The 70,091-nt window shown below is 46.1% G+C and overlaps 2 protein-coding genes across 2 annotated transcripts in view; both read left to right on the forward strand.

The window, feature by feature from the left end:
• Positions 1 to 20,033: 20,033 nt before the first annotated feature.
• Positions 20,034 to 49,443, forward strand: LOC132070469 (TOG array regulator of axonemal microtubules protein 2-like). Its single transcript, XM_059467213.1, has 21 exons — positions 20,034 to 20,190; positions 20,650 to 20,696; positions 23,629 to 23,861; positions 24,703 to 24,863; positions 25,328 to 25,374; positions 26,344 to 26,552; positions 27,464 to 27,510; positions 30,770 to 30,816; positions 34,346 to 34,434; positions 34,853 to 34,988; positions 36,043 to 36,204; positions 36,920 to 37,052; positions 38,689 to 38,794; positions 39,533 to 39,768; positions 41,276 to 41,428; positions 42,544 to 42,661; positions 43,615 to 43,718; positions 45,077 to 45,281; positions 46,456 to 46,672; positions 47,744 to 47,830; positions 49,208 to 49,443. Exons 1-21 carry the CDS (start codon positions 20,099 to 20,101, stop codon positions 49,441 to 49,443), a joined length of 2,865 nt encoding a protein of 954 aa, XP_059323196.1. The 5' UTR covers positions 20,034 to 20,098.
• An 8,702-nt stretch (positions 49,444 to 58,145) lies between these two features.
• Positions 58,146 to 70,091, forward strand: part of APMAP (adipocyte plasma membrane associated protein) — a 13,282-nt gene continuing 1,336 nt past the window's right edge. The window contains exons 1-8 of the mRNA XM_059468785.1: positions 58,146 to 58,298; positions 61,195 to 61,311; positions 61,805 to 61,920; positions 63,181 to 63,273; positions 66,655 to 66,771; positions 67,270 to 67,444; positions 68,812 to 68,946; positions 69,303 to 69,495. Coding sequence (XP_059324768.1) covers positions 58,207 to 58,298; positions 61,195 to 61,311; positions 61,805 to 61,920; positions 63,181 to 63,273; positions 66,655 to 66,771; positions 67,270 to 67,444; positions 68,812 to 68,946; positions 69,303 to 69,495 — 1,038 coding nt within the window. The 5' untranslated portion in view covers positions 58,146 to 58,206. The remainder of the gene's footprint in view (positions 58,299 to 61,194; positions 61,312 to 61,804; positions 61,921 to 63,180; positions 63,274 to 66,654; positions 66,772 to 67,269; positions 67,445 to 68,811; positions 68,947 to 69,302; positions 69,496 to 70,091) is intronic.

Here is a 70,091-nt window from a genome sequence, read left to right on the forward strand (position 1 = left end):
ACAAATAGCCAGTACAGAAAAAACAGTATTTTTGTCTCAACATCTCTCTGATAAAGAACTTTTGGCCATAATAGTCACATTTTTGTGACTACTAACTCACTGGAGACTCACTCACAGTAAAATAAAATAAAAAACCCTCTAATTTTAGGTACCAAGTTCTCCTTACCAAAGCAAGTGTTTTACTGCTATGTATTTTGGCATAATGGGTGGCCTATTTTCATTCAGAAAAATAAAACAAGCTTTCCCAGTACAAAAACCCTCTCCAGCAGCAGAGGATATGCTGGCAATAGTGTAATTAGAGAGGTCAGGAATCCAGTAACACCACCAACATTGCTTTATCCTTATCAACTGAAAAAAAAAGTTGAGTAAATGCCTTTAAAAATTAAAGCTGCCAAGGTTAATGCATTGGGGGGGGGGGTAAGCGTGCTGTATTTGTGCAGTAAATTTATTTGCCAGGTACAGCAAGAGCACAGCAAGTCATGAATATTCCTGGAATACAGCAAGAGCACAGCAAAACGTGAACTCATGCTTGGAATTCATGAACATCCAGTTATGGGCAGCTCTAAGCACTAGAGTGAGTTGGGACACAGTACATGGTATATAATTTGTTGGATTGAAGTGGTCTGCTGGAAAATGTTTTGAAAGATTTTAGATGTTTGGGTAAAGAGCTAGCAAAGTCTGCAAATCCAATTCCTATCATGAGGTAACCTATCATCAAGCACTGGCTTCCAAAACAAAGTCTGGCAAATCTGAAATTTACCACATTGTGTCTCCCAATCTGCTTTTGTAGCCTTTCCCTTCCTCAGCCTCTGAGGCTGTGCTGTGTTTTCTGTGCAATGCTGAGAAAACAGAATGCTTTGCCAGTGTGCTTCTTACTTTTGGTTGTTTTTAAATCTCCACAAAAAGCTCCCACTTTCTTCTGTGGCCAGTGCTTCTTCTTCATGGAAGCAGGTCCAATCCATTTTCTGTAAGAAAAAAAACAAACCAAAACAATCTACTACCTCAAAAGCACTGCAAGTATCCAATTGCTCTCCTGTTGCATTCATATTTCTAGAGTCCCAGCTCTCAGGCTGCCACAGCTCTCAGCTGTCCTATCTTCTATCACATTGGGGGTCACCACTTGTTATTATATTTCTAGAGTCCCATACCTTCTGGGTAGCTTTCTCATGAGCAGCTCTTCACAGCAGTGCTGTTGTTGCTTCTGCATCAGATCTCCTCCAAGGCTCTCTGTGACCAGCCAGCCCACCCCCTTTTATCCCAGTTATCCTCATTAGCCACAGCTGCTGCCCAATTAAGGACAGCACAGCTGCAGCCCATTTAGAACAACTAGGATTGGGGCAAGGCCACTTATACAATACATAGATTTTACTGAGACTCATAGGCCACTTATACAATACAGATATTTCACTATGGCTCAAAGGCCACCTATACAATACATACTAAGATTCAATGGCCACCTAAAGATGCTTACAGATTTCTATCCTTATCTTGTGGTCCCTAAAACTGCCTGTGAAAACTGAGTCCAATCATTAAATTGCCATCAGTGAGTATTTTTGTAGGTATTTACTACTCAAATTTCACACAAATACACTGCCCTAGATGGTCTACCCAGTGCCCTGGCTATAGTGAGCCAGGGCAGAGTTTGGACCATGTTTTCCTTATGGAACAACAATATTGGAAGATGCTAAAAAGTTTGATAGGCACACTTTTTGTAACACTCTATATGACCTATCCCACCCACAAGGCAGTCACACTTTTTCTTTCCAATTAATTTGATATTTGAGAGAGAAGCGAGGGCAAAACTCAACACAGTTTCAAGTGCACAGAGCCTGCAAGTGGGCACTTCAGCTTTTTCAGGTGATTTATAGCCCATCTCCTGAAGGAACAGAAACTAATGAGTAAAACAAAGTCCCTTTAATCTGCCTTTGCCTGCAAATTCTTTCCTATAATCCTTGTCTTTGTTCCCTCTTGGTAGGCTGCTCATCAAATTTACATTTCAGAGTCTTCCCAAATATTCCTTTCAGACTGTTAGTGACACAACATATAATCACCCTACCTGAGCCTACTACTAATAAACGAACAAAAGGATTGCCAGGTTTTTTGTGTGCCTTTGAAAAATCTAATTGATTAAATATCGAGAGTGTTCAAATATTTACCTACTCAGTGAGCACACAGAAAACCTAGAAATTTACTTTTCCTTGAGGGACTGTCATCTATTTGAAGTGACTGGGATGGCAAAGTGCTACAGGTGTATTTTCATAGCTTAAATTATATTTATGGAGTAAAGAGCAAGAAGTAGGAGGTGACAAAATCACATTACCCACCGTATAAGCCTTAAAAAGTAGAGAGAATAACCAGATCTGCCCTGAGCAGACCCAGTAAGATCAGTTTAAAAAGAAAGGTGAAAGGAAGACGAACATGAAACTCAACTACTTATAACCTTGCATCAGTTCTAAAATTCCAGGTTTGTTATGTGGCAAAATCAAAGACAAAACACCAACCCTGTGGCAGGCACTGAGGACCAAAGGAAGTGAGATGTTTTGATATTAAAGCATTGTAGCTGTCATCACTTGTGCTAAATGTTGTTACTAATTTCTATCACCTTATCTCATAAATTACAGACCTGATAGATCACAACAGTACAGAAAAGAGCTATGAATCAGTTGAGGACCAGACTTATTTTAGCTATAGATGAAGAAAAATTAACCCATCTAGTCCAATCCCATCTTAAAAAAGGGGGAAAGTGTTCAGTGTGCTGGGATTCTCACTGGGACAGGTCACAGAACACATCTATCCCCCAAGCCCCTCAAGGGCTGTCTGAAAACACACAGACCAGAAAAAAATATCCTCCAAATACTGACACTCAGCAAACAGCTTGCATCCTTTGGTCTTGCCTTTGCTTCAGCATCATCCTTTAAAAACAGGAACAGAAAAAGTCATATGTCCCTGAATGGCAAGGGTATTGCAGAGCTGCATTTGAAATTCTTCCCGAGATACCTGAAAGATTGAAGAGGCTGGAAGAGGTCACCAAGATAAACCTCAGATAACCATTTCAAATGCAAGGCCAAGCAAAAGCCATGGATGGATTTCAAAATCTGACTCTTGCTGGAAAAAGAAACTTTCCGCTCTCTAAGACTGCATTAATTTTCTAAACGGAATATTTAGGACTTCCACCCTCCTCCTGGGAGTCAGGTACCAGTTGGGGGGCAGAAGGAAGAATTTTCCACACACAAACTTTACAGACACAGTATGAGTTATTTCACTTTTTGTAACTTACAATTCAACTACGCTCACACCTTTTTTCAGCATCTAACTCTCTGTAAAAGAGCCACTGATAGAAAGAATTGCTGATTAAAAGAATGTCTTTCTAAAAGAGATGCCTTATTAATGGGAACTGTTACTTTTGAGAAGGAAGAAAAGCAGATTTTCAAGGAATGCTTGTTATTTTGAGAATGTTGTTTTGAAGGGTGTGTTTAATGTACAGTAGAGGTTCCCCTCTCTTTGTTGGGCAGCAGAGGCAATCATCACTATGGAATAAACATCAGGCATATTTACCAAGATGAATATTTAGATTCAGTAAGAGCACTGAGGGCTGCTGGGGTTGTGCCACAGCCCCATGTTAAACCTATTAAATCTTTATAACAACTGGCATTAGCAGAAGCATTTCATTAACAGGCTAATGAATACACTGGTACTCTCTGGCACTCTGGTTTTAATCACTGAAAGGTAGTTCTTATCCCAATTCCCAAATTTGGGGATATGTCTATGTTTGAATGTAAGTGCTGGTGATCACAGCAATATCAACCAAAGTCAGACAGCACCATAATCTTACGGGGGAAAACAGAATAATAATGAGGATTTACATCAGTACTTCTCAAAACAGTTTCAATTAAAAATATGCAACAGTGATACCATCAAACAAGAAATTGGTTCTGCATGACTGAAACAAAGACCTACTGCTCTGACTGTATTTATACTCAGTTACTGAGCAGAGGCCTTTGACTTTCTGAGGAGGCAGGCAGCCAAGAAGTTGCATTAAAACATAGCTTGAAATCCAGCCAGTTTCTAAAATTCTCCTGAAAGAGAATGAACTCTATGTTGTGCAGAATTAGATTAATTTAACAATGGTCTTTTCACTCATACTCAGTAAATGTAGCCTTTTTTTTCTGCTGGAAAATAATTTTCTGAGTTGCCAGGTCCAGTAAGTTACTGCCTTTCATGTAATAAATAAAGAAAATACAAAAAAAATTTAATCAGAAATCACCCCATCACACTTCTTGACAACATTTTGCCTCCTTCTCCCTCCTGAGACTTGTGGGATTTTTCCATCTGACTCTCAGTTTACTTTCCATTGTGCAGGTTACTCTTGGCTCTGAAAAAGCCACATGTACAGAATCCATTTTTATCACTACAAGGTGTAATTCAGGAATTAATATCCCAGTTCCTAGCACAGCCAGAGTCCAACAGAAACTTAAGGCAGAAAGCATAGACTCTATTTGTGATCATCATTCTGACAATTCCTACCCAAACTGGGGCTTGATCTGAGACATAATTAATGTGAATTGCATCCTATCTTTACAGTTTAGCTGTTAAAATACAAATGAAATTATTACCAACCACTAAAAACGACTTTGACTAAGGAAATGCACACAAATTGCATATTGGTCTAAGCAGAATAATAGCATTTATTAATATTATTATTATTCACATTTAGCACTGGCCAGTTTGCAAAGATTAAAAAGAAATTTGATTGCTTTTTTCAAAGCTTCCCATAGTTCTGAAATGTTTTACTGTGAAGCATTTCAGTTTTGTAACTGCCAGAAAAAAAATATTTCCACAGTAACTAATATATCTAATATTATTTTAAGATAAAAGCCACCAAAAATGTAAGCTTGCACAAAAAAATGGGGGAAAAATCCCCCAATTTTTTACGAAAAAATCATTTTTTGGAGAAAAAAAAAAAGAATATGTGGTGGAAAAATGGGGGAAATTGGGGAAAAATGGCAGGAAAATGGGAAAAATTGTGTGAAAATTTGCAAAAATTGAGGGAAAAATGCTGGAAAATGGGAATGAAAATTGGGGAGAAAAAGAGAAAAATTAGGGAATAATAGAAATAAAATAGGATGAAAATTGGAAAAACTGGGAGGAAAAGGGGAATAAAAACTGGGGGAAAACTGGGGAAAAAAAAAGTAAAAAATTGGGGAGAACTGGGAAAAAATGGGAATAAAATTGGAGAAAAAGGGGGGGAAATTCCCTTATATGGACTTTGCCCCACCCACATTTCTGTATTTGGGTTCAACCACGCCCACATTTCCTTATTTGGGCCTAGCCCCTCCAAATTTCCTTATTTGGGATTTAGCCCTGCACACATTTCCTTATTTCGGTTTTAACCATGACCACACCCCCTTATTTTGAATTCAGCCCTGCCCAAATTTCCTCATTTGGGCATAGCGCCGCCCACATGTCCTTATTTGGAATTTAGCCGCACCTACATATGGACATGTGGGTGGGGATATGCCCAAATAAGGAAATATGGGCATGGCCAAGTTCCAAATATGGTTGTGTGGGCAGGGCTATGTCCAAATAAGGAAATGTGGGCGCAGCCAAATTCCAAATATGATCATGTGGACGGGGCTATGTACAAATAAGGAAATGTGGGCATGGCAAAATGCCAAATATGGATGTGTGGGCGTGGACAAGTTCCAAATATGGTCGTGTGGGCGGGGCTATGCCCAAATAAGGAGATGTAGGCGTGGCCAAGTGCCAAATATGGTCATGTGGGCGTGGCCAAGTTCCGAATATGGTTGTGTGGGCGGGGCTATGACCAAATAAGGAGATTTTGGCGTGGCTAAATTCCAAATATAGTCATGTGGGCTTCTCCCACATCAAAACAGCAATGTTTTGTCATCTTTTCTCTCTGCCAAGGTAGAAAGGAGAAGGACAATGCTCCCCTCTCCCCACATGTGCCAAGGAAGCTGTGCATCTCTTCCCATCAACAGCCATGCTGAGATCCACTGGCTGGAAAAACTGCTCCACTCCTCCTTCTCTCGCTTTCCTCCAGAGAGCCATTGTTGAAAATATTTTGCTTTTGATGTATCTGCATGGATTAGAGGCAGAGAAGCTGCTGCGCACAGGGGTGTACACACAGAGCTTCTCTGTTAACCACTCACCCTGTGTCTGTTCCAGAGCCACAAAGCTCTGCAGTCCAGGGCTGAGCTCTGGGTGAGCAGTTCAAACAAATCCCAGATCTTCAGTCTGAACTCAGTCAAAGTGCTCAGTTCATCTTCCTTATCAAAAGCATACATAATGATGGAGATAAAGAGACACATGAGCTGTGGTATACTCAGAAGGCTGGTGAACTTTAGCCTTCACCTGGAGATGGTTCTCCTTTTCTTAGATCTGCTTGGGAATAGCACATTTGAATTTTTTTTTAATGAGCATTAAAAAACAGCATGGAGCTGCTTTTGCAAACAGATTCATGTGTCATCATTTCCTGAGGGACCATTATATTGCTTTTTTGTTACTCAGAATTTCAGTTCTCAAAATGAAAGATGCACCATTTGGAAAACTAAAATCCTCTTGGTCACGCTCCATGTAGCACCATTCACCTACTAAAATTAACAGTAGCTTCTTCCTATGGAAGTTTTCAGAGGGGGAGTGAAAAATACTTGGAAATGTTTTCCTGCAAAACCTGCTGTGCAGCCACAGACCTGAGCTTTTAATTTGTTGCAGGAAATCTAAGACAAGACCTTCAACCACACTTGGGTGCAAACCAAAGTGTAAATGCTGCTGTGAACAGTTCTGGGTGTGGGACAAGAATCCTGTGTTGAAAGCCAAGGTATGTCCTTGTGTCCTTTAGCTACAAGACAGGCTTTCCTCCTCTGTTGAAAGTGAAGGGAAGCCAACCCACCTTGTCGTTGATCAGCATTGACTTCGATTTATTGATCAATCAGCCACTTTATATAACAGTGTTAATTAACTTCATGCATATTGCAAAATCCAAGCTCATGATAGGTTAACAGAGAAAACTCTAACCCCTCCTTTTGTTTTACAATACCTATGATTTGTTTATTGAAAACAGGACCAGCGTTCTCACTGTGATATGAAAAGTTCCCAAAACCTCCATATCTGTTCCCAGAGTAGCTATCTTTTCCCAGAGAGCCCAAGGACAGAGTGTTTTGCCTGTTATGGGAAGACTGTCTGAGAATCTTATTGTTTATAAAGTGGTGCTTGAGAGAGCCTAATTGTTTATAGAATCAAGCCTGGGAATTGCTTTACAACTACCTTTTACTTTTCCCTCAACTGTATGCCTTCATGGCCTCTTTTTTTCAGCCATGCATGAACCAGACTCTCCACACTCCTCAAAAAGGCATCTGAACAGAGGGGAAGCAGCCTCAGGCCTGCTGAATCCACATGGATGTGAATAACCCTTGGCAGGTTTGGGGTCCTGTGTCTTGACCTCTTCACTTTTCTTTCTTTTAACAGAATACAAGCAGACCTGAGGTTCTTTTTTTAGGCACTGCATTGAACATTGGACTTAAAGTTAAGGCCAAAAGACAGGAATCTCTCTGGTTTTGTGTATACTTCAATTTATAAAGTAAATATTTTGCTAACCTGAGGCTGAAGTAATTTTCCTTATGTCGAATTCATGCTTCTTTTGAAGGAAGTGGTTTCTGAATGTTCTGGTTGCAGGGGAAGAGGAAGATTTGCAGGTCCAGAGCTGTTTTGTAGCTCTGCAGCACTTGGCAGCCTTTGGTAGGGGAAATATTCTTTTGCTGGGTTTGCTCCAGTCTCCTGTTAGCAGTGGGAATTCTGCTCAGGAAGAATGGCACAACAGGCTTAGTGTCATTTAGAAGTCCTTGGGTGCATGTTTGTTTACTGTGTAAGGAGAGTCAATAAACATTTGCATTTTAATTGGCATTAGTTGGGGGTGCCAGAATGCTCCTCAGAATGAAAGTACCCTCTGGGGGTCTCTCACTGGTCAGAGTGACCCCAAGATGTGTTAGAAAGTCTCTTTTCCCACCCTGGCACTCAAAGAAGGAGTCAGAATTCTTCTATTCTCGGTCTCCAGGTTGTTTATTGTATCTTATCTATAAAATTTTTTCTCCTGTCCAGCCAAGGTCCATTCAGCAAGACAGTCCAGGCACTCTGCCTGCCCCCAGAGCAGTGTTATCTTTTTATACCAAAAACTACATGTATATTACAATTACTTCCCAATACCTATCACCTATGTTAGACAGTGAGTTTCTACCTTAAACCAATCCAAAAGTGCCAACATCACAGCAGAAGATGGAGGCCAAGAAGAAGAAGGAGAAAGGCTGGACATGCCCAGATTCCTCCATCTTGCCCTCTGAACCCCCATTCTAAAAACTTCAAAAATCTGTTTTTCACCCTGTGATAAATTCACTGTCATTCTACTTTAACTTTCATGGCTTGTAATTCTTCATATAAGGTTGGTAATTGTTTTTTCCAAGGGCTAAATCCAAGGCACAGGGGTCTTGGGCTCTATGCCCAGGTCTCTGAGCCCCCTGGGCAGGGTCTGTAGCCATCCAGGGCAGCCAGAGGAATTCCCTGGGTTCCAAGAGGTCCCTGGGTGAGCCCCAGGCAGGGCTCAGCCCTGGGCATGGGCAGCACAAAGCTGTTTCTGAAGATCCCCATGGGCTGAGGGGAGCTGTGTGCTGCCAGCTCCTCTGTCCATGGGCAGGCTGGGAAGGGCGGGTTGGGCATGGCCGAGGTTCAGCGACCACCCACAGGAAAAACCTCCCAGCCTTGCTGCTCTGTGAATGTTCAGGAAGGAAAAAACCCTCAACCCTGCCTGTAGCTATGCAGGGGGATAGAATATAAGAAAATAAAGAGAGTGTAGAAAGTAATCTCAGCCCTAAGGAGCTGCAGCTGGGCCCATTATCAAAGATTAGGAACAGGCCTGACTTTAGCAGGCCCCAGCTGTAACCAGTGAGACGAAGAGGCTATAAAAGAGTGGGGTGGCTGGGTGAGGAGGGAACTGGGGTTGGTGGCTTCTTTGTGGGGCAGAAAGAGTTAGTGTTCTGAGGAGCTGCCCAGGAGAAACACCAGGAAGGTCTGGAACTTTTATGCTAAGGAGACAGCAATATGGGACCCCTGCAATGAGATGACAGCACAGGTAAGGTTTGGCTCTGGAGCTCCTCCTGGGGCAGCTCAGGGAATGACTCTGATGGGTTCCGCTCCGGGGCAAGCAGGGTTGATGCCAGCTCGCCTGTTGCTGGGCCATGTCCTGGGCAGAGTAGGCAGATAAGGTGTCCAAAAAAGTAATAATTGGCTCAGCTGCCCCCATCAGCAGTGAGAGCTTTGGCTGTGCTGCTCTCCCTGCCCCACTCCTGCTGTGTGGGCTCCTTGCTGCTCCTTCCCCCAGGCCCTTGGCAGGCAGGGACAGCTGAGGTTGCTGGATGGCTCCCATGTCCTGGCTGGTGTTACCCAGGAGAGGAATTCATGCTGACAATAAGGGGAGAAATGAATTCCTGCTCTCTCAGTGCTCCCAAATGCATCCTGCAGCAATGGAAGCATCATTGCAACATTGCTGGCTCCCTCACAGCCACTGAGTTCTCTTCAGGTTTAATTGTATAGTGAGCTTTTCTGTGATCCATTTGTTTTAATGGAGTATTCCTTGGGTCTGCTTCAATTTTCTGCCAAGCCCAGTCCCAAGACAGGGCTTCAGTCTTCTAATGAGGAGAAGAAGCTCCTGTGAAATTCAGTGCAAATGAGAGAAAAGAAACCCTGGTGACAGGTCACTGGCAACTGTAAAGAGCAAGAGCCATCCCTCCCTGGCAGGCTGCCCTTTTCTCCCTGTGTTCTGTCCCACCAAGAGGATGGGAGATAACTCAGTGGCAGATCCCTGCCCTGGGCTGATGAAAGGGGATTTAATTTACCAGTGTGGTCATGGCACTGCAGCACAGCATGAGAGTGATGACTTCCCTCCTGCTCAATGCACTTCCAAACCTTATTGATAAACTTGAAACAAAGGGCCTTAGGATTCATTGTCCTTCGGATGAAAAAGAAGACAAACAGCACCTCTGTCCCAAAATTTCCCTTGTTTAATATCCGCAAATAGTTTGTCTGTTGCACTATCTTCCATCAAAAAAAGGAATTTTCTTGAGGTTAGTCTCCTGTTTTCCACAGAAAAAAAGAAGGAAATGATCACCTAAGCAGAGGCAGAAAGAGGGCAAGAGAACTGTTCTGCAGAGCTGGAAAAGAATCACATCACTGATTATCACAGCAGTAATTTGATCACAAGTCCTGTAACTTTGGGGGCAAACTAGCTAATGATTCAATGAGCAGGGAAAATACCCCCCTTGCTGCTTGAAGTGTGCTGGGCAAATCTGTCACTCCTTTTGTTATGTATCTGTGTGCCTACAGCAAGAGTCAAGTTTGGAAAATCCTTTTTGTCTACCCCTCTTCTTTGCATTAAAAAAAACAAACCCAAAACACCTTCACAGGCTCTTTCCCTAAGCCCCAGCATTCAGGGCAGTAAAGGATGGACTTTGTCATCATTAGGAAAAAAAAAATTACAGTTTTTGGTCTTATTCCCTGAAAGAAAAGAATTGGCTCTTTATGTAAGGCCATTTATTTATTTATTTCAGGCTATTCTTTTTGATGAGATTCTCCTTAAGATCTCTGGCATTCTTTGCCCAGTGTTAGCCAGGCTTGCTGAAAGCATTGAGCTCTCTGCAGTAATTCCATCCATGAGTGTTGTGGCATTTAGTTCTAAGGAGGAAAGGCAGGAGCCAGTGACTGCCAGAAGGAGCAAGTCTTGGGAAAATCCTTTGGAAATGGATCCATAAAAACCCCGAAGACCTGAAACCTCCATCACAGGATCCGTGGGTTTTTTATTTTTTAAATTTCTTTTATTTTTAAAATTTTTAAATTTATTTATTAATTTTAATTTTAGGTAACTTAGATTTTTTTAGTACTTTACATGCATAAAAAAATCCCAAATACCTGAAGCCCCCATCACAGGATCCATGGGGTTTTTTTGTGTTGTGTTTTTTAAATTTTTTTACTTTTGTTTTATTTTTATTTGTTTTATTTTTTAAATTTATTTTAGGTGTTTTATGTCATTTGGGTATTTTAGGTAATTAGCGTATGTTTGGTTTTTTATGTACTTTAGGTATCTTAAAAACCCCAAAGACCTGAAACCCCCATCACAGGATCCCTGGGGTTTTGGGGTTCTTCTTATTATTTTTTATTTTATTTAAATTTTTATTTAATTTTCATTTATTCATTTTATTTTTAAAATTTATATTAGCATAATTAACATAATTTCTGTTTTTTAGGTACCCAAGAACCTGAAACCCCCATAACAGGATCCATAGGCTTTTTAGCTTTTTTTTGGTAGTATATTTTATTTTTAAATTTCCTTTTTTTTTTTTTTTAAGTTTCTTTTATGGACTTTAGGTACTTTAGATGCATAAGAAGCCCCAAAGACCTGAAAACCCCATCACATTATCCATGGGTTTTTTTATTTTTTTATTTTTTATTTTGTGTTTTAAATTTATTTTAGGTAATTAGCGTAGTTTCCATTTTTTTAGGTACTTAAGGTTTTTTGGGTACTTTAGGTATGTAAAAAACCCCAAAGACCTAAAATCCTTATCACAGGATGCATGAGGTTTGTTGTTGGTTTTTTTAAATTTTATTTTATTCTTATTTTCATTCATTTATTTATTTTATTGTTTTAATTTATTTTAGCTGTTTTAGGTAATTTGGGTATTTTAGGTAATGAGCCTAATTTGTGTAATTGTTGTTTTTTACGTACTTTAGGGTTTTTAGGTTTTTTAGGTACATAAAAAAAAACCTATAGACCTGAAACCACCATCACAGGATCCTTGGGGGGTATTTGAAGTTCTTAAAAAATTTTTTTCATTTATTTATTCTATTTTTTACATTTATTTTACGGACTTTATGTACTTTATACTTTTTTCTTTTTTGATTTTGTTTTGTTTTTTATTTTTAATTAATCTTATTTTTTTTCATTTTTAAAATTTTTTTTGTTTTTAAAACTTTTCATTTTATTTTATTTGGTGCTGCCCAGACCAGCTCAAGCTGGTGATTGTGGTGATTTCATTTTCCAGTTCTGCTCCATTTCATTTCATTTTGCAGTTCTGCTAGAAGTGCATGTTGACAGGTTTCAAATATCTTCCTCAGTCCCAGCAGCCTGCTCGAAAGTGCTTTGTCTTTATCAGAGCATTGATGGTCCTTCTGCAATGTGAGTCTCACTGGCTGCATCCAAACCTTGTGCTTGAAGAGCATTCCTAACTAAAGCAGTTTGGGGAAGAAGGGGATGCAAAGCACTTCCTGAAGCATTTTCTACTCCAATTTCATTGTGAGGAAATACACCTGAAGGATGATGCAGGGATTAGGATTGAGACAAAGATGAGTTTGGTGGGTCAATTTTATTCTGAGAGATTGAAAAACACAAGAAGGCCAAGAGATGATCCCAGAGAGTTGAACACTGAGGTTTCACCCTCCCAGAAATACAAGGGCCTTAAAACCACTGTTAATTTTAAAATTAATTTCTATTCCTTGATGGGCTTAGTGGACTCCTTTGTAGGATGCAATGCTTAATGCAGTTAAGGAGATGTATTGAACGTTTAAGAAGGTGAAATATTTTCTAGATTAATTCTCGACTAGGAATGACTTATTTCATTAATCCATACCTGTGTCTCTTTGATTACTGACAGACATTTTACAGAGGGACAGAAATCCAGTTTTAAGAGAGGTATTCCTCTCATAGTACTTGGATGCCACATGGTTTAACCCCTCTGTGAAACCATGCTAAGAATTAGTTCTCTTACTTCCAACAGTTCAGTTGGAGAGTATTTCAGAATGATGTGCCCTCCACTTTTTCCATTAAGAAAATTTGAATTGACAGTATTAGGCAAGATAAGAATTGCTTTGAGGCAGAGCACGTTTATGTTGGGTTTGGGTAACTCTGCAAGAAAGAAAGAGGTAAAAATACCCCATAGAACACTGAAGTAGAGCAAACATGGAATATTTGGATGGTCAATTTGTTCTTTACACCTCTCAGCCAACTAAATTCCGGGGTCATCCACTGGGGAGTGCAAAGCTGCTTTTTCATATCTGCCCAGTGCCATTGTTTGTGTCCCACCACTTTGTTTGATGTGAAGAGAATTAAACAAAATCCCACACCAACAAGCTGCAACCCAGAACGGAGTGGGAATTACAGAAATATAGGACATGTAAAGTAGATTTTGGAAGGGTCTACATCCTAGACAGTGTGAATGCCTCAGGCCTGGCCGGGCTTAGGGCTGGCTGGCCTTGGGAAGGGAATGGAAGGGATGGAGTTGGGGTGGGGTTTTGCAGCCATGGAAACGAGAGTAGCATGGGCAGCGTGTCACAAAGGGGCAGCCCCAGGCTGGGCTGGTGCAGGTTGTGCTTGACACAGCCCCAGCGGCAGCAGACGCGTCTGGCTCTGCCTCTGTGTGCCGAGCGCCGGCGATTGGAGTCACCTGGCCTTGTTCTGAGGGGACCGAGCTCCCGGCCCTGTCTACACTGAGTGTGCTCCCAGAATCAAACCCAGACACTTCTGCCTGTCAGAAGCACAGGTTTGAAGATGGATTTCACCAGGAAACCAAAGACCACGGGGGGAAAAGGTGAGGATAGCAGGGAGCTAAAGGCCAGCACAAAATGGATAGAAAATCCCCCCAGATTTCAGGGAAAACTGGTCCATGGTGCTCAGTACTGGCTCTGTGTCAGAGTAGGTGCCTGACAGCTACAGATGATCCTGCAAGGACACCCATGGCATCACAACATTGTCTCATTAGTTTTTGCTGTTTTCTCCTTTTTGACAGTGGCCAAATGACTCCTTCTGTCAGCCAGGACAGGGTCTGTGGCCACAGCTGACCCCCAGTTGGACATGGTCATGAGATGCAAATTCTGTTGCTTTCTTTGCCATCAATTTTGAGTCTCACTACAGAGAAATTTCCCCTTCTTCCTCTGCTTGCTGATCAGGTTGAACATTGAGAATGGTATTACAGTGCTACAGAAACACCAATAAGGCCTGCCTGGTGGCTTAGAGGTCTTTGTGGTTTTCAGAGCTAGCAGTTATGGCTGTGTGGGTTTCTCTTGTGGATTAAGAGAAGACCAGCCTCAAGAAGGTATCTTTTTTTTCCCTCTTACCATTGGAGCCTTCCATCTTTCTCTTCAGACTAACTAACTCAGTACAGCTCAGAGGAATTAAACCCAGCCTAGTTCCAGGAAAAAAAAAACCAAAGAAATTGTCTCAGAAAGTAAAAAAACCTTGAGTGTGACACCCATTAAAAGTGTTGATGATAAAGGTGGGAGTTCACTGAACTCACTTCTTGCCTTGTGAGCATGGCTCAGCCTCACACAGAGATGTGAGGTTGGATCTGAGCTGCTCTCTGTTGGGAGGAAGTGTCTTGTGGCAGCGCAGAGAGGCTGTGCACATTGGCAGGGAACAGCTGTGCCCTGCATGTGCCCCCTGCAAGGAGCTGTGCTGCTGCCAGTGGCCCTGGAGCTGTAGGGCTGCTGAGCTGTGGGGCAGGGAGAGGAGCAGCAGGGTGCATGTGCAGCTGAGCCATTGCTGGAGAGCACAGGGCTCTGGGCTCCCTGCTGTCCCAGGGCAGCCCAGAGGCCAGGCTGTGCCTGTGGCGGCTCTGGGGAAGTGGCTCAGGGTTTTCCCCTGGCCTGCCTCAAGTTGCTGCTGGCAATGAGCATGTTTCCCTGTGCAGCTGTTTAGAAGCTTCCAAGGAATGTGTCCCATGAAATATGGAGCTTCAGACACTTTAGGTTTGCATTGCAGGCTCTGATATATTTTGTGTCTCCACTTTGCAGCCCTGACTGGCTCCCCTCTTGCCAAGACATTTTCTCTGGCAAGTCCCTCCATGCTCCCTCCCTCCAAGCCATTGCTTCCCATCCCCAAGAGCTCTCCTTCCCCCATGGCAAGCAAGATATGGGGTAGAGAGAAGGAGACTGGGAAACTTGGCACTGGCTGGGATGAGGAGCTTAGAGGAAAACCGCTCACTTCTGAGGAAAAAGGACGTAAGGTAAGCAGACCAAGCAAAGTCCAGTGTGGTAAATTTTCAGTTGATGTACTGTCAGCAGAAATCTGAGACCTTTCCTCGACAAGAACTGACCCTTTCAGTGAACTTTGAACAGGCCCTGATTTGGCTCTTGAGCTGGGCCAGAAATGATGGGATACTAAGGATGGGTGTCCATCTACCCCTGCTGCCTCCAGCCCCATTCCTGGCCATGGCCTGGGGGCCCTGGAGCAGCTTGGGCAGGCAGAGAGCTTGCAGAGAGCAGCAGGGCATGGAGCTCTGCTGAACTTGCTAAATGCCAGTGAGCCTGAGCTGATGGATGTGTGGGAGCTGGAGAGCAGCCAGCATGCCGAGAGCTCAGCAGCATCTGGGCTCAGAGGCTGCTGGGGAACTGTGGGAGGGGAGGGCAGCAGCAGAAGATATGAGGGGCTTGAGAAAAGCAGGTTTTGTCATCCTGCAGATTGGCTTTGTGGAGCCATGGCTGGTGATCAGCAGTGGTAGTGTGTCACCTTAGGGGCAGGGAGAGAGCAGTGATCTAAAGCCACTGCCATGCCATCCTAAAGGCCAGTGGAGGCTGTGGCACCCCAGAATATCTTGATTTTAATGCCTGCTGGAAATGCAGCAAAACATGCACAGGAGAGAGCTGGAGGGGAGAGGTGTCAAATGTGTGACATGGTCGCTCCCTCCCCAGTTCCCTCTGAATTCTGCGTCCTTTCCTGATCAGCTCCATCAGTTTGATTCATCCTTTTCTGCCAGGTCCCAGTTGAGGGCATATCTAAATGTCTTGAGACATGAATGTGGGCAAGTCTCGATGCCTGATCTAAGCAATGTGATTTGTTCTTTCCAGACCTCCCTGCCATATCCCAGTGGTGGGGAAATCCAGAAGGGGGCATTTGGGAAATCTTTGATCCCCATAATGCACAAGGCAGGCAGTCTCCATGTTGACAGTGCTGTGGCGTCTCTGGGCAGATCTCCCCAGCGGGATTTGCAGGAGTCCAGGGAGATGAGGTAAGCCAAGGTGTCTGCTGCTCCAGTGTGCTGTTCATGTCACTCTTACCATCTTCTGTGGTCATTTTGCACAGTATCCTAGGTACTCAGGGAAACTACTGTGTATTCAACATTTTGCCCATCTATGGTGATCCAGCACAATGTCTAACACAACAGCAATGCCCCAAGAGCGGAGGTGGTGGTGGGGAAGAGGAGGCAGGGATTCAAAGCATCTCAGGATGGGTCCTCTGCTGGACTTGGCATTTTTGTTAGTCACTGCTTGGCTAGCTCTGTGCCTCCTGCAACTGAAAGCTTAGGGAGAATTAATCAGTTTTGCAACCTGTTTGGTTTATATTTTGCATTCCCTCCTTCATAGAAGTGTCCATGCTAACTACATTTGTCTCCTTTCATGGTACACCCATTCCCTCCCTTCTCTTTCTACCTCCTCACATGTTCTTTTGTCCTCCATTTTCTCTAGGCCAAGATCCAGCAGCATCAGGCAAGGGAAGTCCTCTGAACATTCAGGTAGGTTCAGGGCATGTCTATTCTAAAATGACCTTTGGAATCTCGACTCTGAGGTGACATTTGGAAAGCTCAGTTGAAACCCATTCTTTTAAAAATTTCTTTAAATTAATTTCAATTCCTTGATGGGCTCAGTGGACTCTCCAAGAGCCCAGTCACTGTGTGTGTTCTCTGATGGTGCAGTGAAAATTCCTCCAGTGTGAAGTGTTGAGTGGCAGGAGCTGATGTGGTACCTTGGGACCTGGAAATGCAGCACTAAAAACAAAACATTCCTCTCCATCCTGCACATGCCTTTTATCTCCTGGCAGCCTTTCTAGTGTCAAAATGAGAATAGAAAAGGAAGGCATTTAGCAGGAAATGAGAAATTTTCCCACTCCTTCCACCTGCTTTTGAAGGAGAAAAGCTTACCTTGGGGCTGTTTTTGAGCTGAAACCTTTGAGATGTGAAGCGGATTCATGGACATTGCCTGGTCTTGCACTGGGAGAAATAGGGAAACCTCCTATGACAGAAAGTCCTTTTGACTTTTCCAATGAAGGAGAAGGAGACTTCCAAATGGGCTCAGCCTAGGCAAGGTGTGAGTTTGTCATCCTCTGACAGCACAGTCCCAAAGCCACCTATGGCAGGTTCATAGTGACAAATCTCTTCCCTGGCTGTCTCTGCCTGTGTCAGTGTTGCAGGCTGAGGCTGGGGCAGGAGATGCCTTGTGCCTGTCCCTGCCTTGCCTGATCCCTGACAAGTGGAATTGTGCCAGACAGAATGCTGGGTCTGGTGCATCTGGGTCAGGCAATGCTTTCAGGTTGGAAGCCTCATTGATACTGTTGTCGTTCCTTTGGCGTCTCTGGGTGTGCAATGACAGGAGAGATGAGAGTTGGAGATATAATTTTGGTGATGCAGAGAAAGGGGTCAGATCCCCTGGTTCCTTGGCTTAGGGTTAGTTCTGCCAAATCCTGGGTATGGCCCCTTTGGATTGACTCCTTCATTGCTGGTATGCAACTGGAATGGTTAATGCACTTAAGGAGAAGTATTGGTCATTGAAGTAGGTGAATATTTTTCTGGATTAATTGTGTACTAGGAATGGTTTAGCTCATTAATCCATACCTGTGTCTCTTTGATTACTGACAAGGAAATTTTGCAGCGGGAAACAAATCCAGCTTTAAGAGTGGTATTCCTCTCATAGACGTTGGGATGCCACATGGTCTAACCCTAGCTAAAACCATGTACAGAATTACTTGTCCTAATTCTACCAGCTGTGTTGGGACTATTTCAGAATGACTGGCCATCAGCTCTTTCCATTAAGGACATTTTGAATTGACAGTATTATTGACATATCGCAAAGATATGAATTGCTTTGCGATAGGTCATGTTTATGTTGGGTTTGGGTGTCTCTGCTGAAAAGAAAGCAGAGAATAAACCTCCGGGACAATGAAGTACAGCAAAAGAGGAAGGTTTGGATGGTCAACTTGTTCTCTACAGCTCTTGGCCAGCTCATTTCTGGGGTCATCCACTGCAGAGGGCAAAGCTGCGTTTTCATATACGCCCGGTGCCATTGTTTGTGTCCCAGCACTTTGATGTGAAGAGAATTAAGCAAAATCCCACACCAACAAGCTGCAACCCAGAACTGAGCAGGAATTACAGAATTAAAGGCCTTGACAAGTAGATTTGGGTAGGCTCCACATTCCAGACAGTGTGAAAGCCTCAGGCCTGGCCAGGCCGGGCTTAGGGCTGGCTGCCCTTGGGAAGGGAACGGAAGGGGATGGAGCTGGGGTGGGGTTTTGCAGCCATGGAAACAAGAGCAGCATGGGCAGCGTGTCACAAAGGGGCAGCCCCAGGCTGGGCTGGTGCAGGTTGTGCTTGACACAGCCCCAGCGGCAGCAGATGCATCTGGCTCTGCCTCTGTGTGCCGAGCGCCGGCGATTGGAGTCACCTGGCCTTGTTCTGAGGGGACTGAGCTCCTGGTGCTGTCTATGCTGATTGTGTTCTCAGATTCAGACCCTGTCACTTCTGCCTGTCAGAAGCATGGGTTTGAAGATGGATTTCACCAGAAAAGCAAAGATCACTGACGGAAAAGGTGTGGATAACGGGGAGCTGTAGGGCTGCTGAGCTGTGGGGCAGGCAGAGGAGCAGCAGGGTGCATGTGCAGCTGAGCCATTGCTGGAGAGCACAGGGCTCTGGGCTCCCTGCTGTCCCAGGGCAGCCCAGAGGCCAGGCTGTGCCTGTGGGAGCTCTGGGCAAGTGGCTCAGGTTTTTCCCCTGGCCTGCCTCAAGTTGCTGCTGGCAATGAGCATGTTTCCCTGTGCAGCTGTTTAAAAGCTTCCAAGGAATGTGTCCCATGAAATATGGAGCTTCAGACACTTTAGGTTTGCATTGCAGGCTCTGATATATTTTGTGTCTCCACTTTGCAGCCCTGACTGGCTCCCCTCTTGCCAAGACATTTTCCCTGGCAAGCCCATCCATGCTCCCTCCCTCCAAGTCCTTGCTTCCCATCCCCAAGAGCTCTCCTTCCCCCATGGCAAGCAAGATATGGGGTAGAGAGAAGGAGACTGGGAAACCTGGCACTGGCTGGGATGAGGAGCTTAGAGGAAAACCGCTCACTTCTGAGGAAAAAGGACATAAGGTAAGGAGACCAATCTAAGTCCAGTGTGGTAAATTTTCAGTTGATGTGCTGTCAGCAGAAATCTGAGACCTTTCCTCGACAAGAACTGACCCTTTCAGTGAACTTTGAACAGGCCCTGATTTGGCTCTTGAGCTGGGCCAGAAATGATGGGATACTAAGGATGGGTGTCCATCTACCCCTGCTGCCTCCAGCCCCATTCCTGGCCATGGCCTGGGGGCCCTGGAGCAGCTTGGGCAGGCAGAGAGCTTGCAGAGAGCAGCAGGGCAGGGAGCTCTGCTGAACTCCCCAAATGCCAGTGAGCCTGAGCTGATGGATGTGTGGGAGCTGGAGAGCAGCCAGCATGCCGAGAGCTCAGCAGCATCTGGGCTCATGGGCTGCTGGGGAACTGTGGGAGGGAAGGGCAGCAGCAGAAGAAATGAGGGGCCTTGAGAAAAGCAGGTTTTGGCATCCTGCAGAATGACTTTGTGTGGTCATGGCTGGAGATCAGCAGTGGTAGTGTGTCACCTTAGGGGCAGGGAAAGAGCAGTGATCTAAACCCACTGCCATGCCATCGAAAAGCGCAGTAGAGGCAGTGGCACCCCAGAACATCTTCATGCCAAATATGTGGATGGTAGCTGGAAATGTAGCTACATCTCCAGTGTAATGAGAGGGCAGGGAGTGCATGGAAAATTTGGAACATGGTCTCTCTCTCCCTCACCACTTCCCTTTCCATTCCGCATCCTTTCCGAATCAGCTCCATCAGTTTGACTCGTGTATTCCTGCCAGGTCCCCGTTAAGGGCATATCTAAATGTCATGAGGTATGAATTGGAGCAAGTCTGGATGCCTGATCTAAGCAATGTGATTTGTTCTTTCCAGACCTCCCTGCCATATCCCAGTGGTGGGGAAATCCAGAGGGGGGCATTTGGAAAATCTTTGATCCCTGTGATGCACAAGGCAGGCAGTCTCCGTGTTGACAGTGCTGTGGCATCTCTGGGCAGATCTCCCCAGCGGGATTTGCAGGAGTCCAGGGAGATGAGGTAAGCCAAGGTGTCTGCTGCTCCAGTGTGCTGCTCACCTCACTCTTCCCATCTCCTGTGGTCCATTTGCAGTCAGCTGCCCCATGTATTAAGGCAAACGACTGTGTATTCACCATTTTGCCCATCTATGGTGATCCAGCACAATGTCTAACAAAACAGCAAGCCCCAAGAGCAGCGGTGGTGGTGGGGAAGAGGAGGCAGGGCTTCAAAGCATGTCAGGATGGGTCCTCTGCAGGACTTGGCTTTTTTGTCAGCCACTGCTTGGCCATTTTTAAGTGACTCCAGCAACTGAAAGCTTAAGGACAAATAATGAGCTTTGCATTCTCTTGGGTTTGTTTTTCATTCCCTCCTTCATAGAAGTGACCATGCTAAGTAGCTTTGTCTCCTTTCATGGTTCACCCCTTCCCTTCCTTTTCTTTTTACCTCTTCTCATGTTCTTTTGTCCTCCATTTTCTCCAGGCCAAGATCCAGCAGGCGAAGACAAGAAAAGTCCTCTGAACATTCAGGTAGGTACAGGACACGTCTGTCTTACCTTTGTAGTCTTGACTCTGAGGTGACATTTGTAAAGCTTGGTTGAAACTCATTGTTTTAAAAATGTCTTTAAATTCATTTCAATTCCTTGATGGTCTCAGTGGACTCTCCCAGAGCCCACTCACTGGGAGTGTTCTCATGTGGTGCAGTGAAAATTCCTCCAGTGTGAAGTGTTGAGTGGCAGGTGCTGGAGTAGTACCTAGGTGACCTGGAAATGCTGTGCAGGAAAATGAAACATTTGTCTCCATCCTGCACATGCCATTTATCTCCCTGCAGCCTTTATAATGTCAGAATGAGACCAGAAAAGGAAGGCATTTAGCAGGAAATGAGAAATTTTCCCACTCCTTTCACCTGACCTTGAAGGAAAAAAACCTTTCCTTGGGGCTGTTTTTGAGCTGAAACCTTTGAGATGTGAAGCGGATTCATGGACATTGCCTGGTCTTGCACTGGGAGAAATAGGGAAACCTCCTATGACAGAAAGTCCTTTTGACTTTTCCAATGAAGGAGAAGGAGACTTCCAAATGGATGCAGCCTAGACAGGGTGTGAGTTTGTCATCCTCTGACAGCACAGTCCCAAAGCCACCTCTGGCAGGTTCACAGTGACAAATCTCTTCCCTGGCTGTCTCTGCCTGTGTCAGTGTTGCAGGCTGTGGTTGGGGCAGGAGGTGCTTGTGCCTTGTGCCTGTCCCTGCCTTGCCTGATCCCTGACAAGTGGAATTGTGCCAGACAGAATGCTGGGTCTGGTGCATCTGGGTCAGGCAATGCTTTCAGGTTGGAAGCCTCATTGACACTGTTGTTGTTCCTTTGGCATTTCCGTGGGGGGAATGACAGGGGAGAGGAGACTTGGCAATATAATTCTGCTGATGCAGAAAATGGGATGAGATCCCTGGTTCCTTGGCTTAGGGTTAGTTCTGTCAAATCCTGGGTATGTCCCCCTTGGAATGACATCTTAATTACTGATCTGCAGCTGCAATGCTTGATGCAGTTAAGGAGAAGTATTGGTCATTGAAGTTGGTGAATTTTTCTCTGGATTAATTGTGGACTAGGAATGGTTTAGCTCGTTAATCCATACCTGTGTCTCTTTGATTACTGACTGGGACATTTTACAGAGGGAAAGAAATCCAATTTTAAATGTGATATTCCTCTCATAGTCTTGGATGCCATGAGATTTAACCCTCTGTGGAACCATATGCAGAACTAGTTGTCTTAATTCTAACAGCTGTGTTGGGGAGTATTTCAGAATGACTGGCCATCAGCTATTTCCATCAAGGACATTTTGAATTGTCAGAATTAGCCAAGATATGAATTGTTTTGTGATAGGTCGTGTTTATGTTGGGTTTGGGTGTCTCTGCTGAAAAAAAAAGCAGAGAGTAAACCCCTGGAATTATGAAGTAGAGCAAAAGAGGAATGTTTGGATGGTCAATTTGTTCTCCACAGCTCTTGACCCACTTAATTCTGGGGCTGTCCATTGGGGAGTGCAAAGCTGCTTTCTCTTCCACTGCCTGGTGCCATTGTTTGTGTCCCAGCACTTTGTTTGATGTGAAGAGAATTAAGGAAAATCCCACACCAACAAGCTGCAACTCAGAACTGAGCAGGAATTACAGAAGTATAGGACATGTAAAGTAGATTTTTGAAGGGTCTACATCCTAGACAGCGTGAAAGCCTCAGGCCTGGCCTGGCTGGGCTTAGGGCTGGCTGCCCTAGGGAATGGAATGGAAGGGGATGGAGTTGTAATCGGCACTGGTGAGGCCTCACTTGGAGTATTGTATCCAGTTCTGGGCCCCTCACTTTAGGAGGGACGTTGAGTTGCTTGAGCGTGTCCAGAGGAGAGCAACAAGGCTGGTGAGGGGCTTGGAGTACAAGCCATATGAAGAATGACTGAGGGAGCTGGGGTTGTTTAGCCTGGAGAAAAGGAGACTAAGGGGCGACCTCATCACTCTCTACAACTTCCTGAAGGGTGGCTGTGGTGAGCTGGGGGTCGGTCTCTTTCTCCGGGTGACAACAGATAGAACAAGAGGACACAGTCTCAAGCTGCGTCAAGGGAGATGCAAGTTAGAATTAAGAAGGAAGTATTTTACAGAAAGAGTGGTCAGATACTGGAATCATCTACCCAGTGAGGTGGTGGAGTCATTATCCCTCAAAGAGTTCAAAAAAAGACTGGATATGGCACTTGGTGCCATGATCTAGTTGAATTGTAAGAACATGGGTTGGACTTGATGATCTTACAGGTCTCTTCCAACCTTGAATTTCTGTGATTCTGTGAGTTGGGGTGGGGTTTTGCAGCCATGGAAACGAGAGTAGCATGGGCAGCGTGTCACAAAGGGGCAGCCCCAGGCTGGGCTGGTGCAGGTTGTGCTTGACACAGCCCCAGCGGCAGCAGACGCGTCTGGCTCTGCCTCTGTGTGCCGAGCGCCGGCGATTGGAGTCACCTGGCCTTGTTCTGAGGGGACTGAGCTCCTGGTGCTGTCTATGCTGATTGTGTTCTCAGATTCAGACCCTGTCACTTCTGCCTGTCAGAAGCATGGGTTTGAAGATGGATTTCACCAGAAAAGCATAGATCACTGACGGAAAAGGTGTGGATAACAGGGAGCTGTAGGGCTGCTGAGCTGTGGGGCAGGCAGAGGAGCAGCAGGGTGCATGTGCAGCTGAGCCACTGCTGGAGAGCACAGGGCTCTGGGCTCCCTGCTGTCCCAGGGCAGCCCAGAGGCCAGGCTGTGCCTGTGGCAGCTCTGGGCAAGTGGCTCAGGTTTTTCCCCTGGCCTGCCTCAAGTTGCTGCTGGCAATGAGCATGTTTCCCTGTGCAGCTGTTTAGAAGCTTCCAAGGAATGTGTCCCATGAAATATGGAGCATCAGACACTTTAGGTTTGCATTGCAGGCTCTGATATATTTTGTGTCTCCACTTTGCAGCCCTGACTGGCTCCCCTCTTGCCAAGACATTTTCTCTGGCAAGCCCATCCATGCTCCCTCCCTCCAAGTCCTTGCTTCCCATCCCCAAGAGCTCTCCTTCCCCCATGGCAAGCAAGATATGGAGTAGAGAGCAGGGGACTGGGAAACCTGGCACTGGCTCTGAGGAAGAGATAAGAGATAAGAAGGAAGAGATAAGAAGTAAAGAGCTCACTTCTGAGGAAAAAGGACATAAGGTAAGGAGACCAATCTAAGTCCAGTGTGGTAAATGTTCAGTTGATGTGCTGTTGGCAGAGCTCTCAGACCTTTGCCCTAACAGGAACTGACCCTTTCAGTCAAGTTTTAACATGTCCTGATTTAGCTCTTTAGAATCAAATCCCAGAAATGATGGGATACTAAGTATGAGTGTCCCTTTGCCCCTGCTGCCTCCAGCCCCATTCCTGGCCATGGCCTGGGGGCCCTGGAGCAGCTTGGGCAGGCAGAGAGCTTGCAGAGAGCAGCAGGGCACGGAGCTCTGCTGAACTTGCTAAATGCCAGTGAGCCTGAGCTGATGGATGTGTGGGAGCTGGAGAGCAGCCAGCATGCCGAGAGCTCAGCAGCATCTGGGCTCAGAGGCTGCTGGGGAACTGTGGGAGGGAAGGGCAGCAGCAGAAGAAATGAGGGGCCTTGAGAAAAGCAGGTTTTGTCATCCTGCAGAATGAGTTTGTGGGGCCATGGCTGGAGATCAGCAGTGGTAGTGTGTCACCTTAGGGGCAGGGAGAGAGCAGTGAGCTAAACCCACTGCCATGCCAGCCTAAAGGCCAGTGGAGGCAGTGGCACCCCAGAACACCTTGATGTCCTTGGGAATGTAGGCGCACTTGCAGAGGAGAGAGCATGAGGGTAGAGGTGTCAAATGTGGGACTTGGTCTTCTCCCTCACCAGTTCCCTTTGTGTTCTCCATCCTGTGCCAATCAGCTCCATCAGTTTGACTTGTGTATTCCTGCCAGGTCCCCGTTAAGGGCATATCTAAATGTCATGAGGTATGAATTGGAGCAAGGCTGGATGCTTGATCTGAGCACTGTGATTTGTTCTTTCCAGACCTCCCTGCCATATCCCAGTGGTGGGGAAATCCAGCAGGGGGCATTTGGAAAATCCTTGATCCCCATGATGCGCAGGCCAGGCAGTCTCCATGTTGACAGTGCTGTGGCATCTCTGGGCAGATCTCCCCAGCGGGATTTGCAGGAGTCCAGGGAGATGAGGTAAGCCAAGGTGTCTGCTGCTCCAGTGTGCTGCTCACCTCACTCTTCCCATCTCCTGTGGTCATTTTGCACAGTCAACTGTTCCCTGTATTAAGGCAAACATCTGTGTATTCAGCATTTTGCCCATCTATGATGATCCAGCTCAATGTCAAACCAAACAGCAAGCCCCAAGAGCAGAGGTGGTGGTGGGGAAGAGGAGGCAGGGATTCAAAGCATGTCAGGATGGGTCCCCTGCTGCACTTGGCTATTATTACAGCCTGAGCTTGGCCAGCTCTGTGTGGCTCCAGCAACTGAAAGCTTAAGGACAATTAATCAGCTTTGCATCCTCTTGGGTTTGTGTTGCATTCCCTCCTTCATAGAAATGACCATGCTAAGTAGGTCTGTCACCTTTCATGGCACACCCATTCCCTCCCTTTTCTTTCTACCTCCTCATAATATGTTCCTTTGTCCTCCATTTTCTCCAGGCCTAGATCTAGCAGGCAAAGACAAGAAAAGTCCTCTGAACATTCAGGTAGGTACAGGACACGTCTGTCCTACCTTTGTAGTCTTGACTCTGAGGTGACATTTGTAAAGCTTGGTTGAAACTCATTGTTTTAAAAATGTTTTTAAAGTCATTTCAATTCCTTGATGGGCTCAGTGAACTCTCCCAGAGCCCACTCACTGGGAGTGTTCTCATGTGGTGCGGTGAAAATTCCTCCAGTGTGAACTGTTGAGTGGCAGGAGCTGGAGTGGTATCTTGGTATCCAGGAAATGCTGTGCAGGAAAAGGAACCATTCCTCTCCATCCTGCACATACCTTTTATCTCCTGGCAGCCTTTATAATGTCAGAATGAGACTAGAAAAGGAAGGCATTTAGCAGGAAATGAGAAATATTCCCACTCATTCCTTCTGCTTTTGAAGGATAAAAGCTTTCCTTGGGGTATTTGCTGACCTGAACCCTCTGAGATGTGAAGTGGATTCATGGACATTGCCTGGTCTTGCACTGGGAGGAATAGGGAAGCCTCCTATGACAGAAAGTCCTTTTGACTTTTCCAGTGAAGGATAAGGAGACTTCCAAATGGGCTCAGCCTAGGCAGGGTGTGAGTTTGTCATCCTCTGACTCCACAGTCCCAAACCCCACCTATGGTAGGTTCACACTGACAAATCTCTTCCCTGGCTGTCTCTGCCTGTGTCAGTGTTGCAGGCTGAGGCTGGGGCAGGAGATGCCTTGTGCCTTGTTCCTGCCTTGCCTGATCCCTGACAAGTGGAATTGTGCCAGACAGAATGCTGGGTCTGGTGCATCTGGGTCAGGCAATGCTTCCATGTTGAAAGCATTGCCTCAGGGTTTTCCCCTGGCCTGCCTCCTGTGTCTGCTAGCAGGAGCATGTTTCCCTGTGCAGCTGTTTAGACATTTCCAGGAAATCTCTCCCATGAAATACAGAGCTTCTGGTGCTTTAGATTTACTTTGTGGGCTCTGTTACCTTTTATGTCTCCCTTTGCAGGCTTGACTGACTCCAGTATTTGCAAGAATCTTCCACAGACACGGCCCTCCTCACTGCTTCCATCCAAGCCATTGCCTCCCATCCCAGAGAGCTCTTCTCCCATCAGTCCAAGCAAGGTACTTGATGGAGAGAAAGGGAAAATGAGCACTGGCTACAACAATATTGTAAGAAGCAGCCGGGAGCAGAATTCAGAGACAAAGGGACATAAGGTAAGGACACCAAGCTAAGTCCTGTATGGCAGATTTTCAGTTTATCCACACACACGTGGATGCCAGCTGGGAATGTAGGCACCCATGCAAAGGAGAGAATGGGGGGTGCGGTGTCAAATGTGGGACATGGTCTCTCCCTCGCCGGTTCCCTTTGCATTCCCCATCCCATGCCAATCAGTTCCATCAGTTTGACTTGTTTATTCCTACCTGGTTGCAGTTGAGGGCATATGAAAATGTCTTGAGTTATGAATATGGGCAAGGCTGGATGCTTGATCTGAGCACTGTGTTCTACTCTTTCCAGACCTCCTTGCCAAATTGCAATGGTGGGGAAATGAAGAAGGCATCCTTTGGACTGCCTTTGATCCCCCCAATTGGCAAGGCAGGCAGTCTCACTCTTGACAGTGCTGCAGGGTCTCTGGGCAGATCTCCCCAGGTGGATTTGCAGGAGTCCAGGGAGATGAGGTAAGACAAGGTGTCTGCTGCTCCAGTGTGTTGTTCCACTCACTCTTCCCATCTCCTGTGGTTATTTTGCACAGTCAGCTGTCCCATGTATTAAGGCAAACATCTGTGTATTCAGCATTTTGCCCATCCAATGACAAACCCTTCAGCAATGCCCCAAGAGGAGATGTGGTGGTTGGGGAGAGGAGGCAGGGCTTCAAAGCACCTCAGGATGGTTCCCCTGCTGCACTTGGCTATTATTTCATCCTGAGCTTGGCCAGCTCTGTGTGGCTCCAGCAACTGAAAGCTTAAGGACAATAAAAGAGCTTTGCATCCTTTTGGGTTTATGTGTTGCATTTCCTCCTTCATAGAAATGACCATGCTAAGTAGGTCTGTCTCCTTTCATGGTACACCCTTTCCCTCCCTTTTCTTTTTACCTCTTCTCATGTTCTTTTGTCCTCCATCTTCTCCAGGCCAAGATCCAGCAGCCGAAGACAAGAAAAGACCTCAGAACATTCAGGTAGGTAACAGGGCATGTCTGTCCTAAAATGACCTTTCTAGTCTTGACTCTGCGCTGACCATTGGAAAGCTTGGATAAAATGCAATGTTTTGAAAGTTGCCATTCCTAGATGGGCTGAGTGGACTCTCAGAGAGCCGTGTCCCTCGGGAGTGTTCTTCAGTGTTGCAGTGAAAATTCCTCCAGTGTGAAGTGTTGAGTGGCAGGAGCTGATGTGGTACCTTAGGACCCTGGAAATGCAGCACTGAAAACAAAACATTCCTCCCCATCCTGCACATGCCTTTTATCTCCCTGCAGCCTTTCTAGTGTCAAAATGAGACTAGAAAAGGAAGGCATTTAGCAGGAAATGAGAAATTTTCCCACTCCTTTCACCTGACCTTGAAGGAAAAAACCTTTCCTTGGGGCTGTTTCTGAGCTGAAACCTTTGAGATGTGAAACAGATTCATGGACATTGCCTGGTCTTGCACTGGGAGAAATAGGGAAACCTCCTATGACAGAAAGTCCTTTTGACTTTTCCAATGAAGGATAAGGAGACTTCCAAATGGACTCAGCCTAGACAAGGTGTGAGTTTGTCATCCTCTGACAGCACAGTCCCAAAGCCACCTCTGGCAGGTTCACAATGACAAATCTCTTCCCTGGCTGTCTCTGCCTGTGTCAGTGTTGCAGGCTGAGGCTGGGGCAGGAGATGCCTTGTGCCTGTCCCTGCCTTGCCTGATCCCTGACAAGTGGAATTGTGCCAGACAGAATGCTGGGTCTGGTGCATCTGGGTCAGGCAATGCTTTCAAGATGAAAGCCTCATTGATACTGTTGTTTGTCCTTTGGCGTCTCTGGGTGTGTAATGATAGGAGAGATGAGAGTTGGAGAAATAATTCTGGTGATGCAGATAAAGGGATCAGATCCCCTGATTCTTTTGCTCAGGGTTATTTCTGCCAAATGCTGGGTGCATCCTCCTTGGAATGGCTCCTTCATTGCTGGTATGCAACTGGAATGCTGAATGTAGGTAGGGAGTAATATTGCCCATCAAATGAACTGCCAGTTTTGCTGGATTAATTCTGGACCAGGAGTGACCTATCTCATTAATCCTTACCTGTCTCTCTATATATTCCTGACTGGGACATCTTACAGAGTAAGAAATACAGTTTTAAGATGGGTGTTCCTCTCTAACAACTTGAATGCCACATGATTTTATCCTCTGTGAAACCATGTAAAGCATTAACTCTCTGAGTGTTAACAGCTCTGGAGAATATTTCAGAATTAATTCCCCTCTGCAGTTTCCATTGAGAAAATTTTGAATTTGTCAGTATTAGCCAAGATTAGAAATGTGTTGTGGCGGGTCATGTTTTATGTTGGTTTTGGTTTTGTCTGCGGGATAGAAAGCAGGGAAAAAAACCCCATGGAACAATGAAGCAGAGCAAAAGTGGCAATTTGCAATTGGATGGCCAGGTTTTTTCCCAGCAGATACACACTCCTTGAATACTGGGTATATGCAATGTGGATTGCAAAGCTTCTTCCACCATGAGGTGCCATTGCTTATGTGCCAGCACTTCCTCTCTTGAGAAGAGAAATAAAAGCTACCAACCAAACCCAACCCAGAACTGAGTGGGAGTTACAGACACAAAGGCCATGAACAGTAGCTTTGGAATGCAATTACTTCCTCGGTGTAAATGTTAAATTCTAGAGACCACTGTGGATTGCCAACAGTTTAGAAGGAAGGGGATTTCAAAATAGTACGTGACCAATGAGCAACACATAAGCAAAGCTGTCGAAGCTTTCTCTCCTGACTTACCTGCTCCATTCAGAGGAAATGTAGTGAGGCTTGCTTCATGAAAACTAAAAACAGAGCAATTTCTGAATAATGAAAACACCCCTTAGATGCCTTATCCATGAGATGGATTGACTATATATGTGGGAGTTCACCCAACTCACTCCTTGCCTTGTGAGCATGGCTCAGCCTCACACAGAGAGGTGAGGTTGGATCTGAGCTGCTCTCTGGTGGGAGGAAGGCTCTTGTGGCAGCCCACAGAGGCTGTGCACATTGGCAGGGAACAGCTGTGCCCTGCATGTGCCCCTGCAAGGAGCTGTGCTGCTGCCAGTGGCCCTGGAGCTGTAGGGCTGCTGAGCTGTGGGGCAGGGAGAGGAGCAGCAGGGTGCATGTGCAGCTGAGCCATTGCTGGAGAGCACAGGGCTCTGGGCTCCCTGCTGTCCCAGGGCAGCCCAGAGGCCAGGCTGTGCCTGTGGCAGCTCTGGGGAAGTGGCTCAGGGTTTCCCCTGGCCTGCCTCAAGTGTCTGCCAGCAGGAGCATGTTTCCCTGTGCAGCTGTTTAGAAGTTTACAGGAAATGTGTCCCATGAAATATGGAGCTTCTGGTGCTTTAGATTTACTTTGTGGGCTCTGTTACATTCTTTGTCTCCACTTTTGCAGGCCTGACTGACTCCAGTATTTGCAAGAGTCATCCACAGACACGTCCCTCCTCACTGCTTCCATCCAAGCCATTGCCTCCCATCCCAGAGAGCTCTTCTCCCATCAAGCCAAGCAAGGTGCTTGATGGAAAGAAAGGGAAAATGAGCACTGGCTACAACAGTATTGTAAGAAGCAGCCGGGAGCAGAATTCAGAGACAAAGGGACATAAGGTAAGGACACCAAGCTAAGTCCTGTATGGCAGATTTTCAGTTTATCCACAAACATGTGAATGCCAGCTGATAATGTAGGCACCCATGCAGAGGAGAGAACAGGGGGGTGAGGTGTCAAATGTGGGACATGGTCTCTCCCTCACCGGTTCCCTTTGCATTCCCCATCCCATGCCAATCAGTTCCATCAGTTTGACTTGTTTATTCCTACCTGGTTGCAGTTGAGGGCATATGAAAATGTCTTGAGTTATGAATATGGGCAAGGCTGGATGCTTGATCTGAGCACTGTGTTCTACTCTTTCCAGACCTCCTTGCCATATTGCAGTGGTGGGGAAATGAAGAAGGCATCCTTTGGACTGCCTTTGATCCCCCCAATTGGCAAGGCAGGCAGTCTCACTCTTGACAGTTCTGTGGAGTCTCTGCCAAGTTCTCCCCAGTTGGATTTGCAGGCGTACTGGGATATGGGGTAAGCCAAGGTGTCTGCTGCTCCAGTGTGCTGTACACCTCACTCTTCCCATCTCCTGTGGTCATTTTGCACAGTCAGCGGTCCCATGTATTAAGGCAAGCGTCTGTGTATTCACCATTTTGCTTCTCTTTCTACTTTTCACATGTTCTTTTGTCCTCCATCTTCTCCAGGCCAAGCTCCAGCAGCAGTAGTGAAGAGGAGTGCTTTGAAGATGCAGGTAGGTACAGGGCATGTCTGTCCTAAAATGACCTTTCTAGTCTTGACTCTGAGGTGTCAATTGAAAGGCTTGGCTAAATTGCAATGTTTTGAAAGTTGCCATTCCTCGATGGGCAGAGTAGACTCTCCCAGAGCAGAGTCCCTTGGGAGTGTTCTCCAGTGTTGCATTGAAAATTCCTCCAGTGTGAAGCATTGAGTGGCAGGAGCTGGAGTGGTACCCTGGCGTCCTGGAAATGCTGTGCAGGAAAACAAAACATTCCTCTCCATCCTGCGCATGACTTTTATCTCCCTGCAGCCTTTCTGGTGTCAAAATAAGATGAGAAAAGGAAGGCATTTAGCAGGAAATGAGGAATGCTCCCACTCCTTCCACCCGCCATTGAAGGAGAAAAGCTTACCTTGGGGCTGTTTCTGAGCTGAAACCTTTGAGATGTGAAACAGATTCATGGACATTGCCTGGTCTTGCACTGGGAGAAATAGGGAAACCTCCTATGACAGAAAGTCCTTTTGACTTTTCCAATGAAGGAGACTTCCGAATGGACTCAGCCTAGACAGGGTGTGAGTTTGTCATCCTCTGACAGCACAGTCCCAAAGCCACCTCTGGCAGGTTCACAGTGACAAATCTCTTCCCTGGCTGTCTCTGCCTGTGTCAGTGTTGCAGGCTGAGGCTGGGGCAGGAGATGCCTTGTGCCTGTCCCTGCCTTGCCTGATCCCTGACAAGTGGAATTGTGCCAGACAAAATGCTGGGTCTGGTGCATCTGGGTCAGGCAATGCTTTCAGGTTGGAAGCCTCATTGACACTGTTGTTGTATTTTTGACATCTCTGGGTGTGTAATGATAGGAGAGATGAGAGTTGGGGATATAATTCTGGTGATGCAGAAAAAGGGGTCAGATCCCCTGGTTCCTTGGCTTAGGGTTAGTTCTGCCAAATCCTGGATATGGCCCCTTTGGAATGGCTCCTTCATTGCTGATATGCAGCTGCAATGCTTAATGCAGCTAGGGAGAAGTATTACTCAATAAGTACGGTGACATTTTTTCTGGATTAATTCTGGTCTAGAAATTACTTATTCCAATAATCTTTTTCCTATCTTACTTTTTGTTACTCACCTAAGCTTTCTGCAGGGTGAATGAATCCAATTTTGAAACAGGTTTTCCTCTCATAGTGCTTGGATGCCACATGATTTTATCCTCTGTAAATGTGTCCAATGTAAAGAATTATTTCTCCTAGTTCTGACAGCTCAGTTGGGGAGTATTCAGAATGACTGGCCATCAGCTATTTCCATTAAGGGCATTTTGAATTGTCAGTATTAGCCAAGATTAGAATTGTTTTGAGACAGGTTATGTTAATTTCAGTTTGGGTTTCTCTGCTGAAAAGAAATCAGAGAATAAACCCCTGGAAGAAGTAAATATAGCACAAGTGGAACCTGGGGATGAGGACTTTGTTCCTTACAAATACAGACTTACAGAATACTGGACACATCTAATGGAGAGAGCAAAGCTGCTTTTGCATCTAATATGTGGTGCCATTGTTTGTGTCCCAGAACTTCCTTTGTTATAAAGAGTAATATAAAAAATCCCCGAAACTGCAAAACCCAACCTAGAATTGAGTGGGAAATACAAAAACAAAGGCCTTGAAAACTCCTTTTGAAAACAATTACTTCCTGGCCAGTGTCAGATTCTAGAGAGCACTGTGAATTCCCAGCTGTTTGGAAGGAAAGGGATCCTGTAGTAGTGGGGAGGCAAGGGGTGCAACGTGAAGTAGTAGAACCCTTCTCTCTTGTCTTGGCAGCTCCATATTGTTCAGAGAAATTAAACTGATGCTAGTTTCATGAAAAGTAAAAAACCAAGCAATCTTTTCAGTAACTAAAATACACTTTGAATTCCTGAATCATTAGGAGGGCTGATTATAAAGGCGTGAGTTCAATTAACTCCTTCTCTTGTCCCTGTCCAGCAGCTTCTTCTGAACCTACAACAAAAACCCAGAGAAAGGAGGAAGAGAGCTCTCAGTGCAAGACAGGACCTGGGATGCCTCTGTTCCCAAAGGAACTCATGGACCCCTTCAGTTTGGATACTCATGTGCTGGAGCCCGGCCTTGGGAATGGAGGTCTGGGCTCCCAGCTGGCTCAGGGGGCCTTGGCCCAGCAGCCTGGCTCACCCTCACAAAAAGGTAAGGTGGGAGCTGGGCTGCTCTCTGGTGGGAGGAAGGATGTTTTGGCAGCCCACAGAGGCTGTGCACATTGGCAGGGAACAGCTGTGCCCTGCATGTGCCCCCTGCAAGGAGCTGTGCTGCTGCCAGTGGCCCTGGAGCTGTAGGGCTGCTGAGCTGTGGGGCAGGGAGAGGAGCAGCAGGGTGCATGTGCAGCTGAGCCATTGCTGGAGAGCACAGGGCTCTGGGCTCCCTGCTGTCCCAGGGCAGCCCAGAGGCCAGGCTGTGCCTGTGGCAGCTCTGGGGAAGTAGCTCAGGGTTTTCCCCTGGCCTGCCTCAAGTGTCTGCCAGCAGGAGCATGTTTCCCTGTGCAGCTGTTTAGAAGTTTACAGGAAATGTGTCCCATGAAATATGGAGCTTCAGATGCTTTAGGTTTGCTTCAGTTTTTTATATTTTGAGTGTCCATTTTGCAGACTTGACTGACTGCCATGGTCCCAAGGAGGTTACCCTGGGATCTGTAGTTTCCCTGCCACCTTCCCAGATGCTCTTACCTTCCAAGACCTTGCCTTCCATCCATAATTGCCCTCGTTCCTCAAAACCCAGATCTTACTCTCCTTCATTATTAAGCTGGCCATTCTGCAGGGTAAAAAGTCCTGATTTATGGCATTGTATTATTTTCTACCTTGCTGCTATATAATTTTTATCCTCTGTGAGGCTGTTGTATAGAATGATTAGTTCTCAGAATTTTAACAACTCTGTTGGAGTGCATTTCAGAATGAGCTCTGTTGTTCTACTTGCATTAAGAAAAACAACCTCTAGTCAGGCTGGCCTGAAAGTTGCCCAATCTCATACAATTTTGAAGGGAAATCCTTGGGGAAAATGAATTATCCAGTGTCAAGAACACAATTTACATTTGGGTATCACTGCAAACCTAGACTTGTCTTTGAGTGTCCTCTAAAATATTCCAACAAAGAGAAGAAAATGTTGATCTAAATGCGTGCAGGTATTAGAACCTGGGAGTTCTTTTAGGAACCATAAAGAAGATGTTTACTGAAATCAGCATGATTAAGGGCAGATAAGAATCTCTGTCAAGAGCAATCTCCATCTCTGCCCTTCTCTCTCAGACACAGAGGCTGTCCAGCATGCAGGGGCTGAGGCCTTTGCCATGCAGCAAGTTTCAGTCTGCTGGCCAAGAGAGCAATGTCATGTCTGCTGCCAGTAGCCCATCCCTTGGGAGAAGCTCTAGGCATTGTGCCTTGCTGCTCTCAATCCCAATCTCTGTTTTAGGACAGCTCTGCAATCTGAGAGATTGCCTGTTGGCCAGCATGGCATTTTTGGGGGCTTGAAATCTGCCAGAGATTTACAGGAACCTTTGCTTCCATTCCCAGGCCTCTCACTGAACCAGACCAGGGAGATGGATCATCTCAGAAGTCCTGGTCTTAAGAGGGACAAAGAGCTGAGGGACAACTCTGGAAAGGTAAGGTATAAGGACAGGGTTGAGCAGACTTCCTTTCCAGTGGCTGTTTAGTGCTTGGCCCTAAATGTCACTGAAAATCATAATCTTCCACTCCTTGGGGGAGGGGGATTCTCTTGGGAATTTATTTGACAACTCCAGGGCAATTGCTTGGCCATCTCCAGTGGCGCCAAGGTCACTGTTTGGAGATGGTGCTAAGGTCATGCCAGAAGCATTCTTTATATGCAAAGGCTGTTTTAGAGAAGTTCTGAATGGCAGAGCAAGCTGCACATCCGTGAACGTGGGCAAAGTACACCCTTGGAAGCTGAGAAGCAAAGATTGAAGCCCATGGCACTCTATGGACTCTGAGCTCCTGATGAGATGATGTGTCTGGTTTGTGTGTCCCTGCTCACAGTCTGTGATGTATCTCCATTGCACCTAGGTCCGTGATGCATCGGGCAAGTTGGCTCAAAAGAACTTAGAGTGGAAGAAAATGGAGCTTTTGGAAAAAGTGACGAAGAGGAGACAAAGGCAGCTTACTCCTAAGCCGGTTGAGCTTGTGGATGCAGCTGAAGCAAGTAAGTGATGGCTACACTTGTGGTGATCCTTTTTGACCACTTGCTTGCCCTTTGCACGTTGTTGCAGTCAGACTGGGGGGCTGTTCTGCTTGCATGGGATTTAATTCTGTTTCCCAAATTAAAATACAGAGGTAATGAAGTGTCTTGCCCATGGCCTCACTGAGTCAGTAAGAGAATATCAGCTTCCCACCTCCATCTCTAAATTCTTTCAAAGTAGAAAGTTCTGTCTTGCCAAGTACACAGGGGCTTCAGACTCTCTCCTGGAGAGCAGCCTCCAGTGAAGGTGAGGCCAAAAGAATGCTTCTCAACCAGGCTGCAACCTGGAAGAAACAAAATTCACTTCCAGAGATCCTTCTCCTGCCACTCCCTGCTGAGGAGCTGGCGCTGTGGAGCTGTGCTGGAGCCCCACACCGGGCTTCTGTTGTAGCCCCAGGAGCCAGCAGCGTTCCCGAGGGAATCCCGGCCGAGGGGCTCTGCCTGCAGGGCTGTGAGCGCTGCCCGAGGGCGGCAGCAGGGCCCGCAGGAGGCAGCACTCAGCCCGAGGCCATCACGCAGGGCTCTCTGCCCTTTCTGTGGGAACTGCCCCTGCCTGCCTCTGGAACAGAACAGAAGCACAGCAATACTGGCTTTTTCTTGTTTTTAGGGGAAGCATCACTGCAGTTTGCTTTTAAGCTAGAAGAGGATAGATTTAGATTATATACCAAGGAAAAATTTTTTATAAATGAAGGTGATGAAAAGCTGACAAGATTTGCCCAGAGAGGCTGTTGTTGGTCTATCCTTGAAGGTGTTTTCATGAGGCTCTGAGGAATCTGATCTAGATGGTGTCCCTGCTCACAGGGGTTGGACTAGATGGTGGTAGAAGTGCCTTCCAACCCAAACTCTCTAGGGTTCTGTGATTGTGTGATCCCTGTCCCATATTGGTGTGCCATTGTTATACTTGAAGTTCTTTGGGATAGCAAAGAGATGTTACCCATCTCCAGCAAGTTTTCTGGTCCTTTCCATCATCACCCAGTCCAACACCCTCCACTTACAAGCTCCTCTCTGGTCCCTGCAGGCTTTAGCCTATCGCCTGTCCATGGCACAGCTCCTGGTGTGCAGAGGAAACATCCTGGAAGTGCCATGAAGAAGAAGGTTGTGAAAAAGCAGGACAATGTTCCTTCACTGCCCAGTACACCCACCCTCCATGGGGAGGGCAGCTTCCCACGCAGCTCCTCAGGTAAGCCTGCTCTGTAGCAGCTTTTTCCTGCAGGGGTTTGTATTTGCACAAGGAGCACAAACTGCCTCCTGCCTCAGCCAACACAGCTGGGATCTTGGGTCCGTAGTCTGGCAAATCTACTTTTGAGTTACTCCAAAAGTTAACTGTCTAGAATATTTGAAGTCAATGGAAACAGAGGTGCTGTCAGGTGTGAAGGGTCAGGTGTGGCTGTTACCTGGTCGTTGCTCTGTGGGGATTGAGCCTGGCCCAGCAGGGTTGGGTTGGTCAGGCCTGGCTTGGTGCTATCACAAGGCAGCTGCAGGTCTTTCCTCAGGGAGCTGCAGAGTGCCCCTGTCCTCAGGGCTGGGGGAAATCAGGGTTCTAAGACAAGAGAGGCCCCTGAGGGGTTCCTTCCTGGGCTGGCCAGTCCTGCTGTGGGCACTGTCTGGCAGGGAGTGGGAGCTCTGCAGCCTCAGGAAGCTGCCGCTGGCTGTGGCACCTGTGGCGCTTGGGAGCTGGCGCTGTGGGGGCAATTGTCAGCTTCAGCCTGGAGCTGTGCCCAGCTGGGGGAGGCTGGGAGCAAGCAAGGAGCCCCAGGATGCAGGCAGCAGGGAAGTCTCTGAGGCAGTGGCAGCGTGTGCTACACGGAGCCCTGGCTGGGAGATGGGGCTGCAGGCCGCGCCATGGCGGGTGCAGCCCGGGGCTGCAGCGCCCATGGCAGACCCTCTCCTTACAGTGACCCCGCAGACGGCCACTGGTGCCAAGCACCGAGAGGAGCCGCTCCGTGGGTGTGGGCAGAAGGACGGAGCATTTTCAGACCCACAGCAGTCCTTGCAGGAGGCACTCTCCATGCTGGGCAGCGATGACTGGTAAGAAAGGCCCCGTTCCCTCTGTGTCCCTCTTGAGCGTTAAGGTTGGTCAGAAGCTTTTGTGTCTTGCTCCTGTCTCAGAGCCCCGAGAGCCCAGAGGGCCAAAGGGCACTGGTGAAAGGCCTGCAGAGCAGGGAGAGCATAAAGATTGGAGAGCAGCCTTTTCTTGGCCTTGCTCTGCAGCAGTGCTGCAGCAGGTCCGTGCTGTTTCCTGGCTTTGCCTGCTGCTCCACGGAGCTGCAAAGGAAATGTTGAGGGAAGAGAGAGAGCTGTGGGACGAGAGGATTTGCTGGCTGAAGGCAGAAGCAGGATGGCAGCAGTTTTGAGTGTAGAGATTTGGGTGCCTTGGGCCACTGGCCCAGTGGGACTGAGTAAGATTCCTCTCTGCTCCCACTGCTGTCAGCAATGGCAGGGACTCGTGCATGTGAGTCCCAGAAGCAGCTCCAGGGAGCTCCTCTTTTTTGAAAAATGGACTGAATTGTGATTTCAAGTCTCTCAGCCTTCCATTACTCCTGAAGGGCTTATGGCAGAAGAGAAGGAAAAAGAAATAAAATCCTCTAGGACTCTTGCACTTTGGGAATTCAACTTTTCCTTCTCACTGCTTCGTATGGGCCTGAGATGTTTTGTCAATACTCAGTGTCCTAAAATTCTACACAGACAGAAGGAGGCCCAGAGGTGATAACCAATATCACCTAACATTTGTAAGGTTATCTTTTTGATGTCTGGGTTAGCATCCACTCACTGGTGGATGCTTCATTTTCACAGGGATAAGCATGAAAAATCGGCCTCAATGCATCTCCTTTGCTTTGCCCTTTCTCTTGTGCTTTCTCTTCCCCATTTCTCTTTGGTGCCCTGTGACGTGCAGAGAGCTTCTGCAGGTGTGGAGTGTCCTCATGACACTCAGGGTGCCTGTGGGATCAGTCACCAGCTGTGGGCTGCAGCCCTGATGCCTCACATACCTTCCTGAGGCTGCAGGCCTGCACAAAGCAAGTGCTGAGAGATGGAGTTGTTTGCACCTTTTAAATAACATATTGCTGTTGTGGGGCTTGTTTTAGGTAGGAGTGTTGTGGGGAAAGCCAGAGTCTCAACAGTTCTTGCCCAGGGGTGGAATCTTAATAATCTGGGATGACATCCTGCTGCATTTTTGGGGAATGTGTGAGGTGGAGTGGATTGGGTGACAGATAGGCCTAGATTGTAGAGTGGAAACTCATCTCCAGAGTGGCAGTGCAGACTCTCAGGGCTGAACTGCCTCCTGGGGCTGACAAAGAAGGAAAATGCTGTCCCAGGGACAGCCCAATGGGACTGTGTCTCAGGGACAGGTACAGGGAGGTGACAAGAAACAGCAGCATGGCCTGGCCTCACAGCTTCTAGGACGCAGTGACAGAGGGACTTAATAGCAGAGATTTTCAGAAAGGCCACACATGAACACTCTGAAAGCTCTCTCTTTGCCTCTTGCATTTGTGTATGCTTTTGACAGCCACAGCATCCTGTGGCAATGGGTTCCATGATTTCATTAAGTGCTCCTTGAAAAGCACCTCCCATGGTTTGGTGGAGCTGCCAGCCTGGTCATTTCAGAGGGTGCTGCCTAGTTCTTGGGTAGAGAAAAAAATCAATCTTTTTGGTACTTGTCTTTCAGGGAACTGAAGAAGAAGGGACTCTTCAACATCCCACGGCTGGCTGAGTCCCATCCAGAAGTCCTGCTCAGTCGACTTCGTGAGATTTGCTTGGCAGCTACCAGCGAGGTGAGAACATTGTTCTGAATTGTCCCCCATACTTCATACATGGCTTGTAGAGTAGATATGTGCTTGTTCATCTCCCTGTGTGCTCAGGGACTGCCTACACTTCTGGCTTTAGACCTTCTACTTCTAATGTCTGTCAGCTGTCTGTAGGATCTGTGTGTACCTGCAGCTGTATTTACTGGCAGGTTGGATATCTGGCACTTGTCTTTGAGTGTGGTGCCATTATAATGCAAGGCAGAAACTGAGACACTAATGACATTATATGCCAGAGTCCCAATCTCTGCCCAAGCTGTAACTGAACACTGCAATGAGTCTGTAGCTCTGAGCCTGTGTTTTCTGTTTCCTGTCTGAGTGCTTCAACTACAGGTGTTGATTTTTTAAACAGGAGCCCCTGACTGTTTTATCTTTGACCTGTGCCTTTATGGTTTGAAAGCATCCCTTACTTTACTTTGCTTTGTTTTTCAAATCAAAGGGCCTAAAATCAAAGCAGTTGACATTATAGAAGGGTTAAGTAGAAGACTTTAGTGAAACATATTTTTTTATGCCTGCAGTAAGCAGGTGTGAGGCCAGAAATTGATGCCAGAGTAAGTGCCTTTCTGTGCTTGGGCTCTTCTGCTCTTCCTGTGCTTTTATGTCCCTCTATACACAGCAAGACATGCTGTGATTTCCTGGGAGTTTTGTCTAAGGAAACTGGTTTTCTTTTTAAGGTCATTCTTATGTTTCCCCTCATGACTTCCCCAGGTGACCAACCTCCGGTCCAAGGTGTCCTGCTCTGCAATCATCACTCTGGGAGAGCTCTTTGCCATCTTGAAGAAGGACATGGACTCCGAGGCAGATGAGGTTGCTGCAGTCCTTCTCCCCATGGTGTGGAACTCCCCAGAGTTTATTCAGAAGGCAGCCTGTCAGAGCCTGGGGATGATGGTAGAGAACGTGACTCCTGCCCGAGCAATGACTGTTCTCATGGACAGGGGAGTCAAGTAGGTTCTTCTTCTTTTAGTGATGTTCTTCACCTTCCAGTGTGTGGGTGGGGGAAGGGATCCGAGAGAGAGAATGGGAATGGTGGGAGGGAAGGGTCCTGTATCCTGCATCTTCTGTGGACTCAGCGACTTGATTCTCTGATCAACCTCATTTCTTTCCTCTTGTCACCTGTTTCTGCCCTCCTGCAGCCCATTAGGTCACAGAGTCACAGAACTGTAGAATATGGGCAGTTGGATGGGTCCCATCAGGACCATCCAGTCCAGCTCCAGGCCTTGCACAGAACAACCCAAGGGTCACAGCATGTGCCTGAGATTGTTGTCCAAATGCTTCTTGAACTCTGCCAGGCTTGGTGCTGTGAGCACTGCCCTGGGGAGCCTGTTCCAGTGCCCAGCCACCCTCTGGGTGAAAAACTTTTCCTAATATCCAAACTAAAGTTCCTCTGACTCAGCTTGCTGCTGCTTCCTGGAGTTCTCCCAGTCTGTCAGTTTCCTAGATGTGGTGACTGATGGGGAAGGGAAAGTGCCTGCAAAGTCTAAGGATAGAGCCTTGTGCTTTTGCGGGAAGAGGGACACTTGCAATTGCACCTGCAAGCACTGTGGATATTTTGCAGTGCTAACCACAGAGGCCCTGGGGAAAACCACGTATCCTCATGATCCATTAACCTGAGAAATAAGGAGGGTACTTGCTGGGGTGTGGAGCACATGGGGGAGAATGTGCTGGGTGTGGCACAGCCTGCCCAGCAGGTGCAGCTGCTGCCAAAAGGAGTCTTGTGTGAGTGTCCTGGCCTTGGAGCTCTGCTTTCTATTCAAAATGTTTCATGTTAGCCTTGAGATGATGATTTGCTTTCCAGGCACCTTCCCAGGGTGAGGGCCATGGGACAGCTGAAGCAAATGCTGCCCTAAGTGTTGGTGCTGGGCCTGATAGTTCCCAAGAGACAGTCTCTAGATCAGGACAATCTGGCTCAAATGCCTGCCACCCTTTCCTTGCTTTGCAATAGGGTGAAACACTCAGATGCATTCCTTGCCTAGCTTTGAAAAGAAACAGGCTGCATTGTTGGATAATCTGCAACTTCACACACCACAGCATGTTTTCCCTGCATTTTTCTTTCCCCGGAGGTCTGCAGATTTAGGGATGAATGGGTGGAAAGAGCCTCATGCTGCTGCAGCTCTGTGTACTGAGTGTCCTCTGATGGGTCAGCATGAATTGTCCTTAATTTCTCAATAATTCATATGTGATCTATTACTTTAATCTTTCTCCAAGTAAATTTTGGGAAAGAAATGGGAGTATCAGCTAGTGCAGGGAGACTGAACTCTTCTGTGCAGGCAGTCCTTCTGTACAATGCTAACTTAGTGTTTCTCTGAGGACAGAACCTTCTGTAGGTGTTGGAAGGTGCAGGGAGAGCCCAGGCTCCTTCACCCAGCAAGGACAGGGAGCACGCTCTGGCCAAGGCCTGTGCTGCTGCTGCTCCTTGTCCCTGTGGCCCAGGGTTTGCTCTCTCCTTCCCAGGAGCCGCTACGTCCAGGTGCGCAAGTGCGCGGCCGAACTCCTCCTGTCCTTGATGGAGAAAATGGGAGTCACCAAGCTCGCAGGCATCCCCAGGGCGGAGAGGCTCCCACATGTGGCAGGGACACTGGCTCAGGACTGTCACAAGGACACAAGGTAATGATCTTCATCTCACCTCCAAAACCAGGAAAACCATTTTGTGTTTGGCTTTAAAGGTAAAACCACAAAAGAGTGGAAACGAAAGGAAATAATGAGTGACCTCACTGTGTGGCAAAGGGGCATAGAATCATGGAATATGCTGAGTTGGAAGGGACCCATGCAGGTCATCCATTCCAGCTCCTGGCCATGTGCAGGACAGCCCAAGAGTCACTCCATGTGCCTGAGGGCATTGTCCAAACGCTTCTTGAGCTCTGTCAGGCTTGGTGCTGTGACCGCTGCTCTGGGCTGCCTGGGGAAATGACTGTACCGGGTAACCTGAGGCTGGCCAGCAAGAAGGAGCATTGCCAACTTCCTGTGACTTGAAGGAGTCTTTACTGAGATCAAAGGAGCTCAGATTAGCCAGTCCAACAGTTTTGATTGGCCTTAGGTGCACAAGAGAAAGCCGAAGTGTTGTCTAATGTTCATCACTGGAGGATCCCAAACATCTGTTTCTCATTAACTTAAGACTTCGCTAGAAATATTTCAGAGGTCTTCAGCCAATGTATTCAGTCTTTCTAAACCTCTTCTGCAGATTTCTAGAATGCTGTTATGTGTGGCTCAGTGATGTCCAAATTTCTTCTTGAAGAAAACTGGTTTCATATCAGCAAAATCACCCCAAACCACCAAAATCCCATAACTTTGAGGCTGGAATTCCCATTAATAGCTGCCAGGAACACCAGAGCAACTAGCTGACCCAGTGCATATAGTATAGAATAATCAAAAGCAAGCATGAGGTGAGAAAGGTAAATTACTGTGCAATGGCAGCAGGACACTGGACAGTAACAAAGCTAACAGGCTCTGACAGCAAAGCAGATGTGTTTTGCTTGTTCCCTGGGATCCTTTGATCCCACAGAAGCACACCCCCAGTTTCAGAGAGTAATGGTATTTTTCTCTTGCCCCACATTCTCCTCCTGCCTCTTGTGTTGTGCAGTGTCAAATGAGGTAAATCTCTTTGCTGAGTAGGTAGTGCCTTCTCATGCAAGGATTGCAACTGATGAATTTAAGGCATCAGCCTCTTCTGTTAACACTCTTCCTTTGTTCATTTCCTTTTGTTTGTTTCCTTCCTTCCTTAGGCATTGTGGACAGGAGATGGTGAAGATGTTGCTAAATAACCAAAAATTTAAAAAGCTTTTGGAGCAATCTCTTTCCCCGCATGACTTGGAAGATATCCTGACAAGAATTAAGAAGAAGGCAAGTGCTTGGCAGGAGAAATGTCTCCTTTGTGCAAGTATTGTGACTACTAATGTGAGATCAAACATACCCAAGTGTCTTTATCTCATTCCTCTTCTGCTGAATCATTTTGCTTCTGGGAATGAGCTGTTAATCCTCAGCCTGTTCATCTGCAGACCACAGAGGAACTGATACTATTATGGAAAAAGTGGAGTTTTGAATACTTTGAATATCAGTCACAAAGAGGAAAGGAAAGGAGGAGAAAATGGGTTTGCACTCACGTGTATGCCCCCACCACACTCTCCCTACTCTGCCCCCAGTAAAGCAATTAAGTGAGAATAGTGCTTCTGAACATAACAGAGTCTTTGCAAGAGACTGGAAATAGTAGTGCCAAGGAAATTTCCAAATATACAAAAGATGTCCAAGTCAATCCTAGTTACTACAATTACTGTCTGTCTTTTGGGAATACTGCCCTGCTGTCGAGCCCTGTGGAGCTGGAAGAAGCTTGGTGAATTCAGCAGCATCCAGTGGGAAATCATCTGTTTGTCTGGGGGGATTTTATTCTTTTCATCTACATTACAGAAGGGAGTGTGCCTTTCTGCAGGGGCAGGTAGAGTAAGTGTCGAACCAAATCAACTTCCAACACAATGGGCCAACCTCCAAAGAGTCCAATTTTTTCTGCGGCTTCCTTTAAGACCACTCATTGCCTATGGGTCTGCATTATTCCCATTTATGCTCAAGAGTGGTGAATTTGGGATTTTAGACTGCTGCTCAGTGTGGTAGCACCCATAACCTGTCTTGGGCTATTGAAAACAAAGTTGGCATCACTGAATCTCTGGTCTGTTTATTTCTGTAAGTTAGGAAATGTTTCCCTAAGCCTTGGTAGCAGTGATCCTGGTTCAAACTTGTGTTTTAAAGAGGGAATTTCTATTTTATATTCTAAAGATTCATGGGGTTTCTTTATGTCTTTGTAGGAGATGGAAAACCAGAAGGGTGAATGCCCATCTGTCGAGGAGCCAGTGAAGAAGAGGAACGACAGCCCCAAGAAGCCCCAGACCCCATTGCCATCTATCAAACGGTACTGAGCACTTTTGTCAGATGTGACAAAGCACATGACAAGCTCTACATGCCTCTTCCTCAGGCAAATATTTCTGCTGGAGATGACCAGTGCCAGAGATTGTTTCCTTTCCCTACAAATGCTCTAGGATAAAAAATGTCTCCTTCTGTATTGTGTTGAACACAACTTTTCTGGAGAGCTTTCCACAAAAATTGGGTGACAAAAAGATACCCATTGGTTGCAGCTCAGATGATCCAGTGCAGTGGCAAGGGCAGTGCTGTGGAGGCTAGGAGAGGGCTAAATCTCTGCTGCCTGGCTTGAGACAAGTAAATTCAACCAGGATTTTTTTTTTCATCCAAGTGGAGTCCTTTTTAGATGGGTGTTTTAATGAGAAGTCCCAGTTTAGAAGCAAGATGCCATTCCCCAAACAAGCAGTTCCCATCCCTGTGGTTTGGCCTGGCTGAGTCATGGTTTTTTTACCCTCAAACAGTACCAAGATTGAGTAGTAAGGAGCAAGGCAATTCCTGAGCCATTTTGGTCAACAAGTGTCTCAATGTGGACTTTTTGTCCTGGTATTCCTGTCCTTCATATAGTTTGCTTGATGGACAGTATGGTTTATTTCCCCCTATGCTGCAATCAGCATTTAAGAGAGGAATTTGGTCCTTGCTGTCTTTTCATGCCAGTGGCAGAGCTACTTGTACCTGTTCTCTCCTGACAACAGAGGGGATTTATTTAGCTCTGTCCTGCTCAGTGGTGGCAGGAAAGTGACCACAAGCCACCATAGCATGGCTAGCATCTTCCCGTGCTCATGGAAGAGACAGGTTGATCCCAGAGGATAATACTCAGTGGGTTTGTTAGGCTGTGCATCTAGTCTCTAGGGAAGCAAACCAAATATGAGTGTAGTTCTGGGATGTCTGGCTTCTGTTTTTATCTCTGTTCCTGATTTTCTGAATCCTTCAGATATGCCCCTGTTCATCTGTTCAGATGCATCTGAGCTACTTTTCCAGATTGTCATGCCTTGTGTAGAGACACTTCAGAGTGATGAGTTTCTATATTATAAAACACACACATGCCACATGAGGAGGCATTTAAACTTGGAAGTAGTGTCTCTCTTTCCCCACAAAGCGATGTGTGCCTTGGAAGCCATCTGAAGATAGATCAGATGCATCTCATCCTTGGTTTTCCTGAGTGAGCAGTGGTGAGAATGTCACTTGCAGATTGCCTCCTATAATGGTTGTCATGAGGTCCATGTTGTCCTTCAGAGCTTCATGATTTTCTAGCTTGAAATCACATCATTAGGAAAGCTCCTCAAAATGTTTTGCTCACAATTAACTAAAGGTATTATCAGTAACAGGTCCAAATTTGGTTTTGTTTTCCAGGGTGAAGTCTGCCCCTGGTGGACGCCTCCTCCACCATCCAAAAGCCCAGGTCACGTTACCTGCAACTGTGGAAGGAAGGGAGTCACTGCAGAAGCTTTACCATCTCCTGGAAGCCAAGGGGTTTCAGACACGGATGGAAGGCGTGGCACTCCTCCTAGACCTGTGCAAATCCAGCCCCCAGCTGATCTCCACTAATGTTGTCCAAGTATGTATCTTCATTTTTCCTTTCATTTAGCTCCTTTCCCAAGCCTACAGAAGTAAAGTTAATTCAGTGTGTCTTGGCACTACATCCTGGCTGTTTGGGACAGGCTGGTCCCTCTTACCCAGACAAATGCAATTGAGATCCAGGCTTCAGGACAAGTTGTTTCAGTCCAGCTGTATTTGTCTGGCAGGTGCCTATTGCTGCCATTCATCAGAGGATAGAAGAATTTTCTGCTGGTGTAACTGCTGCTGTCTCCTACTCCCAGTTGGGTTAAGTGAAGGGAATCCAGCCATTGAAAGCATGGCAATTATTCTCTAGACGAAAAATAGGTTTTCATGGGGAAGAGAAGTATCAGGCTGCGTTGGTTTAAACAAAATGTTTTTAAAAGGATTCTTCTGTAACTCCATCTTGTCTTGCACAGGCACAACTCTGGCTCTCATTCCATCCTCATCCCTATTCCTCTTGGCAAAGATGGTGCTCACCCTTCTTGAGGGGCCTTTTTTTCTCTTTGGAAAAAGAGGAAAACAGCTAAGGACAGATCCATCCTTTCTCCTCCCATAGCTGCTTTTTCCCTTTTTCCAGAAAATGGTGTCTGATACTGTGGCTGTCAAGGGACTGAACCTGCTCTAATGAGAGCTGTAGAGCACATTACATTTCAGAAGTCCACCTTTTACTTAGAGAAATGGTCTGGATCCTGGAAGAGTTGACCAGAGGCCTGCCCTTTTCCAGACACAGGTTCTGAGACAGACAAAATAAAACTTAGATCTCTTCCCACCAAAGTTTTGGCAAAATCATAATTGCCCTCAGTACTTGAGGCAACTGTATAGAAGAATGGGCATGGTAAATATCTGCTTCCATAACTCAAAAGCAAAGGTAGCCCTTTTGAATTAATAAATGGAATTGATTTAATGATTTATAGGTGGAGAGAAATACCATAGGAACTTTTCTGTCCTCAGCCAAAACTCTTAAAAACAGATGAAAATTTTTCCAGCAGCATCAGGTTGCGCAACCATTCCAGTGAGTGGCCCACAGGAAAACAGTGAAATTGTGCAAGCAAGGGCTGACCTGACAGAAAGGATCACTTTCATCTTTTATATTGCTGAGTGCTCATTTCTACATGCCCTCTTCAAACAAGATCATTTTAATCCAGCTTTCATGTTGTTTGTTCTCCTCACAGATTTTTGATTATTTTGTCCTGAGAATAAACGACACCCATAAAAAAGTGAAGCAGCAGGCGCTGGAGGTGCTGGCAGAAATGATTGGACTCCTGGAAGATGCCCTGATGCCGGTGATGACCCGTTTGATGGAGGGAATAACAAAGAACCTGAACTCAAAGGATGCCGGGGTTCATGCCGCAGCTGTGAAGGCACTGGACAAATCCATTGCTTATTTAGGTAAGGCTGAGCCTGGCATGGACTCCCCTCACCTGTGTCTCTGTCTGTCCCACACAAGAGAGCGCCGAGTGCCTTGGGAGCTGTTGTTGTCTGTGGAAGGCTCCAGCTGACACCCACCAGAAGCTGTGCAGGTGCACCATCCCCAACAGGATGGAATGGGATCAGCATTTCCCAACAGTTCCAGGCTGCCTTGGCTCTGTGCCGCTGCTCTGAAGAGCAAGTCCTGGACTCCAGCTTTGCTACAATTCAGAGCCAAAGGGGTTTTGCAGTTTGCTTGGGCCCCGTCTGACTTCCCAAATGAACAGCTTTGCTGCTGGCATGAATGAACACCGGGTCATCAGAGTTTCTGCAGAGCAGCCACCTGGAAGGCTCTGCATTAGAGGCATTAGCTGCCTATTTCCCACCTTTCTCATTTGTCTTCTTTTTCCAACGGGGAACTGATGATTCACCAAGTTCATTTCTTTAGAACAAATGGGTCTAAATCCAGCTGTCAATGATGCCTTGCTCCACGTGTTGTTTTGAATGGGGCAAGATGGCAATGGGAAATACCTGCCTAGGCAAGGGCTGCTGTAAATTCCTCTGCCACACAGATTTATGTCAGCTCTGAAAATGCCACACTGGGGGAATACGCCTGAAAAATGGAGTGTTAGAAGAGTCAGGTCTTCAAGGGGAGTTTCCACTTTGTGCACCTCAGCTACTCTGTGAAGTCATGAACTGCCTGACTCAGTGCCTTTCTGTGTCCCAAGTATGGGCTTCTTCCTTTTTGCTCTGGCATGCAAAACCTTTCTACTGCTTCCATGTGACTGAGCTCTTGAGGTCCCTGGTGTGAAATGTTTTAACATAGCTCCTGGTCCAGCAGGCAACTTTGGATTTACAAATGTGAAAGGAGAGCTTTTCTTTTGGAATTTTAAACCTTGCCAAGTAGGCTGGAAGGAAAGAAGAAAAGGATTCAAAAATGCGCAGAAATTGACTTTATTGTATTAAATGGGGTTGCCCCTGCCCTTTCCCTCCCCACTGTCCTTTCTCCTATGCCCTCAGAAGAGTGAGCAGAAGCATGTGTTTCACTTGTAGATGAAGTGTCACTGATGAAAGAGCTCTGCCACCAATGGAGCAAACTGAGTGGTGAAGCTCTGCTGGATGTCACAGAGCGTATCACAGGTATGGCCTCCCTTTGTAAGCCAAGAGGTCTCTGAGGGAGTATTGACAGGGAATGCCTGTGAGCAGAGAGCAGAGTAGCTCCTCCACATGAGGAGGTGCTGAGCTTGTCCCTCCTGCCCAATGGCCAAGGCAGGTGTATTTGGCAGGCTTTCCCTGGCTGCTGCAGAGCTGTGCAGCATCTGAGATGGGGCAGTGCTCGGCCTCGGGGCTCAGCTCTCACTGGGGCTCTTCTCAACCTCCACAGTGACCCATGTCTTTAATTGCATTCAAACTCAAATGAAGTCCCATGTTAAAATGGGTACCATAACCCTTTTCCTGCTTAGCAGAATTGGTTTGGGGTACTTTGAGGGGCTCTTTCAATGTTGATGACTGCTGGTGGATTAACAGCATAGAGAAAATGAAGTCTCTTCCACCACAGAATAGTAAATGACTACTACATAACATTTTGGCTGATCAGAAAATAAGACGGGTCTCCAGAGCATTTCAGGTTTTGATCTCTCAGCCAAATCTGCCATGCAAGGAGCCTGTTGGTAGTAAATTTTTATCTATGTTTGATATAGTTAAGTTCAGAAAATGAGCAGACAGCGGATTTCAGAGAAACCACTCATGTTTTTGTTAAATTTCAGTCCCCTGTGTAGCCTTTTTCTCTCTCTGTGCCCCTATTTTGGCGCACATTGTAAGAAAAAAATGCCATTAACATTGAGAGGGGAAATGCTATTAAAATGTGGAGGTGCCCACATGCCAGGGCAATGGGGTCTGGGTGATGCTCTAAGACACCCTGAGGTTTGAAAGAGGTCTTTGGCAGAATGCTTTTGTGGCTCCCAACAAAGACACCAGCTAGTCACTGGTGTTTCTAATCCAGCTGTCAAGCAGCACCCATCTCTGGTGGGCTGGAGTTTTGAAGTGTGTTCTAATACAGCCCTTTGCCACAGAGCAAAGGGAAGTGCCAGATTAGACTTTTGGCCCTTGACATCAAAGTTAAAAAAAATGGAATCATTCCTTTTATTAGAAATCTCTCAATTGCCTCTCTAGGGTCCATTTCCAAATCTTCCATGTGGGTTTAGACAACTTGTTAAGGCAAATAGAAGGCAATTTGACATTTCATTCATTGTTCATGCAGAAACAAATTGTGAAATAATTTAGTAATGGTACAAAGACTCTGCCACAGCTACAAGGCTCTGGTTGGAGAAATTAGTCCGGAGGGGTTGGTGGTTCTGTTTCAAGGATGATCAGCTGCATTGCCCGTTTCTGGGTCATGGGGCTCTGTGTGCTGTTTCACTGATCTTGGCCAGAGCGGCTCCCAAGAAGCAAAAGCAGATGTAGATCCTTGTTTGCATTGAGGTTGGTGGGTAAGGAGCTGTGTGTCTGTCCCGGCAGTGCTTGTGGAATGGGTTCATGCCAGGAGCCCTGAAGTGGTGCAGCGCTACGCCCTGCCCGTGCTCTGGTCCTGCCTGGAGAACAAGGCGCTGCCGGTGCGAAGCGCCAACGTCTGCACTGTGGTCACCAAGCTGGCCTGTGCCCTCTGCGAGGTGATGGGCACCCAGCTGATCAAGTGTGCTGAGAGCAAGCCTCCACACGTGCAGGAAAACCTCTCCAGCCTTTTGGGCTGGTGAAGGTTTCATGTTCTCCAGAAAGCTGGCCAAAGAGACCTCCGGATGGGACTTTGAGCTGTGCCAGAAATGACAAAATACTGAGGAAGGGTGTGCATCTGCCCTCGCTCTGTTCATCACCCTTCCTAGTCATGGCATGGGGGGCCTGAAGGAACTCCTGACTTGAGGACAAGGTGAAGACCACGCATGGATCAGCCTCACAAAAAGGTAAGCAGGCAGCAGGGCTGCTGTCTGACAGGAGGAAGGGTCTTGTGGCAGCACAGAGAGGCTGTGCACATTGGCAGGGAACAGCTGTGCCCTGCATGTGCCCCCTGCAAGGAGCTGTGCTGCTGCCAGTGCCCCTGGAGCTGTAGGACTGCTGAGCTGTGGGGCAGGGAGAGGAGCAGCAGGGTGCATGTGCAGCTGAGCCATTGCTGGAGAGCACAGGGCTCTGGGCTCCCTGCTGTCCCAGGGCAGCCCAGAGGCCAGCCTGTGCCTGTGGCAGCTCTGGGGAAGTGGCTCAGGGTTTTCCCCTGGCCTGCCTCAAGTGTCTGCCAGCAGGAGCATGTTTCCCTGGACAGCTGTTTAGAAGATTCCAGTAAATGTGTCCCATGAAATACAGAGCTTCAGACATTGTAGTTTTGCATTGCAGGCTCTGATCCATTTTGTGTCTCCACTTTGCAGGCCTGACTGGATACAGTTGTGCCAAGAGGATTTGCCTCGTAGTTTCCATGTTCCCTTATCAACCAGGTCTTTGCTTCCCGCCCAGAAAAGCTCTTTCCTCGAAGATCAGGAAGAGGTCGCCAACTGACCAAAGAGTGTTTCAAGAATAGGATTTATGTTTTTAGGCTTCATAGATACAACTGTACATATGTTATTTAGACGTAGTTATTTATGTGCATTTATAAGATGTAGGTGGCATTAAGGGTGTTAAGTGTGTAGGTGTTAAGTGTGTAGGTGTTAAGTGTGTAGGTGTTAAGTGTGTAGAGCATGTAAGTGTTAAGTTTGTTAAGCGTGTAGAGCATGTAAGTGTTAAGTTTGTTAAGCGTGTAGAGCATGTAAGTGTTAAGTTTGTTAAGCGTGTAGAGCATGTAAGTGTTAAGTTTGTTAAGCGTGTAGAGCATGTAAGTGTTAAGTTTGTTAAGCGTGTAGAGCATGTAAGTGTTAAGTTTGTTAAGCGTGTAGAGCATGTAAGTGTTAAGTTTGTTAAGCGTGTAGAGCATGTAAGTGTTAAGCATGTAGAGTACGTTAGGTGTAAATATGTTAGGTGTTTTAGATAAATATTTTGATTGTCTATTTAAATTTTGATGATTATTTAAAAATTATTCTTATTTAAAAAAATTAAAAAATAAATATTTTTTTTATTAAAAAGAAAATAAATAAAATTGAAATAAACCAAAGGAGCTTGTGACACCAGGACCTGCTAGCCTACAGGTTAGGGGAGAGCAGCTCACTTGATGTGCCAGTGTCTCACCATGTCCTTTCCTCACTGGGCCGCTCCTCTTCCTCTTTTGCCACATTTTCTTTGTGGCCTTTGTGCTACTCTTTGTTACCTGGCATTACAATGGGGCCACCATTGATATGTTTGGGGGGAAATGGATGCAAGAGATCCTGTCTAGTCAAAAGTTTTCTACCTTGATGCATTCTGTGCTCACCTCATGCTCACTCCTCTGCAAGTGTGGCTGCATTCTCAGCTGGCATCCACATGTTAGACATCAAGGTGTTCTGGGGTGCCACTACCTCCACTGGCCTTTAGGCTGGCATGGCAGTGGCTTTAGATCACTGCTCTCTCCCTGCCCCTAAGGTGTCTCACAGCCACTGCTGATCTCCAGCCGTGGCCCCACAAACTCATTCTGCAGGATGACAAAACCTGCTTTTCTCAAGGCCCCTCATTTCTTCTGCTGCTGCCCTTCCCTCCCACAGTTCCCCAGCAGCCTCTGAGCCCAGATGCTGCTGAGCTCTCGGCATGCTGGCTGCTCTCCAGCTCCCACACATCCATCAGCTCAGGCTCACTGGCATTTAGCAAGTTCAGCAGAGCTCCATGCCCTGCTGCTCTCTGCAAGCTCTCTGCCTGCCCAAGCTGCTCCAGGCCCCCAGGCCATGGCCAGGAATGGGGCTGGAGGCACTGGGGTAGATGCACACCCACCCTTAGTATCCCATCGTTTCTGGCACAGCTAAAGAGCCAAATCAGGACCTGTTCAAACTTCACTGCAAGAGTCAGTTCCTGTTAGGGATACACTGGGCCCTTTCTCTGCAAGGCTGAAACCAAATACCCAAGCCTTGGATTGCACATTGTCTCTAACAAAGCTGTTGTTCATCTGCCTCCTCCTGCACCCCATAGCAAACCCAAAACAACTGCAGCTCCTGGCCCTGCTGCAAAGGCCATCGTGTGCCTGGGCTCTGGGCTGCTCTCCCCATGGCCACCTCCCATCCCTTCCCTCTGCACAAAGCCATGCCAGAGCACACAGCTGCCCAGGAGCTGATGGAGTCGGGAGACAGCTGTGCAGAGGGCGTGGCTGTACAAGCAGTCCAGGAGCCGCAGGACGCCGCGGAAGCCAGGGCACGACACCATCCACAGCAGCGCCAGGGACACAAGGGCGCCCTTGTGCTGCGGGGGAACCGCGGTGCCTTCAGCGGGACCGCCGGTGCTGCGCAGCGCCCACCCCGAGATGCGATGCCGAGACAGTCGCTTGATGGCCACCTGCGAGCCGAGGCGAGCGGCGGGCTGAGCTCGCCCCGCTCCGACCCGGCTCCGTCTCTTACCGGGGCGTCGTCGGCGAGCCGGGTCCCGGAGCAAACGCTGCCGCAGCCGCCGCTGCCCTCCCGGTAGGGCTGCCCCAGGGGAGGCTTCTCCGTCCGTGCGGGCGGCACCGCGCTCCGGCTATTCTGCCCGGGACACATGAACTCGGGGCGCTGCTGCTTGCCGAGCTGGCTTGGGGCCGGCGGCCAAGCCGGCGAGTGGCGGAGCTCGGAGCGGGGAAGGCGGCGGCGATGCTGCCGGGGACGGGGCGGGAGCCGAGCAGCAACGGGGCGGCTGCGGGCGGAACTGAGGGAGGGGCTTCGTTCGGAGCCGAGGCCGGGCCAGGCGGAGCCAAAAGTTCGCGCTACTCCTCCAGGACTAGAGCCAGCGGCACTTCCAGCCGTGCCGCAGCCGGCACGGAGACAGCCCGGTGGAGGCCGCACCGCCGAGGAGCGCATTGCGGGACGGGGCTTGGGACAGGCGGAACACGGACGGCACGGCACAGCACGGCACGGGAATGAAGAAGGTGTGAGAGGCAAAAGGGAACGGAGAGCGAGCAGCGAGTCGAGCGGAAAACCGATGGAGAGAGGCGCTGCTGCTGCTGCCTCCGCGAACGCAACGGAGGAGCAGCCGCGCGTCCCGCGGAACGAAAGAAATTACAAAGGAATAGGAACCTATGAAAGAAATAACCGAATAAATCAATACAGAAATGAATTAAAGCGTTGGCTTGTAGCTTCCTCCTTCTTTGGGTGAGATGAGGCATTTCCCTGGGAAGAATTCCCTGTCCTGATGGTTGTGCCAGAGCAGACAGTAGTGGAGCTTTCAATTTTCAGGTAGAAAAGGGAAATCGTGTCAGTAATGTCATCTCTTTTCATCCTCTGTTGAGGCAGTTGCAGGCAGCCAAAAGACATGGTCTTTTGTTGAAAGAAAATGTTGCAATGTTGAACTCGGTCCCAAGTTTCTTTTTCCGCCAGAGGATAAGGAGGGGAAGTATCCCAGAATCATGGAGTTGTGGCATGGTTTGGCTTGGAAAGGACCTGAAAGATGACATAGTTGCACCCACCTGCTGCAGCTGGGGACCCCTTGCACTAGACTGGCTTGTCTAGAGCTCTATCCAGGCTGGCCTTGAACACTGTAAGAGATGGGGCATCCACACCTTCTCTGGGCAACCTGTTCCAGGACAGTCTTTTTTTCTGAATCCCTCCTCTAAACCTACTCTCTTTCCATTTGGATCCATTCTCCCATGCCCTGTGTCCCTTCCTGCCCTCCTACAAAGTCCCTGCCCAGCTTTCTTGTAGGTTGCTGTCAGTGGAAAGCCACAGTTTGGGCAAGCCTAAGCCTAAGGCTCTTTTCCAGGCTGAAGAAGCTGAGCTGTCTCAGCCTTTCCTTGCTGGAGAGGTGCCCCAGCCCTCCCAGCATCTCGGTGTCTCTCCAGCCCTCCCATGTCCTTGCCATGTGCGCTGGGGAGCCCAGCAGAGCAGGATGAAGTACTGCAGGTGGGATGTCAATGGTGTGGAGGGGCAGAGTCACTGCCCTCCATCTCCTGGCTGTGCTGCTTCTGATGCAGCCCAGGATATGGTTTGCAAATATCAGACATCTCCTGGGGAATCTTTTTGCAGTTTTGTGCCCCAGCACTCAGCACACTCTCAGGCACATGCCTGTGACAGCAGAGCATCCAGCTCCCCCAGGAAGGACTTATTTGCAATGCAAGGTGAGAATACACAAAGTTTATCTTAAAATTCCTTAAATTCCAGTGTTTTTTAGGGAACCTTGAAACAGGTGAAATAGACTGTATTTTTTATGGCATGCATCTTGTATCCTGTGGGCTCATATATTTTTGTGATTTTACAGAGATTGCATTGCTACACCCACATTGATTTCCATGGAATCATTTCTTAGTTGTATTCCTGTAACTGGGGCAAGAAAGATCAAATGTTCCTTTGAAGCCATCTTTACATTCAGCTGTAGATTTTCATGCTCTTCTGCACCTGAGTTTTAGACTAACCATACAGATGTACCATCAAGGATTGCTGAAGGTATAATGTCCTTCTTGATCATTTTCAGATTCTTATTTTCTGCTAAGACTTGCAATTCCCATTTGTTTTGGTGGGGATTCAGAATTTATGGCCTGGCAAAGTTCCATTCCGTGAAGGCCCTGTTAAGCAGACATAAACATGTGCTGAATTTGCTGTATAACTCTAATGTCCATCCTCTGTCTACAGCATCACTTTGCTTTCACAGTTTTGGTAAGATTATAAAATCAAAACTTAGAAAGAGCATCAAATAGTTCTGCTTAGGATCCTTGCATCATCATTATATTTGAAGAACTTTGCAGGAGCATCATCTCTCTTGCCAGTATAAAGGCTTTTTTATTATAGTTACAGCATGGGTTAGTGTTTTTTTTTTTTTTTAAAGCACTGTTGCCAACAGCAAATGGTTTGAAATTTTACAAATGTTATCCTATTAAGTACATGTGCAAATTTGCTGAAGTTCCTTTCATATAATTTTGGTTACAGAAAGTTCCCTATCACTTCCAGCTTTTTTCCCTTTCTCTGCTCATTAATTTCCACCTCTGTTTCTAAGTACCTGCCATGTATTACAGTATTTCTGATGGAATCCCTTTCACCTGATTCTAAGGTTTGGGTAGTTCTCTTTCTGTAAAACAGAAATACATTAATTCCTTTGAAATACAGGAGAAACACAGAAATTCTTTTGAAATACAGGACAAAGAAGGTCCTTAGTCAGGCTGACTAAACCTAGCATTACACAGCTCCAGCAGAGAACTCAAGCACCATAAGGAAGATTTCTGGGAATGTTGTCCTAGGAAGAGCAGAAAAGCTCATGTGTGCACATTCCAAGCCTCAGGATCTCCAGACACATGGATCATGGGAACATCTGATTATGTAGAGGTGCTGTATGTATCTTTCCCTGTTTATATGTTGGACCTGGTTCCCACTGATTAATATATGATCAGCCATGTTTCTCACCCTTTGGATCAATATTAAATATTTAATATTAATGTTCAATATATCTGCAAAGGCATTCGGTACAGCCGTTGTGCAGAGTGACATTTTCTCCACACTGTGCCTCCCACAGAAGAAGTATTTCGCAGGGGAAATATTACTGCCTCAAAATTCCCCATTTCCAATTGCAGGTCATCTCCATTTGGAATTCACACAGGTGCCCAGGATGGGCTTAGGATCCAGCAGCTGTTCCTTATGGCACAATGCTGCATGTGCAGCTTTCCTTTCTGTGGCCCTGGGCGAGGAGGGAGCTGAAGGGTGCATGAACTGCCTGAATCTCTTGCAACTTTCTGTGGAGAGGGCAAGAAGAAAAACAAGTGAAAAAATGTGCTTTTCCACCAAGCTTTCTTTAGGAACAGGCAGAGCCAGCAGCGTGCAGTGAGAAGCAATTTGTGAATATCCTGCTCCACCAAGTGTCTGCAGCTGGATCTGCAGCACTGGGAAAGACTATGAGGTTTTGCTGGAATCCCCTCTGTCTGTGACTGCAAACCGATCTGGCTTATTTTTTTTCCCACTGTCTGGATGATTGACTAATGAAGGACTAATGAAGGCAGGGGAACAAACTGTCCCAAGGTACCAAAGGAAAATTACTTGGCTACAGTGCTGGATGGTGTTCTGAGGAGAAGGATGGATGATACATTGTCATAATGGGAATATGACACCTACACACACCCCTCAAAAAAACCCGCAACTGGAGCACCAATCCAGCGTGGCAATTTCAGGTTTTTCTTCTAAATCTTTCCTCACTCTCACGATGGGGCACAATTTTTTTTTTTTTCCTCATGACATACCATAACATTGTTGCGGCTTTCATTGTTATATGCTAAAAAGCAGAACAGATGTTTGAAAACAAAACCTCTCAAAAATTTCATTGATTAAGATTTTATGAAATATTAAAAGTTTAAAAGCACTATCAAAGTGTCTTCTTCTAATATTGAGGATCTTCCCCAGCAAAAAACAGTTATGTACAGACAATATGTTCTCCATCCTCACACTGGGGAGGTTTTACACCCGCTCCCCAAAACAGCTCAAGAGACAGGAACCGTGTCTCTGAAAAGGTTTTCTTGACCTATGGCAAATGTAATTTAGGCAAACTTTTATTAGCAGTGGTAAGGAACTTTCTGTAAGCAAAATTTATTCAAAAGGAACTTTAGCAAATTTGCACATGTACTTAATAGGATAAATCAATGCAATTTTTTATCAGACACCACCATGAATTGGGGAAAAAAGCACACTATTTAATTTTAGGCAAAATTTTAGTTTTAGTTCTTAGGCTTGTTTGTATTAAAAGGAACTATTTCAAAATCAAATTCACATAAAGTTCAGCATGTAAATAAGCTGAAGTTATCATTTGTCAAGACCTGTTACTGAAAGGCAAGGGCTCTGAATGACATTTCAACAACCTTGTGCAGCAACAGGAAAAACTAGAACACACAAAACCAGAGCAGCAATAGCACCTCCCAGTGCACAGCGTGAGGAGTGAAATTGTGCCCCCACCTCAGTGCATTGTCAAACACCACCTGCAAACTGCTGCGGACTGGAATCCTGACTCCAACACTGACCAGGGCCGGGGGAGCTGGAAGAGCAGCTCTTCCCGCATTGGAGTTTGCTTTTCCCACCTGAAGATGTGCAGGCAGTTCAACATGTGAAAGATGCGTATTTTAGGATTGGCTTTTTGCAAATTTTGAAATGAATATTACATGTGTTGTGTTAGAAAGTTATGCTGTATTAATTTTCTCAGGTAGTGTGTTAAATATAGTTTTAGGTTATAGCATAATGTTAAAAAAGAAACTATGCTGTGTAGGATACTTTTTTTCTAAAGAAAGGACTCATCATGAGATGGCAGACACAGGACACCTAAATCTTTCAGAGAAAGAGAATTTATTGCTCCATTATCAGGAGAAATTAACTTCTTCCTGCCTCGCTCAGCCCTGAAGACACCGTTAGGAGGAAGAAGCTGACACTGCCCAGACAGAATCCTGTGTTTGAATGGAATTTATGCATCATGGATGAGGTGTATGAATATGCAACAGGCTGCTGCTTTTAAGGGTTAATCCTCTGTTAACGTGGGTCCTTTTTCAGGATTATTTTGCCCAGAAAGAGGTACCCAGACTGTCTGTAACTCTTTGTTTCTATTGTCTCATATTGTCCTAATCCAAATTGTCCAAATTATTATTACTCTAATTATATTGCTATTTTTATAACCATTTTATTACTATTAAACTTTTAAAATTTTAAAAGCAAATGATTGGTGTTTTTCACAAACAGTTGCTTTCAAAAACTGACTGAGCACATTCCCATGTAGACATTCCCACCTCCCTGCTGTTGGACTGGCAGGGTGTTGGACATTGGTGGCTCCTTGCAGGAGGAGGTTGCCCTGAATGCTGTCAGTCACAGCACTCAGAGGTGCTTTAGTCTGAAGCTGAACCTTGGCTTCAAGCAGGAAAAGGAAACTCAAGTAACTTGACTATGGTGAGAGTCAGTAAAAGTTTAGTTAATCAGAAAATCATATTATTTTTGTTGGAGATGTTTTCATATTAGAGAGGAAATCTGGTCGTGCCTTTCTTGTGGTTATAAAGCAAAAGGTGGCAGGAAACACTGTTCTGCCAGTGAAATCTGTTTAAAAACCTGAGATATCCATCAAAACCCCAAAAAAGCCTGTAATTGAGACCCAGCGAATGAGCCAGAGCCACACTGTGTATGGCAGCGTACCCAAATGACAAAAATCCCAAAACTTTCCTACGGAAGGAAATAATTGCTGACACATGCCAGAATCCATCACAGACAATCCATCACAGTCAAGGGGTTTCTGGGAAGCTTTTCAGCCATCCCAAGGGCTGGAAATCGCTGTGGGAATGACCGCGGGGCGTGAGCGGGGCGTGGCCAGGGCGAAGGGCGTGGCCTGGAGCGATGGGCGTGGTCCAGGGTGAAGGGCGTGGTCTGAGTGATGGGGCGGGGCCTGGATTGAGGGGCGGGGCCGCGGTTCCGGTGCGCGGCGGCCGCGGGATCGGGCCCGGGGTCGGGATGAATGAGGCGGAGGGGCTGCGGCAGCGGCGGCCGCTCCGCCCGCAGGTCATCACCGAGGACAGCCCGGCGCAGGAGGCCAAGGAGGGCAGGTGGGGCCCGGGCGGGGCGGCCGCCGTGACGCTGCGGCTGCAGGGCCCAGGCTGGGCCCGGCCCCGGAGCGCTGCCCGGGAGGGCGCACACAGCGCCCGCATGGCGCGGCCGGGCCCGGGGAGCGGCGAGCAGGGCTCGGAGTGCCGGGGAAGGGGCTGGCAGGGCCGGGGGGTGCCCCGGGGCTGGGCACTGGGGGAACTGGGGGCACCGGGCCGCTGCGGAGCGGGGCCGCGGTTTGCCGGCTTGGCTGGTGCTGGGCACCCGCGGGTGCGGGCCCGGAGCTCTGCTCCTCCTGGAGGGGCTGACGGTGAGGAGGGGCTGGGACAGAGCCTCACGTGTTCTGCCGACCTGCAGGAACGGCTTTCAACCACAAAAAAATGGATTTTGCCTTCCCCTGTGTTCCCCTGTGTTCCCCTGTGTTCCCCTGTGTTCCCCTGTGTTCCCCTGTGTTCCCCTGTGTTCCCTTCTCTTCCCTTCTCTTCCCTTCTCTTCCCTTCTCTTCCCTTCTCTTCCCTTCTCTTCTCCTCTGTTCCCCTCTCCTGTTTATCTTTTGCCAGGCAAGCAATAATAGTTATCCCAGTGTGGCTGGTGCAGGTTTATTTTGGGTGTGATTGAGTCCTGTGTAATTGTGGTTTAGGCTGTTTATGTTTTGGTAATAGTTTAAAGAGCGATCTGCGGGTTTTCGGCTGATCTGCACTTGTCTGGCCTAATAAACAGTCAGTTTGTGGCTAAGTTAAAAAAGGATTCTGTTTAGGAATGTTACAAAATCACTTCATTGTGACTAAATGCGGTAGCTGTAATGAGGGAGTGGTAGTGTTTGCTTTGCCTTTCATTGCATAAGGTAGCTGATGACTTGTAATGCTTTTGTTCACCATCTATTATAGCTCTTCTGATTTGAGTGCTCTGCAGATTCTTATCTCTGCCCTTCGGGGTCATGAGAATGAAAGGATCATGGCTTGCACCCCGTCCCTGTTTTTGGAGGAGAGCATCAGCATCTCCGAGCTCGAGAGGCTGCTCCTCCTGCCTTCAGCCTCTCTTGGTGTTCAAAGCAATTGAATTTCTAGGGCTCTGTCACTGACCCAGAGTATTCACTGGGGTGCTCTGTATAAAAATAGTGGAGGAAATTCCTGGGCCTGGCCTTTTTCTGGCCATGGCAGAAACTCTTGAGGACGGCTCTTGTCTTCAAGAGCTGGTTTAATGTCTTGGCTTTTTAGTTGTAGTAACAACTGAATTGCTGTAATTATAGCTGGAGTCCTGGTAAGTTGCTTTATTGAGATTTTTGGCTGCAGGCCATGTTAATTAATCGCAGGGACACAATTGACTAAGGTTTTCTCTTTCACTGTTAGTGGACCTTTACCTCAGTGATTCTCTCCAGTGACTGACACTTGTCACTATTCAATATTGTGCAGACTAAAAAGGATTCTGGGTAGATTACTTTTTAGTTTATTTTTTTGTAAAGCTTTTGTGTTTTATTTAAATTCTTGTGGTTTCAGCAGTATCTAAACTAGGTCTTGCAGTTTGCAGGCTTGAAGTGAGAGTTTGCTTGTCACCTTATTCTTCCTGCCTTTTTTCCTTTATTGTCAGTTCCTTGCAAGTTTGCTTCAGGATCAGAGATATGGTCCTTACTTAAGTTTTTAGGAGCTTTAATTAGGTTGGCTCTGGCAGATGAGTTCCCATTCTGTTCCTATTCATTCCCAGCTCCTTTTTTGTGAGCTGTTCTCAGCTATCATAGAGGTGCTGACAGTATTTTAATCTTACATTGTTGAGCTTTCATCTCTTGAAGGACAGTGGACAGACCAGGCTGAAATTTTTTTGTAAATTTGGGGATTGGCTTTTATCCATACACCCTGCTCTTGATTCCAGATCCAAGGAGACACAGACTGGGAGGTTTTTGCTTCCTCAAGACATCTCCTGTTAAAGCTGGAAGTGCTTAAATCCTGCCTAAATCCTGGTGCCTGGTTCTGGCCTTGCTGTTCTCACTGATAATCCCAAAGGTTACCTTGATGCTGATATCAGTACAAGTGCACGTGTGTAGGTGCCCAGCTGGGATATTTGTGCTCTGGGCAGTGGTTCATATTCCCTGCTGTCTGGATTGACTAATGAAGGACAAAACAGTGGGAAGAGGTCCAGGTATTAGTGCAGCACCACCAGGCACTGTTTGTCTTTATTGGACTGATCCTGTCAGCAGCCTGGCTGCCTGGGCCAGTGAATGGTTCAGAACAGCTAAAATTAGATGTGCTGCTTTCCCAGTTCAAGGCTGGGATTTGTTGGGCTTGGCTCTCTGCTTTTCTCTGTAAATGCCTGATTGATTCCTCTAAAACTTGTAGAGAGCAAAATGCGGTGCAAAATTTTTGCGGAGCAAAAATTTTTCTCCCGTGGAAGAAATTTTTTCTTATTTTATTGTGTGTTTCAATGGGTAAAGAAAAAATAATTGATTGCTTTTGTGTTCTGGGGTTTGAGTTTCAAACCAGTGCTCACTAAGTTAAGCAGCCATTCATTTAGCTTCTTCTGTGTTTGTTGTTTTAGTGGAAGCTTTTATTCAAAACCATTACCAAAACTAAAGATCAAGTTCAAAAGGCACCAACCAAACCACAACCAAAATATCCTGTTTCTCCGGTGGTTTGTTTTGTTTTGGCTTGTTTGTTTGTTTTTATTTTAGTCAGCTGTAACTTGTAGCATGAATGAAGCTTTCCCATAAAAATGTTCAGCCTTTTATGCCAGTATCCTGAGGCCTTTTTATCCTAGTATGTTCCAAATGGACCTTGAAGGTGAGGATAGTGGTTGTGCAAAAGTGTTACTGTTTCCTTTTCTGAAGAAAAGAGGCTGCTACAGATATTTTAAGGACTGTTGTATCTGAAAATGATATTAATGCTATTTCTTGTTTGGTTTTGGCAGTACTTACAGCAGCAAGGTGTTCCGTGTCACCTTCCTGACTTTGGCTGTGTCCGTGGCTGTGCCCCTGCTTGGAGTGACTGTTCTCCTGGATTGTCCTATAGACCCTCAGCCCATAAGGTAAAAGGTTGTTTTGTTTTGAAGCAAATGTTCTGCAAGCCTAACTTCTCCTGTATGCTCTGCTGTTGTTTCAGCAAACAAGAGTTCCCAGTGCCAAGTGGTTCTGTCTGGATTGAGAAACTGGGGAGTGATTGCAGTGTTATCCACACCCAGTCTGTTTCTGAGCCAGAAATGTGCAGTTGTGTGTCCCTGCTGATCGTGGAAGGAGCTGAATTACTTTCTTTAATCATTAACCTAGAAAATTATTGTCTGCTACCCAAGCTGTCAGTGCAGCTTGTGATTACACAGGTGCACTCTTGCCTTCTGTGAGACAAGAACTGCATTTTCACTGAGGGCCAAGGGCTCAAGCTACTGCAACACTTTTGAACTGTGCTTTATGTAAAGATAAGTCAGGTGTGCAGGAGTTGGCAAACTGGGGGAAAAAATATCAAATATGTTGCTCAAGAATGTTTGCATTTTGTGCAAAGGATCACATGCTCCTCCTGTTTTGCAGCTTGAAGGAGCCTCCCCTCCTGACGGGTGTTTTAGAGCCCAACACCAAGTTACGGAAAGCTGAGCGGCTGTGGGAGAACCAGCTGGTTGGACCAGAGTCCATTGTCAATATTGGGGGTAAGCACTGACAAAAGCAGCTTCTAAAGAAGGCTCTTTAAACATTGTTCCATTTGTTCAGCAGCAGCCCTCTTAGATAACAAACGCTGGAAGTTAATTTCAATGTGCAGGTTTTCTAAAAGTTATTGTGTTATGCAGAAAAACCTAGGTTCTCTATGCTGTGTTTAGTTTTTCTCCTCTTTCTCTAGGATTTGTTGGGCTTGGTTCTCTACTTTTCTCTGTATGTAACCTCTCCTATGTATATGTTTAGGTTTTCTCCTCTCTCATAAGTTTGAAGTAAATCTTGTTGTCACATTAAAAATCCCTGTCTTCCAGGACTGAGACCATCAGCAGTGTAGTCAGGGGCTACTTACATTTGGAGGAAGTGGTCCCATTTTTCATTTGGGAAATGAAAAACTAACTGGGAATTAATATTTAGAAACTACTACCTGTTCTTTTAAAGCTCGTTGCTGCTGAGTGAGCTGAATTTTGTGGTGTTGGTCTTTGCTTTTATGACAGGAAACAAATCTCAAATTGATAAATAGCTTATTTACATTTAAATTCTATTGCACAATATCATATCCCATATTCATAACTCCCTTATGTTCTATATTAATAACTCTAAAAGCTTAGATTCTTCTTGCAAGAAATCTAACCAACATAGGTGCCACTTTTCTCTTGTGGTAGGTGGGTTCTTCTCAAGTCACAAACCCATGCCACCTCTGAGCAATTTCTTAATGAGTTCCCTGTCCTTCTAATGCCATGACATCCTCTTAGTGGGAGCCCAGCATTGTGCAGGAGTTGTTTCTTTTGACTCCTGAAGGAGGGGTAATACTTGGAAATACTCTTAACCCCTACTGAAAGATCCTTTGGTGCAAGAGGTGCTCAGTAGGTGCCATATAATTTATTACCCTTCTGCTTTATCTTCTAATTTATTAGTAAAATATTTGTAAGAAATTACATTACACAGTAAGAAGCTACTGTAAATTCTTTCCTCAGATTACACTTCTTTACCTGTATCTGCTAACAGTGTGCTAAAGGGATTACCTGAAGCTATTGATTTTTTATATTGCCTGATTTCATCAGTCTTGTTGGAAACTCTTTATGGAAACCTTCCTGCAATGGACAACTGACCTATGAGTGAAATAATCAACCTGACTGGGAATAAGTTTTCTGTGAATAAATGAGTTGAGTTCTCCATATTCCCTACTTCATGGTAGTAGAAGGATGCTTGCCAGTATTGTTTTGTGATCAGTTTAATCACACAAGTTGTTTTTGCAGATGTTCTGTTTACTGGGACAGCTGATGGGAAGATAATCAAAATTGAAGATGGGGAAATACAAACAATAGCCAGAATTGGCCATGGTCCTTGTGGTGAGTTGACAGCTCCTGAGCACAATGTGTTTGAAAATGTCTGGGTCCAGGGCATGTGTTGGTTAAGCTGTGTTCAGTCTGGATTGCAGATGCACGTCTTGTTCTGCAGAAATATTAATGTATTTTATTTGTGAAGTATGAGTGAAAATACTGGAACATTGGAAGGAAGGGTAGAACAGAGGGCCAAAAGAATGGAAATGGGTGGTTTTAATAGCAAAGCACACAATTTCCAGCTGTAAAATTTAGGAATGCAAGGAGGTTTTGTGTCATGACTACCAGGTCTCCACTGTGGATGATGTGCTGGTGGAAGATCCTGCATCTTAACATTGAGAGGAGGACAAGAGTGAAGTGCATCACAAATAACACTCCTTTTCCTGTTAGTCCATCCAGAAAAAGCATCTGTCTTAAGAAAAAAAAACATGGGCAGCAACCTGGTCTAATATTTATGAAAGCTGAAGTCACCAAGATTCTGAGCTGAGGGGCCACCTCATAAAAACTGAGGACTTCTAAACAAGTGTGAGTGAGTGAACTCAAGCTAATTTGTGAGTGGGAAAGTGTCTTGGCTTAAAACAATTATACAGACAGGACACTCCACAATGAGTTATCTCTCCTTGTATTTTTAACCTTTTCTTTTTCACCAATAAGGAGAGATGAATGTGAGGAGATGTAAGTGAAAAAAATAGCAGTTCACTAAAAATAAAACAGCAACAACCAAGATAACAGTAATAACCACTAGATACAAACATGCTGAAATCTTGCTAACAAAGAAAAATAAACACAGCAACCAAGCCTCCATGATCACAGACAGAACCCCCTCATCCCCCAAACAACAGTCACCAGGGAACAAGGACAAAACAGAAGAATCCTCTCCAAAACCGGTCAAATGCTGCTGATCCATCTGCTCCACACCACCTGAGAGAAACTCTCCTGACAGTGGCAGCTGGAACTGGGTCAGTGGCTGGGACTCCTGGAGAGAGGGGATGGTGCTGGTGGAGCTGTCCTAGGTGGCAGCAGCAAAAAAAGATCTGAAGGAATCCTCCTCCATGGCCCAGAAACTGAGCAGCCAGAAGGATGTTCCAGAATCCTCCAAAGCCTGGAGATAAACAAACCTGCCTTGCACTGCCTGACTCAGAGAACCTGCCCCAGACAGCTTTCTTGGCAGCCTGGCCAAAAAAAGCTGCAGCCTCTGCTCCCAAGCCCTGGGGAGGACAGAGGAGCTCTGTGTGCCTGTTCCTTCTCTTTTACAGGGACCCCAGGTCACCCAGCTCTCTTCTTCCAGCTCCTGGCTTCCAAAGGGACAGCAGTCATCTTGGTGTAGGGAAGATATGGAATACAATACACCTTTTTTGGGTTACCCAGGACAGAAGGACAGCAACTTACTTAGAGATTTCTGAATATAATCTTCCCTATCTATGGAATTTTGCCTTGCATTTTGTTGTGGCTCTTTCCCTTCCTGTGTTTGTAAGCACAGTGGGAGTTGTTGCTGCACTTAGAGATCCTGCATTGGCCATGGTATTTTTGTTTTCTCACTGCTAAATTGCAGTTATTTGTTGTGGAATTCTGCACCTCTTCCTGAACAAATTATTTGCTTCATTTAATGGGATTTCTGGAACTGAGTGAGGAAAACTGGTGGCAGCTTATTTATTACAAAACCATCTCTGTGGAGAGCTTAATGTCAATCTCAGCAGTGCCTGGGCAGCCTGAGAAGCCTGGCTGGTGTTTGTTGGGACTGATGGGGGTTTTGTTTGTGGCAATGATACAGAAACTCACCTGAGGTGTTTGTTTGGGACTGATGGGAGTTTTGTTTGTGGCAATGATACAGAAACTCACCTGAGGTGTTTGTTTGGGACTGATGGGAGTTTTGTTTGTGGCAGTGATACAGAAACTCACCTGAGGTGTTTGTCTGGGACTGATGGGGGTTTGTGGCAATGATACAGAAACTCACCTGAGGTGTTTGTTTGGGACTGATGGGAGTTTTGTTTGTGGCAATGATACAGAAACTCACCTGAGGTCCTGCAGGCCTGTGCTGATTGCCAGTTAGCAATGAAGGTCAGGAATTGTTGCTGTCCCTGTTAGCTCTCATTGACACGTCCATCATTTATTCTCTGTAATTTTCTGTGGATGATTAGACATGGTTAGACTCTCACGTGATCAGACTCTGGGCTGACTTGGCAGCACTCTCTGGGCTGCCTGATAAGTAGAACAGCTTTGGTCGGACAGCTGATGGGAAACTGGATTTAGGCATGAATGTGGGTGGGGGTGGGTGTGAAGAATCACCTTTCTCCTGCTTATTTCCATTGGACTTGAGCAGCGTGGGAGGGGTGGGAAGGATGTGCTGCCCTGGTTCTTTGGGGCCAAAGTCCTGAACTTCTGTGCTCCTTGAATTTGGAAGTGGAAAGGCTGTAGCCATCTGCAAAATTTCTCTTGCTGAGGTTTTCAGTTCTGAAGTTCTTAGCTCTTCAGGACTCAAATATCTCCTTGAATTTATCTAAATTCTTCAGGTTTGCAGAATTCCCCTTCCTTCTCATATAGAAGTCTTCAGTGTCTTTGTCTTGAGAAACTAGCTGTTCATGCCAATGTTGGACCTTTTCAGAAAAACAAAGGGTTTTTAAATTTAAAATTTATTTAATTCTAAAAACAGAGCACACACATCCACAAACCTGCATAAAACTGATTCTTTTGGAGAAAAAGCATTTTTTAAATCCAAAATTTTGATTCTACTCCAACTTGGGGAGCTGTTAGTTACTAGCCTGACAGATTCTATTATTATCTCCAGACTGGTGAAAACATGGCATGGGGATATCTGCTTCACTCCCACCTAGTAAAGTAGGAATAATTTTTAAATGAATGTATGTACCATATGTATGCCATAGAATTTTTCTAAGCCACAGTTTGACTCAAAGGTCACATGTGCAAGCAAGAGGAAAAAAAAAACAAACAAACCAAACCTCAAATATTTTATTTATTATTTTATTTATATTTTATTCTGTATTTTCCATCAGCCAGTGATGCCTGACTGCTTCTCAGGAAGAAGGACTGCAGCACATGTGGAGTTTGTTTAGGAAGGCAAATGTAAATAATAATTCCTCCTCCTTTTTCTGAGCTTTCATATGTGGCATTGAATGTCCCTGTGGTCACTTTGGGCCAGCTGTCCTGGCTGTGTCCCCTCCCAGGACCTTGCCCACCCCCAGCCTGCTGGAGGGAGCATTGATGCTGTGCCAGCCCTGCTCAGCAGTGCCAAAACACCTTTTTAGCTGCCTGTGCAAAGCACAGCATTGGGAGGGGTTTTCATCCCAGCCAGACCCAACACACCTGCGTAGGTACCCTGAATGCCTTGTATTTATTTCTGTTTGGAAAACCATTTTAAAATTGTTTCCTTAGGAGGCCGTGGGGATGAGCCAACGTGTGGAAGACCACTTGGCATGAGAGTGGGGCCAAATCACACCCTGTTTGTGGCAGATGCTTATTATGGACTCTATGAAGTTGATCCTGACACAGGTATGACTTCTCTGCTCCAAAGTTTTCTTCCACTGACAGATCTGGGCTTCATTTGCAGTTTTGCCAGATGCTGCAGGCAAAACAATGCCTGTCTTTTTTTGTGAAGTGATTTGAAGCTGTCTGGATGAAATGAGTCATGCAAGAACTTGATATTTATTTCCCTGTAGCAATCACTTCCTCTCTGTGTCTGTCTGTCTGCATCAGGGCTACCAGTGACTTATCTTCTGGTGTTACATGGTTTTTGTTGTTAAAATTGGTATCCTAGGATCCATGAATAGAGCTCTGTTGTAGCTGTTCTGGCTTTCATAAAAGGAAAAGAAAAAGATTGATACAGAAAACCTTTTGCTGTGTTTGCTGTACTTTTGTTTCTGCCTTGATCTCACTGTGGTAGTGAGAAGCTCTTCACTTCCCTGTAACCCAAATCTACACAAAGTAAAGAGAGATGCATTTTGGTGTGGCTACATTGTGGGTCTTTTTTTTCCTTCTTTTTGTATCCAGGTGAAACAAAGATGCTTGTGTCAACCAAAACACCCATAGAGGGCCAGAAGTTGTCATTTGTAAACGATCTTACAGTGACCAGGGATGGGAGGAAGATCTACTTCACTGACTCCAGCAGTAAATGGCAAAGACGAGACTACTTGTTCCTGCTTATGGAGGGCACAGATGATGGGCGGCAAGTATCTCCTTCCCTGTCCTGCTTTAGGGCAAATTTGGGAGAAAACCTCCAAAGGGGGTCCCCTCCAGAAAGCAAACCCACACAGCCCCTCCCTCCAACCAGTTCAGGAAGGATTCCTCAGAGAAAACTGGAAAGAACCTGTTTGTTTAACAGGCACAGCACCCCCCAGCACACAAAATGAACAGTACCAGATGGCACCACTCTGAAAAAGATGACAAATTCAGAAAGCCTCTCTTAGGGGTGGTCACTATTATCAGTCCCTCAGGTGCTGGGGTAGCTGCACCACAGGGTGCAAACTCTCAGTGTTTCCAGGTCCTAGTCCAGAGCAGGTTTGAGTAGGAAAGGAAAGGAAAAACAGTCCAGGGAAAAATTTGGACTGCTTAGCTAAACTAACTAATGAGCAGAAGCAAAAAGCAGAAGCAGCACTATGTGCTGCCCCATCTCTGTGTTCTGCCAGCTGTGGGGGCGTGGCTGATAACAAAACCAAAACTAAACATTCACTCTTCAGAGCCAGTCTTGAAGGCACAGTGTAGCCATCACATTTTCTGAAAAATCTTTTCCTTAGGATTTTTTCTCCTGAGAGGCCTCAGGAACAAAATGTAAACAATGATTATCTGCTGCTGTGGAATGCAACAGGTGCATCTGTGATTGGTATCATGTGGTTGTTTCTAATTAATGGCAAATCACAGCCCAGCTGTCTCAGACTCTCTGTCCGAGACACAAGCTTTTGTTTCCTTCTTTTTCTATTCTTAGCGGGCCTTCTGATGAAATCCTTTCCTCTATTCTTTTAGTATAGTTTTAATGTAATATATATCATAAAATAATAAATCAGCCTTCTGAAACATGGAGTCAGATCCTCATCTCTTCCCTCATCCAGGACCCCCTGTAAACACTGTCACAGCACAGAACATAATATCCAGCATAAATAGAACATACAAATGGGGATACAAGCATCATAACATCACCCTAGGACACCAAGGCATTTCACTTGCTGTCAGCTCAGCTGTAGGAGTGCAATTCACCACTTCCTTGATCTTCACATTTTTTCCCTTTATAAATTCACCTTTGCAAACACTGCACAGAACAGGGGAGGGTGAGGGAATTGTGTGGGTGTTGCTAAGGAGACCTGCAGCAAAATAAATGAGATTGCCCTTTTTTCTTCAAGAGGACTGGCATGGAGCTTTGTTTTAAAAAGGTGTTAGCATTGCATTCAGCACAAATCCTTCATGAATGCTGCTTTGTTATTTCCTGGCTGTTCTGCCTTCTTAACTTAAGTGTGGTGCATGTGAAAAAAGATGGAATGCCTGAAAATGAAACACAGATGCATAAATATTCATCTTCACTCAAAAATGTTTTTTTTTCAGCCTCCTTGAATATGACACAGTGACAAAAGAAGTGAAAGTGTTAATGGTGGGGCTGAGGTTTCCCAATGGTGTGCAGCTCTCTCCTGCAGAAGACTTTGTCCTGGTGCAGGAGACAACCATGGCTAGAATCAGAAGGTGAGTATGGCTTTGGAATTATTACTAATCTGTGTAGAGATTGTTTAAATAAATGAATGGAATGACAAACCCTACACTTAAGTTATGCCTGGTTAAAAATGACAAAGATGGTGACCTTCCTTAATACTTAATTTTTTTATTTCACTTTAAACATCTGGGTTGCATAATCTTTCCATCATGGGCTCCCTAAACACAGTGGAGTAAGCTGACTTTTTTCCTGGGGAGAAGTGTGTGGCAGTGCTGTATTTCCCTCTACCAAAATAATGGGAAAAATTATTTTTTAAATATTGGGACTCTCATTTATTATTTAAACTGGTTGAGTTAAGATATTCTAATCTCTCATCTATACTTTTCAGGTATTATGTGTCTGGGCTGATGAAAGGTGGAGCAGATATGTTTGTTGAGAATATGCCTGGTCTTCCAGACAATATCAGGTTAAGCAGCTCTGGAGGATATTGGGTAGCTATGGCAGCTGTGAGACCCAATCCTGGCTTTTCTTGGTTGGACTTCTTATCTGAAAAAACATGGATTAAAAGGATGATATTTAAGGTAAAAAAAATATTAAAAAGATTTTTTTTTAATATCACCTTTAGTAGAGGAATGGAAGTGATAAATATTTGTTTCTTCCTCTTCACAGGAAGATTTAAAAAACATTAGGTGCTGTGGTTAAAACTGTTGTTGCTTCCCCCTGGTAGAACAACCTTTATATATTAATAGGTAGTAAAATTTAACATTTGCTTCTTTGAGTAGCAGGTACACATCTCTTAAGTTGCCTTCCATCTTGATCTTAGGAATGAAAAAGAGACTATGTCTAACCATGCAGCAAGACAGGATCTTCCTTTGGATATGTGAAGACTTCACCTGAAGTGCCTAAACTGCTTATTGCCAGGTGTCTGAAGAGCATTTGGGAAGTGTGAGCTGTTCCCATGCCTGCCCTAAGCACCCTAGGAGACAGTGTGCACCTTGTGGATGGTGTTAGGTGACATTTTGTTCTGGTTCACTTATGCCTGTTTTTGTGTCACCCTGCTTTAGGATGAGCAAGGATAATGTGGTTTTTTTAAGGGCTAAAGAAACAGCATGGTGCTTTTTAAACAATGCAAAGAGTTGAAAACACTTCTGTCCTCAAAGAAATAAAAAAGAGCAAG

The sequence above is a fragment of the Ammospiza nelsoni genome, chromosome 3, assembly GCF_027579445.1.
Source record: "Ammospiza nelsoni isolate bAmmNel1 chromosome 3, bAmmNel1.pri, whole genome shotgun sequence".
In the NCBI taxonomy this organism is placed as follows: Eukaryota; Metazoa; Chordata; class Aves; order Passeriformes; family Passerellidae; genus Ammospiza; species Ammospiza nelsoni.

Coding starts and splice junctions, on each gene's coding strand:
- LOC132070469 (XM_059467213.1), top strand. CDS start 20,099: ATGCACAAGGCAGGCAGTCTCCGTGTTGACAGTGCTGTGGCATCTCTG. Junction 25,375..26,343: donor AAAGTCCTCTGAACATTCAG/GTAGGTACAGGA, acceptor CTCCCTTTGCAG/GCTTGACTGACTCCAGTATT. Junction 34,989..36,042: donor TGTGGATGCAGCTGAAGCAA/GTAAGTGATGGC, acceptor TGGTCCCTGCAG/GCTTTAGCCTATCGCCTGTC.